The sequence below is a fragment of the Bufo gargarizans genome, chromosome 2 (assembly GCF_014858855.1).
Source record: "Bufo gargarizans isolate SCDJY-AF-19 chromosome 2, ASM1485885v1, whole genome shotgun sequence".
NCBI lineage: Eukaryota > Metazoa > Chordata > Amphibia > Anura > Bufonidae > Bufo > Bufo gargarizans.
This window is the reverse complement of record NC_058081.1, coordinates 651020329-651092417: the sequence shown is the minus strand read 5'-3', so window position 1 is coordinate 651092417 and position 72089 is coordinate 651020329. Positions and strand designations below refer to the sequence as shown.

The 72089-nt window shown below is 47.7% G+C and overlaps 1 protein-coding gene across 5 annotated transcripts; it reads left to right on the top strand.

The window, feature by feature from the left end:
* Positions 1–28991: 28991 nt before the first annotated feature.
* LOC122928901 (guanylate-binding protein 2-like) lies at positions 28992–61575 on the top strand. Of its 5 annotated transcripts, none has more exons than XM_044282213.1 (11): positions 28992–29016; positions 47997–48208; positions 50324–50451; positions 51967–52076; positions 54509–54699; positions 57885–58127; positions 58837–59120; positions 59721–59933; positions 60199–60301; positions 60624–60817; positions 61103–61575. In XM_044282213.1, exons 2-11 carry the CDS (start codon positions 48016–48018, stop codon positions 61217–61219), a joined length of 1776 nt encoding a protein of 591 aa, XP_044138148.1. In that variant the 5' UTR covers positions 28992–29016; positions 47997–48015; the 3' UTR covers positions 61220–61575. The 5 variants fall into 5 exon arrangements, with proteins under 5 accessions (XP_044138148.1, XP_044138146.1, XP_044138145.1 ...); XM_044282211.1 differs by lacking the exon at positions 28992–29016 and adding an exon at positions 29027–29093; XM_044282210.1 differs by lacking the exon at positions 28992–29016 and adding an exon at positions 36676–36783 and having other exon boundaries at positions 61103–61574.
* Positions 61576–72089: the final 10514 nt, after the last annotated feature.

The window sequence follows — 72089 nt, the reverse complement described above, 5'->3', positions numbered from 1 at the left end:
GCCGCTCCGGTCCGCTCCGCTACATTTAAAGGGCCATACCCACCTAGCAACGCCATGTCTGCGGTTGAGGAAATCGCACAGGCAGCCCCAGTCGTGCCTGCCGAAGTACCCGCAGCCGACTCTGGGACCCCTGCCGCCGCGGCACCGCCAAGCCTGATGCCGCTAACCATGCCATACTATTTCAGGGCCCCCTGGTTCCCACGTTATTCAGGGGAAGCCCACAAGTTAAAAGACTTTAAGGAACAAATACTGGCTCTGTTCCGGCTTTATCCCATCAATGCTGAGCAGCAAATGGAGATCCTCTTAGCTCAATTAGAAGGGGCCGCCCGCAGGGAAGTAATGTCATGGCCCCGTTCTGAGAAAAATAGCCTGGAACAGATCTTTGAACGTTTGGGCACCACGTTTGAAGCCAGAACGGTGTCAGAAGTTAAAATGCGTTTCTTCAGCAGAAAACAGCAGCCTGGAGAGTCGCTCCGTGATTTTGCCCTGTCCTTACAGGAGACGCTGAGAGCTGTAGTCCAAGTGGATCCTAAAGAAGCTGAGGACCAGGACCGGACTCTTAGAGAGCAATTCATTGCAGGCATAAGTACTGAACATTTAAAGGGCCAGCTGCGGATGTTGTCAGCTCAACACCCTCACTGTACATTCCTGGATTTTAAAGAATTGGCCATCAGCATACTGGGCCAGAACCCTGCTCCAGGGCCAGCAACCTTCCCTGAACCCCAGGCTTGTCAGCCAAAGACTATTAATGTGGGGTCTGCAGGAGTCAGTCAAGCCACCCAAGCTCCAGTCACGGATGTAGTGGCAGCACTAATGGAGCAAGTAAACTATCTTACTCTAAGTCTGGAGAAGGTGTGCAAAAAGATAGAGGAGTGGGAGAGACCGTTATTACTAGAAGATAAGGATCCCCTTCCTCCCAGGCTCCCACCTGCATATGGAGATGTGTATCCAAAAGAGCCTGATGGGCGACTGAAGTACCGGCCCAGAAGTAGAAAACAGCCTGTCTGCCAACATTGCAAGAAATATGGACATACCGAATCAATGTGCTGGCAGTTAAACGAGTAACCCCTGAGGCAGAGGACCGCCCCTCGGGAGGTAGAACAGAAGGTCCAAAGGATCCAAACTGGATGCCTAAGTATGTCGGGTCCCGTCCGAAAATTAAGATATGTATCAACGGGATACCCTTTGAAGCCCTGTTGGACACCGGGTCACAGGTCACCACCATTCAACGGCCTGCCTTTGACAAGTTCTGGGATCCAAGTCTCCTCACCCAGCCACCAGAGTCCTGGCTAGATATTATCGCTAGCAACGGTAAGCCAGTGAAAGTGCATGGGTATTGGGAACCTACTCTTCAGGTGGGAGAAGCCACCCTGCCACAGCAAGGCGTGATTGTGGTACAAGCCGGAGGTAAAGGAGGACACCCCGTGATCTTAGGGACTAATGTTCTTAAAAATTGTTACTCCGAAGTGCTTGAAGCATTGAATCAAACTATATCTTCAGCCTCGCCTGCTTCCAGAAGAGTTATTCAGAAAACTATTAGCGTGCTGTGCGCTCAACAAAGGTTCGCCAACAAGAAAGGAGAAATTTGCACTGTCCGGATACGGGATAACCGGCCGGTGGTTTTGCCTCCAAATTCCCAGATCATCCTGTGGTGCCGTGCTGTATTAGGGATCCAGGGCCAGGACTATCAAGCCCTAGTGGAACCTATTCCTATTAAGGATCATCCTTTCGTACGGACAGCCAAGAGCATGGTAACCGTGTCCCAAGGTAAAGTGCCTGTTCGTTTAATCAACTTTGGTGATCATCCCGTTACCCTCTTTAAACATTGCCCCGTAGCTCAGCTTTTACAGGTGTCTTTCCAGGATGTGATCCGTCTGCCTGCCGCGGAGGCGTTCCAGACCGCGCAGAGCAGCAGTACCCCTACGGCATCCTGGTGGGAAGAACTACATGTGGGGAACGAATCCACCCCAAAGGAGCAAATAGAGGGGGTCCTGAAGCTGGTGAAGGAGCACCACCAGGCTTTCAGCAAACACTCCACAGACTATGGAGAGGTCAGTGTGATCAAACATACCATACCCACTGGCTCTCACCCTCCTATTAAGGAGAGGCACAGACCCATACCACCTACTACCTATCAGTCTGTGAAAGAGATGATAAAAGAGATGAAAGACTCTAACATAATCCGGGACAGCCATAGTCCCTGGGCTGCGCCCCTAGTACTTGTTCGAAAAAAAGATGGCGGCATAAGGTTCTGCGTGGATTACAGGAAAATTAATCAAATCACCCACAAGGATGCATATCCATTGCCACGCATCGAGGAGTCCTTGACTGCCCTGGGGTCATCAGCCTATTTCTCCACCTTGGACTTAACCAGCGGGTACTGGCAGGTAACCATGGCCCCAGAAGATCGAGAAAAGACTGCTTTTACTACACCTATGGGCCTGTTTGAATTTAATTATATGCCGTTTGGACTGTGTAATGCTCCAGGGACGTTCCAGAGGCTGATGGAACGTTGTTTAGGCCATAGGAATTTTGAGACGGTGTTATTATACCTGGATGACGTCATTATATACTCCAAGACGTATGAGGACCATCTAAAGCACCTGGGTGAGGTGTTTCAAGTTCTTTCTAAATATGGCCTCAAAATCAAGCCATCCAAGTGCCACCTGCTGAAACCAGCCGTCAGATATCTCGGGCACATTGTCAGTGCCGAAGGAGTACAGCCTGACCCTGACAAACTTGCGGCTGTCCGTAACTGGCCTACTCCTACGACCGTGAAAGAGGTGAGAAGCTTTCTCAGTTTTGCAGGGTACTATAGGCGATTCATCCCGCATTTCGCACAAATTGCGGATCCCATCCAGGAACTCTTGAGGGGGCATCCAAAGAAGAGCCCAAAGACTCCTATTCCTGTTGAATGGAATGAAGAGCGGGAAATTGCCTTCCAACTCCTAAAGCAGAAGTTGACTGAACCCCCTGTTCTGGGTTACCCAGACTATCAGAAGCCATTCCACCTCTACACAGATGCCAGTAAAAGAGGCCTGGGGGCCGTGTTGGCTCAAGTGCAAGATAACAAAGAAAGGGTGATTGCCTATGCCAGCAGATCCCTGAAGGGAGCTGAAAAGAACGACCAGAATTACAGTTCTTTCAAGCTGGAGTTTCTTGCCTTAGTGTGGGCTGTGACCGAAAAGTTTAAGGACTATCTCGCTGCCACACCGTTTGTTGCCTTCACAGATAATAATCCCCTGGCACATCTGAATACAGCCAAATTAGGGGCACTGGAGCAAAGGTGGGCCTCCCGCCTGGCCAACTATGATTTTACCGTGAAGTACCGGGCAGGCCGCTCCAATGAGAACGCTGATGCTCTGTCATGACTCCCCACTACAGAAGCCCCAGATGAACTGAAAGATGCCTGGGAAGAGGTGGAGATGCCAGCGTTTTATAACAAATTTACCCAGCAGGATAATATACGTACTGAAGTTTCCCCTGCTGCTGATCCTTCCTCATCAGATGGTCCTGAGTCCAGAGGCGATCAAGAAAGATGGATTAAGCTCCAGTCCGAAAGTAGAGTCCTCGGTGAACTGCTCGACTTCCTTACCAGTGGAAAAGTCCCTGAGAGGATCCGCAGGAAGAGTGCAGACCCAGAGCTAGTGAGACTGTGGAGACATCGCCATCAACTATTCCTTCAAAAGGGCCTGTTGCTCAGAAGGAGTCTGGATCCAGTGTCCTATGATAGAGTGTATCAAATTCTCCTGCCACGTCGGGATGCCAGCCTGATGCTGGATATGTACCACAACCAGTCCGGACACTTCGGTGTGCAAAAGACTGAGGCCACCATTCGCAGAAGATTCTATTGGATCGGGATGAGAGAAGATATCGAGAAATGGTGCCGAGAATGCACCGCCTGTGCTGTGGGGCGAACTGAACGCCATGACCAGAGGGCGCCTCTCCATCCCATCGTAAGTAAGGCTCCTTTAGAACTTGTTGCCATTGATCATGTAAAGTTAGAGCCGAGTCGCTCAGGGTATACATATGCCATGACTATAATTGATCACTTCACTAAGTTTGTCGTAGCAGTGCCTGTGAAAGACCTGACAGCAAAGACCACAGCGGAGGCGTTCTGGAAGCATTTCCTGCTGCCCTACGGTTGCCCAGAAAGGATCCTCACTGATCAAGGGTCCGCATTTGAGTCACAGCTGTTCCATGAGATGTGCCTGCTACACAACTGCCAGAAGGTCCGGACCACCGCCTATCATCCGCAAGGTAACGGACTCTGTGAGAAAATGAATAAGACTCTCATTGAAATGCTGAGAGCAGTACCCCCTGAGACGAGGGGAGATTGGCCTACTTTGTTGCCGCAGCTTATGTACACTTACAACAACACCATCCACTGTTCCACCGGTTACACCCCGTTCTATTTGATGTTCGGCCGACAAGGGAGATTGCCTGCGGACCACTCCCTAGGGGTACAAGTGCCGGATGAGATCAACCCACTGCCCAAGACTGACTGGGTAGTGGAGCACCAAAGGCGTCTTCTTAATGCTAAGGAGATTGTCCAGGAACGGATGGAGATTGTCCGAGAAAGGCAGCAGAAAGACTTTGACCAGACTGCCCATGCGGGACCCCTGGCTCTGGGAGACAAGGTATGGTTGAAAAACAACCACCGGACCAGCAAGTTGGACAGCAAATGGGAAAGGATTCCCTATCTTATCACTGCCATACCTAACGCTGCGGCCCACATTTACCAGATCTCCAGGGAAGGAAAAGGTCCCCAAGTTGTTCACAGGAACCGCCTCAAGCCCTGTATAGAAGGAGAACCAGCGGCGGAGGAGATGGAACCTGAGCCTACTGAAGAAGAGTTGCCGGCTCCACCTATGGACCCCATGCAGGCTGTGGAGAACTTAATCCATGATAAAGAGCCGCTCCACTGGGCCCTCACGCCTTGGTTGAATCTATTGGTTCCTGCTCCTGTTCCTGTTAGCCCTCAGCCTCCTGAAGAAGCTCCAGAGGCAATGGGCTCCTCTGACATTCCTGAAGCCAGGCAGGAAGAATCCCTGCCAGTAAGGAGGTCTACCCGTTCTACCAGGGGGCATCGTCCTGTGAGGTTTGTGGACTACGTTATGGGACCAGGTAGCCCCTCACGGGAAACCCCTGTTTAACCGTTGCAGGCCTGGGTACGGACTCATGTTGTTCTTTGAGCCTCCAAGGACTTATGTTTACCTATATTTTATATGGACTATCCTGGTTTATTGATACGCTGTGCCAGGTCAGCGCCCCCGTTCCTTCACCTTATCCTGAGAGAAGAGAACGACGCCCCTTGTCATCACTCCTTTCAGTGCATTTAATAACTGTTACATTGTTAATGTGGTGAATATTGCATATGTATGTTCTCTGCTATCTTTCAGGTTGCCGTTCCAGATGGGCGGACCCTCCATGTTGCGCCGAGGACGGGCAACGTTATAGCGTGGGGGTATGTAGTGTCCCACCAGGTAAAGGTGGGCACTGCACAGGTTAATGTGTTGCATTGCATTAAATGTCATGTGCATGTTTTTCCCTGTATTATCTGGGTGTCAGGCCTGTCAGGGTGTAGTTTAGCCTCCCAGACGTTAGAGGGAGCTGGAGAGCCCTAGTTACATATAGGAAGGCCCAGACAGGGAAGTGTTAGTTCATTCCAGGGGACTAGAGGAGTCAGCTCGTCCACCTGAAGCTCCTGAGGCTAGGATCAGCTCAGTAGAGACACCCCAGTTGTAGGATCCAACCTCCTGGGAGAAACTTACAGTTACCCACCTGATAAGAGGAGGCGTCCCAGGGTAAGTGAAGTGACCCTGATAGGCAGAGGAACCTAGAAACCATTGCAAGTAGTATAATACCTGAGGAAGGAAGTAACCAAGGATAAAAGCCACCCTTTTAGGCATCCGGGCCTTGGGAGTTATCAAGCCAGAGTAGGAGTTCTAGAAAGGACAGTGTCAAAGTACAACCTGCTGCTGAGTGCTTGTGGAATTTACCCTCAGTGTAACTTGCATGACTATTGCCTGCCATATTTGTGAATAAGCCCCTTTTGTGGAACTGTAATACAGAGACTGTGCTACACCTGCTGTACAAAGTTGGATTGTCCAGTAAAGTTTACGTTTTGGTTCACTATATACTTGTGTACCTTCATCATTCCAACCACCAACCGGCGTGCCACCGTCCAAAGGCACTGGCGTCACGAATTACCACAGGGACCTTGCCCCAGGCACACGAAATACCTGTAACATCCAGGGCACCTCAACTACCATCAGGCCTGGTCCCTATCTACAGAGCGTGCCCCAGAGGAACCGTGTCTACCTCTCCTTCACTGCCACGCGCCTGCCCAGCGTTCTTTAAATATAGTGAGTACCCTCGATTGCCCATAACTGTGACCTCACTTCGTCATACCCTGCAGGTCTGGCGTGTTGCATCTGGCATTGCTGGATGCTATCTGATACCCACCAGCCCCATTAACTACAACGGATCCCTGCCGGTCCCCATTATAGTTAATGTGGCCAGATCGCAGTGGTAGCTTCTGGCAATGTCTGAATGCAGAGAGATCCAGCCGAGAAGAGCCTGTCAGATACAAAAGCGCTAGTGTGAAACTAGCCTAAGTTTTGGAGGGAAAAAAACATGGTAAAAGGTGAACTTCTGACTGTCTAGTTTAGCTCTGTCAGATAGTTGTTTGTGTTTGAAAACTGCTCAGTCATTCCCATTGACTTTTATTCAGGCACATTACAAGTCTATGGCACTTGTAAACTGCGGTTCTCGCTGACTCCAATGTGAAGGCCATTCAGAGCGGAACAGTCCCCTGGATGGAGAATGCGGTTCTGGCTTTGTCCTCGATTGAAAACACAGAAGCTTTACAAGACGCACTGTCCAAATATGAACGTAAGATGAGCAACCATTTCCTGAGGTTCCCAACAGAGACACAGCCTGAACCTTCACATGGAATGTGAGAAAGAGGCCATCAAAGTTTTCATGGGACGTTCATTCAAAGATAAGGATCAAAAATATCAACACAAGTTGAAGGTTAGTCCCCAGATCCAAAAGCCCCCAAAATGGTTTACCTCTTAAATCCTACCATAAGAAAACTGCTTACCTACAGCCCCAAACTCCAGCATTGAAGACCAACAGTTGTGTGAACTGACAGACATCAATAAAGTTAGTTCTAAACATTCCAACTATTATCGATATGTTTGCAAATTAGTACATACCAGCAGGGACGTGCACAGACATTTTGAAGAGCAGGGGCTTAAGTAAAAAAAAAAAGAAGGGCACTTGTCATAATTTCAAAAAATGTTTGTACCACGAAGCTTACTTTTCTAGAAGTCCTACCTTGTTCTCCATGAATTTTTTGAGACTGTAATTGTAAACACGACAGAATCCGCAAATATTACTTTTTTGGTTTCACCGTACATATTATGGTAAAATGAGTGATGTCATTGCAAGACTCTACAGACTCTAATATGTAAAGAGACAAAGCACTACAACCCCCAGTATGCAAAGGGACAACGCACTACAACCACAAGTATGCAATAGGACAAAGCACTACAACTATTGTTCCTTTGCAGACTTGTTTTGTTCCAGGACTTCAAATCATATACAATATATTACCAGGGCGGGCACTGAGGGCAGACAGGCACTAAAGGAACTTAGGCAGCAGACGGAGTCACACAGGCCGGCGCTTGCTCCCCTGCATTAATCCCGCTGGGGTGGGTCACGTGACGTAGCAGACGTGCGCCACACACGTCCGCTACCCAAGCAACCCCTGCGTTAGCCTTAAATGACCCTGTCACCCTGACCCTGCACTGGTGAACTGGTGAATAAATTATATCGGTAAATAAATTGTGCTGCCGCTGGCGGGATAGGGGGGGCGCGTGCGGACTCGCGGCACGCTTGTAGTGGGTCGGCTTGGGCAGGGCCGTCTTTAATAATGATTGGACCCTGGGCAAGAATTTACTTGGGCCCCCTGGATCCCGCCTTCCCACACCCTAGCATGCAATCACGCCCTCCACCACTATATATAATATAGCTTACAGTGAATGACTGTAAATACTTACAGTTCTGAAGACTCCAGCAGCTCACGATCAGTGCTCTGGGCTGGAAGTGGGCACCGCTCTGCAGTTCAGGAAGGAGACCGGGGCTCGGCTCACCCTAGCGCTACAGTGCCCCCCAGCACCCCACAGTATGCAGTATAGCAACATATAGTATATAGCACCCCACAGTATGCAGTATACCACCCTATAGTATATAGCAACCCAAAGTATGCAGTATAACACCCTATAGTATATAGCACCCCACAGTATGCAGCATAGCACCCTATAGTATACAGCACACCACAGTATGCAAGCAGTATAGCACCCTATAGTATACAGCACCCCACAGTATGCAGTATAGCACCCTATAGTATACAGCACCCCACAGTATGCAGTATAGCACCCTATAGTATATAGCACCCCACAGTATGCAGTATATCACCCTATAGTATACAGCACCTCACAGTATGCAGTATAACACCCTATAGTATATAGCACCCCACAGTATGCAGCATAGCACCCTATAGTATATAGCACCCCACAGTATGCAAGCAGTATAGCACCCTATAGTATACAGTACCCCACAGTATGCAGTATAGCACCCTATAGTATACAGCACCCCACAGTATGCAGTATATCAGCCTATAGTATATAGCACCCCACAGTATGCAGTATATCACCCTATAGTATACAGCACCTCACAGTATGCAGTATAACACCCTATATTATATAGTACCCCACAGTATGCAATACATAGTATAGCACCCCACAGTATGCAGTATAGAAGCCTATAGTATACAACACCCCACAGTATGCAGTATAGCACCCTATAGTATATAGCACCCCACAGTATGCAATACATAGTATAACACCCCACAGTATGCAGTATAGCACTCTATAGTATACAGCACCCCACACTATGCAGTATAGCACCCTATAGTATACAGCACCCCACAGTATACAGTATAGCAATCTATAGTATATAGCACCCCACAGAATGCAGTATATCACCCAATAGTATACAGCACCCCACAGTATGCAGTATAGCACCCTATGGTATACAGCACCCCACAGTATGCAGTATAGCACTCTATAGTATATAGCACCCCACAGTATGTAGTATATTACCCTATAGTATACAGCAACCCACAGTATGCAGTATAGCACACTATAGTATATAGCACCCCACAGTATGCAGTATAGCACCCTATAGTATACAGCACCCCACAGTATGCAGTATAGCACCCTATAGTATACAGCACCCCACAGTATGCAGTATAGCACCCTATAGTATATAGCACCCACAGTATGCAGTATAGCACCCTATAGTATACAGCACCCCACAATATTAAGTATAGCACCTTATAATATATAGCACCCTACAGCATGCAGTATAGCACCCTATAGTATACAGCAACCAACAGTATGCAGTATAGCACCCTATAGTATACAGTACCCCACAGTATGCAGTATAGCACCCTATAGTATATAGCACTCCACAATATGCATTACATAGTATAACACCCCACAGTATGCAGTATAGAACCCAGTATACAGCACCCCACAGTATACAGTAGAGCAGTATAGTACCCAATATACAGCACCCCACAGTATACAGTAGAGCAGTATAGCACCCAGCATAAAGCACTCCACAGTATAAAGTAGCGCAGTATAGCACCCAGTATACAGCACCCCACAATATACAGCACACTTCAAAATATACAGTAGAGCAGTATAGTATCCAGTATACAGCACCCCACAGTATAGCACCACACAGTATACAGCACTCCCAGTATATAATCTCTTATAGCAGCCCCCAGTATATAATCTCATACAGCAACCCCCCCCAGTATATAATCACACACAGCAGCCACCCCTGTATATAATCCCATACAACAGGTCCCCAGTATATAATCCCATATAGCAGCCCCCCCAGTATATAATCCCAAACAGCAGGCCCCGGCCCCAGTATATGATCCCACACAGCAGCTTCCCAGTATATAATCCCACACAGCAGCCCCCCAGTATATAATCCCACACAGCAGCCCCCCATTATATAATCTCACACAGCCTCCCCCAGCATACCATCCTCAGACCCTCCACATTAGTCACATCCACCTCTCCAGCACTGACAGACTCTCTCCCTGACACCTGGGGAGGACGGCCCCCTCCCCCGCTGCAAGCCACTTGATGTAATTGAAATCGTGGGCAGTGGCCAGCGCGGCTCAAGAGGCAGCAAACAAACACATTTTTGAAGTGATAAACAATAACGGCGGAGCTCATTACTGAGTTCATGCTTATAGGTTGGATTTCTTTGTTGGGGTGGTTTAGTTTTTTTTTGGAGGTTTGATCCTAAACTTTTGATCAGCTGAAAAACAGCCTGTTTCAGTTTATTCATTGTTTTCATTAAATTGAATGCTCAAAAAATGTTTTGTCTCACTCTTATTTCTTCTTGTTGCATGTTGAAGCTCTACTTGGAACCTTGTTAAGATCCGGCCATGCTACATAGGATTTTTTGCCATTTTTCAAGTGGTCTTAAACTTTTGATCAGGACTGTATATACACAAGTTGAAGGTTAGTCCCCAGATCCAAAAGCCCCCAAAATGGTTTACCTCTCAAATCCCACCATTAGAAAACTGCTTACCTACAGCCCCAAACTCCAGCATTGAAGACCAACAGTTGTGTGAACTGACAGACATCAATAAAGTTGGTTCTAAACATTCTGACTGTTATCGATATGTTTCAAATTAGTACATACCAGCAGGGACGTGCACAGACATTTTAAAGGGCAGGGGCTTAAGTAAAAAAACAAAAAAAAACGCACTTGTCATAATTTCAATAAATGTTTGTACCACGAAGCTTACTTTTCTAGAAGTCCTACCTTGTTCTCCATAAATTTTTTGAGACTGTAATTGTAAACACGACAGAATCCGCAAATATTACTTTTTTGGTTTCACCGTACATATTATGGTAAAATGAGTGATGTAATTACAAGACTCTACAGACTCTAATATGTAAAGAGACAAAGCACTACAACCCCCAGTATGCAAAGGGAAAACGCACTACAACCACAAGTATGCAATAGGACAAAGCACTACAACTATTGCTCCTTTGCAGACTTGTTTTGTTCCAGGACTTCAAATCATATACAATATATTACCAGGGCGGGCACTGAGGGCAGACAGGCACTAAAGGAACTTAGGCAGCAGACAGAGTCACACAGGCCGGCGCTTGCTCCCCTGCATTAATCCCGCTGGGGGGGTCATGTGACGTAGCAGACGTCACACACGTAACGCAGGCCCTGCGTTAGCCTTAAAGGACCCTGTCACCCTGACCCTGCACTGGTGAGCGGGCGGATTGGTGGACTGGTGAATAAATTATATCGGTAAATAAATTGTGCTGCCGCTGGCGGGATGGAGGGGGGGTCACGTGCGGACTCGCGGCGCGCTTGTAGTGGGTCGGCTTGGGCAGGGCCGTCTTTAATAATGATTGGACCCTGGGCAAGAATTTACTTGGGCCCCCTGGATCCCGCCTTCCCACACCCTAGCATGCAGTCGCCCTCCATCACTATATATAATACAGCTTACAGTGAATGACTGTAAATACTTCCAGTTCTGAAGACTCCAGCAGCTCAGGATCAGTGCTCTGGGCTGGAAGTGGGCACCGCTCTGCAGTTCAGGAAGGAGACCGGGGCTCGGCTCACCCTAGCGATACAGTGTCCCCCAGCACCCCACAGTTTGCAGTATAGCAACATATAGTATATAGCACCCCACAGTATGCAGTATAGCACCCTATAGTATACAGCACCCCGCAGTATGCAGTATAGCACCCTATAGTATACAGCATCCCACAGTATGCAGTATAGCACCCTATATAACTATATAATACAGCACCCCACAGTATGCTTTATAGCACCCTATAGTATACAGCACCCCACAGTATGCAATACATAGTATAACACCCCACAGTATGCAGTATAGCACCCTATAGTATACAGCACCCCACAGTATGCAATACATAGTATAACACCCCACAGTATGCAGTATAGCACCCAGTATACAGCACCCCACAGTATACAGTAGAGCAGTATAGTACCCACTACCGCAGTATACATGCTGGGCATTTGTGGGAAGCTTGGCTGCGAGCTGAATTATATCACCTTCAGACCGTGTTCACACCATAGTTAGAGCAGCGGTTAGGACCCCTTGCCATGCTGAGAACCGTGACGTGGTGCATGATGGGCTCCGATATATCCATGACTGGAATATATTGGCAAAAGTCTCAGCTTTTAATACCTTTATTCATGTCTTGCCAGCATAGTTAGTGTTATATCTGTTTGGTGCATTCTCTCTGTGTGTTTCATATGATTGCTACATTTTGTGTAGTTTGCCCTTGTGGTGCATGTGGACCGCGCCGACATCCTCCATTGTATGCATAATTTGCTGGGGTTAGTCGATTATTGCGGTCCACATGCGGTCGGGCTGCTCCCCCAATAAAAGACACGCCACAGTGTCAGGGGTTTAGCAGCTCCTCCAGAATTGCCACTATATTTTTTTGTTTTTCTCTTTCTGCCAGTATAGTACCCAGTATACAGCACCCACAGTATAAAGTAGTGCAGTATAGCACCCCACAGTATACAGTAGAGCAGTATAGTACCCAATATACAGCACCCCACAGTATAGCACCACACAGTATACAGCACTCGACAGTATACAGCAACTCCCTAGTATATAATCCCACACAGCAGCCCCTCCTGTATATAATACCACACAGCAGGCCCCCAGTATATAATCCCATATAGCAGCCCCCAGTATATAATCCCACACAGCAGCCCCCAGTATATAATCCCACACAGCAGCCCCGCCAGTATATAATCCCACACAGCAGCCCCCCAGTAAATAATCCCACACAGCAGCCCCCCAGTATATAATCCCACACAGAGAAAAATATGGAAAATTTCAGCCCGCACAACCCCTAGCAGGTGCAGATTGCTATGGCGAAATGGAAATATAAATGTAAAAACACAAAATGCAATCGCACACTGCAACCAGCACTCTGCCTTGCCTTTATGCTGGATGTTGAATAAGGCATTGGTGTACATTTTGGCCAAAGCGTAATAAGCCACTCACCGCGTCAAGGTTGCCTTGATGAGTGGTCCCTAACACTAGTTCCTACCTTTTATGTGCCTGCGCTCCCTGGACTTTATGTGGCTGTCATGGCCCATAAAAGGTAGGAACTAGTGTTAGGGACCACTCATCAAGGCAACCTTGACGCGGTGAGTGGCTTATTACGCTTTGGCCAAAATGTACACCAATGCCTTATTCAACATCCAGCATAAAGGCAAGGCAGAGTGCTGGTTGCAGTGTGCGATTGCATTTTGTGTTTTTACATTTATATTTCCATTTCGCCATAGCAATCTGCACCTGCTAGGGGTTGTGCGGGCTGAAATTTTCCATATTTTTCTCTTTGTAGTATGTATTGGAGGCGTGGCGATCTCCAAGCAGTCAAGCACACCTGTCCAGAATCTGCCCCCTGGAGGCTGGTTTTAAAGTCAGTATAAAACTGAGTCTGCTTATACAGCACCTACCAGTAACCATTAGGTTCCAGGAGAAGTATAAAGTGGGCTCAGCATGCATGTGAGTACTTGCATCCCTGGATCCGATGAAAGCTGTAATGGCACCGGACGGGGTTAAAAGCAGAGTGTGCTTGGCATGCATGCTGTGCCTGCGCTCCCTGGACTTTATGTGGCTGTCATGGCCCATAAAAGGTAGGAACTAGTGTTAGGAACCACTCATGAAGGCAACCTTGACGCGGTGAGTGGCTTATTACGCTTTGGCTATAATCCCACACAGCCTCCCCAGCATACAATCCTCAGACCCTCCCCAGTAGTCACATCCACCTCTCCAGCGCTGACAGACTCTCTCCCCTCTACAGAGGCTGCTGAGCCGACATCCCTGACCTTCCTACTCTGCAGACAGTCGGCCTGTGATAGCAGAGTGCTGCCGACCCATGTGACCTACCCTTCTCCTGCAAGCTGCAGCAACACTGATTCCTGGAAGAAAGGACCTTTGATTAGCTCATAGTCATGTGACCAGTAATATCGCTATGTTACCGGTCACATGGTGATGATGTCATATAAGGTCCTTTCTCCCACAGCTCTCACTATCTCCCAGTTCATTCTGGAGTGCCGGTGTTGTGTCAGAATACTGTACCTTACCGGCACACAGGCAAGCATGGCAGCACCCCCCTGTAGCTGACAGCCTGCACGCCACTTGATGTAATTGAAATTGTGGGCAGTGGCCAGCGCGGCTCAAGAGGCAGCTGCCTTGGGTCCCCCAGGTACAAATGGGCCCGGGGCAGCTGCCCCTTTTGCCCCGCGTCAAAGACGGCCCTGGGCTTGGGACAACTTCAATAAAAAATAAATAAATATGGCAATATGGCATTAAAGGAGCAGGAGCAGAAGGGGGCAGGGGCTCAAGCCCCCTTTGAGCCCTATGTGTGCATGTCCCTGCATACCAGACAAAGCCAAGACACTAGTCTGTAGACCGCTGAACGCCCATCTACCTGGGACTTCTGAGCAGAGTACGTTTGTAGCTGGTTCCTACACTGCCCTGAATATTGGAGGCTTAAGTAAGTCCAAAGTGAGGCAGTATATTTAGTGATAGGGACCCATCTGCGGAAGCCACCTTGACGCCTGGTAGATGGGCCCGACACGTATGTGTGCTAAGAGCTTCCATTACTCATTTATAGTCGGTATTGTACCAATTTTATCTAGAACGACCCCCATTTCTTAGCTCTATTGTTTGTATATATAGCGGTGTGCAGCCATTTTGTTTTTTGTAATTATGTTTGCTTTAGGCCTCATGCACACGACCGTTGTGTGCATCCGTGGCCGTTGTGCCGTTTTCCGTTTTTTTTCGCGGACCCATTGACTTTCAATGGGTCCGTGGAAAAATCGGAAAATGCACCGTTTTGCAGCCGAGGCCGTGATCCGTGTATCCTGTCCGTCAAAAAAATATGACCTGTCCTATTTTTTTGATGGACAACGGTTCACGGACCCATTCAAGTCAATGGGTCCGTGAAAGAACACGGATGCACACAAGATTGGCATCCGTGTCCGTGATCCGTGGCCGTAGGTTGCTTTCATACAGACGGATCCGAAGATCCGTCTGCATAAAAGCTTTTTCAGAGGTGAGTTTTCACTTCGCGAAAACTCAGATCCGACAGTATATTCTAACACAGAGGCGTTCCCATGGTGATGGGGACGCTTCAGGTTAGAATATACTGAAAAACTGACCCCCCCCCCCTGTTTTTAACTCATTGGTGTCCAGTGGGCCCCCCCTCCGTCCGCTATAGATAACTCATTGGTGTCCAGTGGGCCCCCCCTCCGTCCGCTATAGATAACTCATTGGTGTCCAGTGGGCCCCCCCTCCGTCCGCTATAGATAACTCATTGGTGTCCAGTGGGCCCCCCCTCCGTCCGCTATAGATAACTCATTGGTGTCCAGTGGGCCCCCCCTCCGTCCGCTATAGATAACTCGTTGGTGGCCAGTGGGCCCTCTCCCCTCCCTCCCCCTCCTAATTAAAATCGCCCCCCTATCATTGGTGGCAGTGGTGAGTACCGATCGGAGTCCCAGTGTAATCGCTGGGGCTCCGATCGGTAACCATGGCAACCGGGACGCTACTGCAGTCCCGGTTGCCATGGTAGCTTAGCAATTTGTAGAAGCTTCATACTTACCTGAAGAGCTGCGATGTCTGTGACCGGCCGGGAGCTCCTCCTACTGGTAAGTGAAAGGTCTGTGCGGCGCATTGCTTATAGCACAGACCTGTCACTTACCAGTAGGAGGAGCTCCCGGCCGGTCACAGACATCGCAGCTCTTCAGGTAAGTATGAAGCTTCTACAAATTGCTAAGCTACCATGGCAACCGGGACTGCAGTAGCGTCCCGGTTGCCATGGTTACCGATCGGAGCCCCAGCGATTACACTGGGACTCCGATCGGTACTCACCACTGCCACCAATGATAGGGGGGCGATTTTAATTAGGAGGGGGTGGGAGGGGAGAGGGCCCACTGGCCACCAATGAGTTATCTACAGCGGAGGGAGGGGAGGCCCACTGGACACCAATGAGTTATCTATAGCGGACGGAGGGGGGGCCCACTGGACACCAATGAGTTATCTATAGCGGACGGAGGGGGGGCCCACTGGCCACCAACGAGTTAACTACAGGGGAGGGGGGGCCCACTGGACACCAACGAGTTTACTACAGGGGAGGGAGGGGGGGGGGCGGCCGCACAGGGGAGGGAGGGGGCGGCGGCCGCACTGGCCACCAATGAGTTAAAAACAGGGGGGGGGGTCTGCCCCCTGCTGCCTGGCAGCACCTGCCAGGCAGCAGGGGGCAGTCATGTACACAGTTTTTCAGTATATTCTAACCTGAAGCGTCCCCATCACCATGGGAACGCCTCTGTGTTAGAATATACTGTCGGATCTGATTTTCACGATGTAGCTCATATCCGACAGTATATTCTAACATAGAGGCGTTCCCATGGTGATGGGGACGCTTCAAGTTAAAATATACAATCGGATTGGAGAAAACTCCAATCCGATGGTATAAAAGAACTCCAGACTTTACATTGAAAGTCAATGGGGACGGATCCGTTTGAAATGGCACCATATTGTGTCAACTTCAAACGGATCCGTCCCTATTGACTTGCATTGTAATTCAGGACGGATCCGTTTGGCTCCGCACGGCCAGGCGGACGCCAAAACGACTTTTTTTTCATGTCCGTGGATCCTCCAAAAATCAAGGAAGACCCACGGACGAAAAAACGGTCACGGATCACGGACCCACGGACCCCGTTTTTGCGGGCCGTGAAAAAAAACTGTCGTGTGCATGAGGCCTAATGGATATGCACCTGTGATTCTGAAGGTTCTAGTCTAAATTGGGCAGCCCCCTAAGAGGCAGAGGATACCGGCCGGCAGGCAGTTCCATCGCCGAAAACTGCCTACCGGATCCGGCTATCCGGATGCTAACTGATGGCACTTGTCAGATGGATCCGGATGTGGATCCGTCTGACAAATGCATTGAATTACCAGATCCGTCTCTCCGGTGTCATTTTTCAAGGTCTGCGCATGCAGACTGGATCCGTTTTGCCAGCACTAATACTCTTCAATGAAAATGAATGCCGGGTCCGGCAAGTGATCAGTATTTTTGGCCGGAGAGAAAACTGCAGCATGCTGCGGTATTTTCTCCATCCAAAAAACGTAAGAGGGACTGAACTGATGCATCCGGAACGGAACGCTCTCTATTCAGAATGCATTAGGATAAAACAGTTTTTTTCCGGTGTTGAGCTCCTGCGATAGAATTCAGTACCGGAAAACAAAAACGCTAGTGTGAAAGTACCCTTAGAACTAATGAGATGTTAACAATTAATATAAAAAGAAATGTAATCTTATAGCTGCACATGATTTGCTTTCTTATTGAAATGGACTGTTAAAAGTAGATTCTTATTTATTTTGTGCATTTTGTTATTTTGTTGCCATGTCCTAACTTCCTGGCAAATGTTAATTTTTAACGTAAATTTGTTTTCCCTTAGTCCTAACAGCAGCACAAGTGGGGATTCCTCCCCTGTGAAGCCGGTCAGGACAGGCAGAATTTTTGTTGAAAGAAAATTACTGCCAAGTATCAATAAGTAATAAGTAATTAAACCCACCCCTATATAGGATTCCCCGCCCTGGCAGGAGGTGCTTTTTAGCAAGTAGAACTAATAACTCAGATGGGGTGGGAAATTTGTGTGCTGCTGTTAGGACTAAGGGAAAACAATTTTACGTTACAAAATTAACGTTTCCCTGTCATCCTAACCAGCAGCACAAGTGGGGACTTAGCAAGGAGTACTACACACAAATTGGGAGGGTCCCCCTTAATCTCTTTTTTTCCTAAGAGACAGCGGCACTTAGAATAGACTGTCCAAAGGCCACTCCCTCAGACTGTCTAGAATCTAGACGTCAATGTTTAATAAAGGTGCTCTGGGAGCTCCAGGAAGCGGCAGCACAGATCTGGTCTAGCGGAATCAGCTTCTTCTCGGCATAGGAAGTGCAGACTAGTGAAGTCGCGAACATAAAATTTTCCGTTCGCGAACGGCGAACGCGAATTTCCGCAAGTGTTCGCGAACGGGCGAACCTGGCGAACCGCAATAGACATCAATAGGAAGGCGAATTTGAAAACCCACAGGTACTCTTTGTGGCCACAATAGTGCTGGAAAAGTTGTTTCAAGGGGACTAACACCTGGACTGTGGCATGCCGGAGGGGGATCCATGGCAAAACTCCCATGGAAAATTACGTAGTTGACGCAGAGTGTGGTAAGTTGAAATCGCAATGCGATTTATAGAACTTGAATTAATCATTGCGATTTCAACTTTCTCAAATCCGACAGTACATTCTAGCATGGAGTCGTTCCCATGGTGATAGGGACGCTCCATGAGCACGGAAGTCAGCAGAAGTTCTGTTGAAATCGCAATGCGATTTATAGAACTTGAATTAATCGCATTGCGATTTCAACTTAGAGCTTCTGCCGACTTCCGTGCTCATGGAGCGTCCCCATCACCATGGGAACGGCTCCATGCTAGAATGTACTGTCGGATTTGAGAAAGTTGTAATCGCAATGCGATTAATGCAGGTTATATTAATCGCATTGCGAATTCAACTTAGAGCTAATGGGTTCCTAATGGTTGTATTGCTAGAATATAACGAAGATTGAGAATATAGCGCTGTATTTGTTATATTCGTCAATTCTAGCAATACAACCATTAGGAACTTAGCTTGCATTCGCAATGCGATTAATATAACCTGCATTATTCGCATTGCAATTACAACTTAGATCTGAGTTCCTAATGGTTGTATTGCTAGAATTGACAACGAATATAGCACTGTATTCTCAATCTTCGTCATATTCTATCAATATAACCATTAGGAAGTCGCCTGGGTACCAGAAGGAACTCCGCTGCTCTTATTACATGATCTTTCCTTTCCGGAGAAAGAGAAAGAGTCATGTGATTGGAATTGATCACAAACCCTAGAAATTTCCTTGTGGTGGAAGGAAGAATTTCTGACTTGTCCCAATTTTTAAGCCAGCCTAGGTGTTGAAGAGTTTGAAGAGCCAGCTGAAGATGAGATTGCAAGATGTCTAGAGTGGCGGCTTTAGAAAGCCACTTGTCTAAGTATAGGACGATCTCTACTCCTTGAACCCTAAGGTGGGCGACAATCAGAGGCACAACCTTGGTGAAGGTGTGGGGGGCGGAAGAGATGCCACAAGGCAGCACAGCAAACTGTTAGTGCTTCACCACACCTTTTATGGCTACAGCAACTCTCAGATACTTCTTGTGTACTGGATGGATAGGAACATGAAGGTACGCGTCCTTCAGATCTATGGTGACCATAAGGTCTCCGGGATTCAGAATATTGATCACTGAGCGTATGGTCTCCATCCGGAAGCGCTTTTGCTTGATAAAGCGATTTAGATAGCATAGGTCGATAATCATCAGCCACTCGCCCAACGGCTTTGGGACAAAAGAAAACGAGGAATAGACCCATCGACCCTGTTCGCGAGGGAGGACCTCCTCTAGAGCTCTCTTTTGGACGTACTGGAGAACAGAACAGAGTCTTCCAAGACTAGCTGCTTGTCGTGGGCAAGGGGTTTTGTCAGGATAAACTTCTCCTGAGGGGAGGAAATAAACTCGATTTTGTAACCAGATGTTCCTACATCCAAAACCCAGGGATCCGGAATTTATTAAAGCCAAAAATTCCTGAACAAACTTAAACATGCTTGAGATGTCATGTCGTGTAGCACACTAGCAGGATTTTAGCTGACCACCTAAAGTGCAGCTCCGAATGTGACTGGCGTAGAATCCTTACTCCTGCCACACTGAGCTAGGCAGAGTGGCTTAAATAGCCAGAGGGTGGAGATAACCTCCTACACGGAAGTGAGGTTAGAATGTGTAACGTCCCAGAGTATGTTACTAAACTCTGTTTCCCTGCTACAACATGTCAGGTGCATATGTATTGTCATCTTGTGTACTCTAACATTGCATTTCCCTGTATATATACTTTCTAGGCCTGTTTTATATATTATGCAGTAATTTCCATGTGCACCAGCAGGTGGCAGCAATATGTTCAGCAGACCATAGCCAATTTAGTATACCTAGACTGGAATAGTTTATTCCAATCTAGTCTCCCCTGTGTGAGCAGAAGTGGGCTGTTCCCATGTCCTGTCTCATGAGGAGGAGAAGGAAGTTAAGTTAGTGTACCAGCCACCCCTGCTGGGGGTAGGTTGTATTAGTAGGAGCTCCCAGTTACAGGGATCCCAACCTAGGATCCAGCCTCGGCTGAGGCCAAGGATCCCTCCTCCCAGTCTGAGCCCTGCAGCCTCAACTGTGGACAACCAAGCAACACCTCCAGAACTACAGATCTCCAGGAAGAATCATTCCCTGTGAGCAGTCCTGTGAGTACTTATCCAGAGTCCAGGAGAAGCCAAATTCCTCCTCAACTAGTCAGGCCCATACAAAGCAGAAGACAGACAGAGCAGAAGATAAATACCTGCCAGATTCTCCAGGCATATAGTATAGCTGAAGAAGAGATATTGATCCATGCCATACATTGCCAATATCTGCTGGGACCTAAAGACTACTGCTGTAACTCGTATGGATTTCTGTTGCCATCCAGTAAAGACAAGTTGCATTATACTTCAAGTCTGGATCTCATTCATTCCTCCATTACTCCTATTAACAACACTCAATTTATTGCAAGTGAGCCAGGATCCAGGAGTTCAGCCGTACCAAGGTAGGAGACACAGTTGACACTACACAGAGACATTATCCCCCTCTGGCATTCCTCACCTGGTACGTGAGTTATAACATCTTAAAGGGCCTTGCTACAGTACCTGCGCAAGCTGCAATTGGCGTCACAAACAAACTACAAACTTATACACGTATCTATCCTGACCCATTGCACCGTACCAGTGTCCTGCTCATTGCAAATGCAAGGCCCCACTCAGCTGAGGCGGCCTTCTAGAAACATATAACTAACTAAAAGTAAAAAATAATACATATAGTCGGCCACTGCCTCCTGTCCACAGACACGCAAAGAGGACAGGAGGTGAAGAAAAAAAATCTAGCGGTGAAAAACGCAGCGTGCCTGACCGGAAGTCGTCAGATGACGCACTTCCGGGACGCCACAAGGGAGCTGGCCGCCCGAAGTATTAGAACTCCGGAGTGGTCGGCAGTGGAAACTGGATGCCCCTGTCTCCTGTCCTGAGACATCGAGGACTGGGGCGAACCTACATACTCAGAAGCTCTGGAGCTTCCCCTTTAGAAATATCAGTGGCCGCAAGCGCCGGCGTCCAACCGGAAGTCGTCAGATGACGTACCTCCAGGACGCAGCAGGAGCGCAGGCCACCGAAGCTTAGTGCGGAGAAAAAAATCACAGATGCCGAATGACACCTACACGAACAGGGGCCTGGACCCAAGGGGGGTGCCCGAGGGCATCTCAGCAGGCATTTAAAAGGCAGTAACTTAAGCAGATGTAAGAGACTCCAGCATGAGAGTCTCGCCTGTCCTAAGCTCACAGGACAGAAAAAAAGCACCTCCTGCCAGGGTGGGGAATCCTTTATAGGGGTGGGTTTAATTAGTTAATTATTGATACTTGGCAGTCATTTTCTTTCAACAAAAATTCCACCTGTCCTGACCGGCTCCACAGGGGAGGAATCCCCACTTGTGCTGCTGGTTAGGATGACATGGAAAAGCTAGAGGGGCTGGACAAAGGAAGTGGCAGGAGGACAGAAAGTCGGCAGTTAGAGAGCAACGGATTGAGACATGTCTGCTAAATTGTTTACCTGAGGTGTCCTGTGATCAGCCAGAGTTTGAAGGCTTTATCCACAGCAGGCAAGGGCCGATTATTGATCTGCTGCCTGCTAAAGAGGATCTGTAGTTGTCGTTTATCATCAGGAGCTGAGGAGACCAGAGGCCTGCCTGCCCTGAGGCCAGCGTTGGATCATCCATCAAGAAATCCAAGCTACCATTCAGGCCTGCATTGGAGATCTCAGCCTGAAGCATTTTCCGCTCGGTTTCTGCGCACTTTGAATGGGACTTAAATCCTGAGCTCAGGTCCCTCCCAGCAATCAGGGTGAGGACAAGTTTTGGCAAGGCCAGGACAGGAATCAGGGAGCAGGTCAACTCCTATCACATCCCTTATTCTGACCCTGTCTCCTAGCCGTATGAGCCGACCCTGATGGTAGGAGGGCTCATACTCTGGAACCTAAGATTCCTACTAGCCCTCAGGGTGGCCCTCAACTAGGAGCAGGGTAAGACGACTTGTTCCTCCTAGGCACGGAGGAACAGGAATCTCACTGGCCAAGCTACATATAAAGGGGGACATAAACAGCTTATGGCAATGGCAGGTAAATGAAAGAAGTACAACACCTACCTGCCACAGACACAAAGCCTGGAACCCATGTGCAAGTGCTGCTGTCCACAACAACACAAACGGACACAGCACACACCACACATCACACAGGAACCGAGGACCATAAGCTGCAATAAGAATAAAGACAAACAAAACATCTTCATAACATCATGTATACTTAAACTTTTATGACCACAAGGGTGGCCCTCACGGGCAGATGGTAAAAGACCAGGAGGATGACTCCAGCAACATGCCTGAAGTACCCCTCAGACATCAGGTCTCAACTGAGGCTAAATAGCCCATGTAGACACACACAGACACACCCAGTGTTCACACAAATAAGGAAGTTAACCCTTCCTACACCAGGCAAGGGAAGACAGCAACTAAAAGGGGAAGTGTACTCATACATAAATCCCGTGCACACCAAAACAACAAAAGTGCACACATACAAAGACAGGTTGCCTGGTGCAACCGCATGCACATTGCAGCAAGCTGCCTAGCACCAGCTGAGGCTGCTATACTGCGACATACAAAATAACAACTTGTTGCCAGTGGCAACCACAAGTGAGGCAACATACTAGCGGCCCTTACCTGTGGTTGAACAACCAAACCAGACCGCAGGCAACAGCCTGCGGTTCAGGAGTCACGACCATGACCATGGTCGTGACACAAAAAGCCACGTGGGAGATCAAGAGAGTCTTAAAGGTACAGTACCTAAATTAGGGAATTCCCGGCTGGGGTCCCACTGGGGACAATATTGGATTGCTAGCAGCCCAGAGAGATTGTACCACCACGTCAGTACACCGGAGCACACCTCACTCCGTGTGGTCCAGCTGGATCACAGTGTACATTATATTGTATATAGTTTTCTGCTCTAGAGTCAGTACAGTTCTTTTGGTTCACACAGCTCACTGTCCGTGCATTCATTCTTGTGTGGTTCACTGTGTCCCAACGCACTCCCTCGGATCCACCTCTTACAGAGTGCTGCATATTTGTATACATCAAACCGATAGGAAATACAAAAATTCTAGGCTCCAGCAGGGCACATTTTTGAGAGTTTCCCTTTAAGACGCATAAAAATGGCCCCTGATTAAAATACATATTTTTTGTGGGAATTTTTGCCAATGATCACCCTCAGGTATGTTCCTGTCCATGTTGTGGGACTATCTGTGCACTTCTAGTAAGTATTTGGTGGCTGCAAATATGAGCTGAAGGTTTTTCAGGTTTGCCTGCCATTAAAGTGAATGGGGCCCGCCTCGAACACGCGGTTCGCAAACATTTGATCGCGAATTCGCGAAACGTCCCGGCCGATCTTCGTCCATCACTACACCCCTGTATACAGACCCCAGACCTCCCCTGTATACAGACCCCAGACAAGACTTCACCTGTATAGAGACCCAAGACCTCCACTGTATAAAGTCCCCAGACCTCCCCTGTATACAGACTCCAGAGCAGATCTCCCCTGTATACAGACCCCAGATCTCCACCCCTATCTACAGACCCCAGACCAGACCTCTCCTGTATACAGACCCCAGACCAGACCTCCCCTGTATACAGACCCCAGATCTCCTCCCCTGTATACAGACCCCAGACTAGACCTCTCCTGTATACAGACCCCAGACCAGAACTCTCCTGTATATAAACCCCAGACAAGACTTCACCTGTATAGAGACCCCAGACCTCCTCTGTATACAGACCCCAGATATCCTCCCCTATATACAGACCTTAGACCAGATCTCCCCTGTATACAGACCCCAGACCAGACCTCTCCTGTATACAGACCCCAGACTAGACCTCTCCTGTATACAGACCCCAGACCAGAACTCTCCTGTATATAAACCCCAGACAAGACTTCACCTGTATAGAGACCCCAGACCTCCTCTGTATACAGACCCCAGATATCCTCCCCTATATACAGACCTTAGACCAGATCTCCCCTGTATACAGACCCCAGACCAGACCTCTCCTGAATACAGACCCCAGATCTCCTCCCCTATATACAGACCCCAGACCAGACCTCCCCTGTATACAGACCCCAGACCAGACCTCTCCTGTATACAGACCCCAGACAAGACTTCACCTGTATAGAGACCCCAGATCTCCTCCCCTATATACAGACCTTAGACCAGATCTCCCCTGTATACAGACCCCAGACCAGACCTCTCCTGTATACAGACCCCAGATCTCCTCCCCTATATACAGACCCCAGACCAGACCTCCTCTGTATACAGACCCCAGACCAGACCTCTCCTGTATATAGACCCCAGACCAGACCTCTCCTGTATACAGACCCCAGACCAGACCTCACCTGTATACAGACCCCAGATCTCCTCCACTGTATACAGACTCCAGACCAGACCTCCCCTGTATACAGAACCCAGACCAGACCTATCCTGTATACAGACCCCAGACCAGACTTCCCCTGTATACAGACCCCAGACAAGACCTCCTCTGTATACAGACCCCAGACCAGACCTCCCCTGTATACAGACCCTAGACCTCCCCTGTATACAGACCCCAGACCTCCTTTGTATATATACCCCAGACAAGCCCTCCCCTGTATACAGACCCTAGAACCTCCACTGTATACAGACCCCAGACAAGACCTCCCCTGTATTCGGACCCCAGACCAGACCTCCCCTGTATACAGACCCCAGACAAGACCTCCCTGTATTAAGACCCCAGACCAGACCTCCCTAGTATACAGACCCCAGAACAGACCTCTCCTGTATACAGACCCCAGACCAGACCTCCCATGTATACAGACCCCAGATCTCCTCCCCTGTATACAGACCCCAGACCAGACCTCTCCTGAATAAAGACCCCAGACCAGTCCTCCCCTGTATACAGACCCCAGACAAGACCTCCTCTGTATACAGACCCCAGACCAGACCTCCCCTGTATACAGACCCTAGACCTCCCCTGTATACAGACCCCATACCTCCCCTGTATTCAGACCCTAGACTAGACGTCCTCTGTATATATACCCCAGCAAAGACCTCACCTGTATACAGATCCTAGACCTCCCCTGTATACAGACCCAAGATCAGACCTCCCCTGTATTCAGACCCCAGACCAGACCTCCCCTGTATACAGACCCCAGACCAGACCTCCCCTGTATACAGACCCTAGACCTCCCCTGTATACAGACCCCAGACCTTCCCTGTATTCAGACACTAGACCAGACCTCCTCTGTATATATACCCCAGACAAGACCTCCCCTGTATACAGACCCTAGACCTCCCCTGTATACAGACCCCAGACCAGACCTCCCCTGTATACAGACCCCAGACCAGACCTCCCCTGTATACAGACCCCAGACCAGACCTCCCCTGTATTCAGACCCCAGACCAGACCTTCCCTGTATACAGACCCCAGACCAGACCTCCTCTGCATATAGACCCCAGACAAGACCTCCCCTGTATACAGACCCCAGACAAGACCTTCTCTGTATACAGACCCCAGATGTCCCCTGTATTCAGACCCCAGACCAGACCTCCCGGGATACAGACCCCAGATCTCCCCTGTATTCAGACCCCAGATATCCACCCCTATATACAGACCCCAGACCAGCCTTCTCCTGTATACAGACCCCAGACCAGACCTCTCCTGTATACAGACCCCAGATCTCCTCCCCTGTATACAGACCCCAGACCAGACCTCTCCTGTATACAGACCCCAGACCAGACCTCTCCTGTATACAGACCCCAGACAAGACCTCCCCTGTATACAGACCCCAGACAAGACCTCCCCTGTATACAGACCCCAGATGTCCTCCCCTATATACAGACCTTAGACCAGACCTCTCCTGTATACAGACCCCAGACCAGACCTCTCCTGTATACAGACCCCAGACAAGACTTCACCTGTATAGAGACCCCATACCTCCCCTGTATACAGACCCCAGATCTCCTCCCCTATATACAGACCCCAGACCAGACCTCTCCTGTATACAGACCCCAGACCAGACCTCTCCTGTATACAGACCCCAGACAAGACTTCACCTGTATAGAGACCCCAGACCTCCCCTGTATACAGACCCCAGATCTCCTCCCCTATATACAGACCTTAGACCAGATCTCCCCTGTATACAGACCCCAGACCAGACCTCTCCTGTATACAGACCCCAGATCTCCTCCCCTATATACAGACCCCAGACCAGACCTCCCCTGTATACAGACCCCAGACCAGACCTCTCCTGTATACAGACCCCAGACCAGACCTCCCCTGTATACAGACCCCAGACAAGACCTCCCCTGTATACAGACCCCAGATGTCCCCTGTATTCAGACCCCAGACCAGACCTCCCGGGATACAGACCCCTGATCTCCCCTGTATTCAGACCCCAGACCAGATTTCCTCTGTATACAAACCCCAGACCAGACCTCCCCTGTATACAGACCCCAGACCAGACCTCCCCTGTATTCAGACCCCAGACCAGACCTTCCCTTTATACAGACCCCAGACCAGACCTCTTATGTATATAGACCCCAGACAAGACCTCTCCTGTATACAGACCCCAGACAAGACCTCCCCTGTATACAGACCCCAGACCAGACCTCCCCTGTATACAGACCCTAGACCTCCCCTGTATACAGACCCCATACCTCCCCTGTATTCAGACCCTAGACTAGACCTCCTCTGTATATATACCCCAGACAAGACCTCACCTGTATACAGATCCTAGACCTCCCCTGTATACAGACCCCAGATCAGACCTCCCATGTATTCGGACCCCAGACCAGACCTCCCCTGTATACAGACCCCAGACCAGACCTCCCCTGTATACAGACCCCAGACCTCCTCTGTATTCAGACCCTAGACCAGACCTCCTCTGTATATATACCCCAGACAAGACCTTCCCTGTATACAGACCCTAGACCTCCCCTGTATACAGACCACAGACCAGACCTCCCCTGTATTCAGACCCCAGACCAGACCTTCCCTGTATACAGACCCCAGACCAGACCTCCCCTGTATTCAGACCCCAGACCAGACCTTCCCTGTATACAGACCCCAGACAATACCTCCCCGGTATACAGAACCCAGACCAGACCTCCCCTGTATACAGACCCTAGACCTCCCCTGTATACAGACCCCAGACCAGACCTCCCCTGTATACAGACCCCAGACAAGACCTCCCCTGTATACAGACCCCAGATGTCCCCTGTATTCAGACCCCAGACCAGACCTCCCGGGATACAGACCCCAGATCTACCCTGTATTCAAACCCCAGACCAGACCTTCCCTGTATACAGACCCCAGACCAGACCTCCTCTGTATATAGACCCCAGACAAGACCTCCCCTGTATACAGACCCCAGACAAGACCTCCCCTGTATACAGACCCCAGATGTCCACTGTATTCAGACCCCAGACCAGACCTCCCCTGTATACAGACCCCAGACCAGACCTCCCCTGTATTCAGACCCCAGACCAGACCTTCCCTGTATACAGACCCCAGACCAGACCTCCTCTGTATATAGACCCCAGACCAGACCTCCTCTGTATATAGACCCCAGACAAGACCTCCCCTGTATACAGACCCCAGACAAGACCTCCCCTGTATACAGACCCCAGACCAGACCTCCCCTGTATACAGACCCCAGATCTCCTCCCCTGTATACGGACCCCAGATGTCCCCTGTATTCAGACCCCAGACCAGACCTCCCCTGTATACAGACCCCAGATCTCCCCTGTATTCAGACCCCAGACCAGACCTCCCCTGTATACAGACCCCAGACCAGACCTCCTCTGTATACAGACCCCAGACCAGACCTTCCCTGTATTCAGACCCCAGACCAGACCTCCCCTGTATTCAGACCCCAGACTAGACCTCCTCTGTATACAGACCCCAGACCAGACCTTCACTGTATTCAGACCCCAGACCAGACCTCCTCGGTATATAGACCCCAGACAAGACCTCCCCTGTGTACAGACCCCAGACTTCCCCTGTATACAGACCTCAGACCAGACCTTCCCTGTATACAGACCCCCCTCCCTCAGTAAAGGCTGATAGACCCTGGTGCAGGTGAGATCTCCAAAGGCAGCTCTAAATCTTCAGAATCTTTCGGCCCCTCTAGGTCCAGATCCCGGGCCCCCTGGAGGATCCTCTGGTATGCTGAGGGGCCAGTGTGACCCTGAGGGGAGCTCTGTTCCCATTACTGGTGTATCCACGTGTCACCGCTGGCTCCTGGACGTCTACAGAACGGGGTCTGGAAGGAGCCGCGGACAAGGGCGGTTCATGGACAACGCGTTACAGCCGCGCCCTCCGTTTACCACAGAGCAGCAATATGTCACCCATAGGGGGCGCAATGTGCAAATATAAGAAAGATACAATAATCCCCCCCCTTGTGTAACGTGCGCAGCTGACGGGAAACACTGCAGTTACAGGAATTTCCATCTCAGCCTCTTCTGTCACTTTCACTTTCACTTGCATTTTTGAGCCTCTATAAAAGGCAGAAGAAGCTGCAGGAGCGGACGGACGGACGGACGGCGAGGAGTGGGATCTGTGCTGCACGATAAGGAAGCCCGCAGCAGCTGTGAGGTGCTTCTCTTCCCCCCCCTGCAGAGCAATATCACCGAGGTTAGTCACCAGGTATGTGCTGATGTTGTCAGGGGGCCCAGGACCCACTTGTAAGCATGAGGCAGAATTATTAACCCCGTAGATGACAGTTACGCAGGCTGTCTGCACCCTTCACACCCCTTCCCTCTTTTTGGCTAGGTGCAGCAGTGTTCTCTACATCTAAATGCTGCACATTTCCTGCAGATCGTCACCCCCCCCTGCAGATCATCACCTATCACCCCCTGTCTGTGAATGTCTAGTTATCGGGGATGTTTCCATTATATTTCACTGGATTAGGCCTCGTGCACGCGACCGTATGTATTTTACAGTCCACAAAAAAGCGGATACACAAAAAATACAGGTGACATCCGTGTGCATTCCGTATCTTGCGGAACGGAACATCTGGTCCCTAATAGAACAGTCCTATCCTTGTTCGTAATGCGGAAAATAATAGGACATTTTTTTGCGGAACAGAAATACGGACATACGGAAACAGAACACAGAGTTCTTGTTCTTGTGCATGAGCCCTTATTCTGTGTATTGTACCCTGATCGGTGTGTGGGAAGGAGATGATCACTCCTATCATCCTCACTGGAGTGTTTACTACAATTCTGTGTGTCCCTCCCCCGGCGCGGGCAGTATGGGGGGGTCATCCTCCTGCGTCCTCGAAGCTTCCATGACGCTTGTAGATTACTCGGTACCAGGAGCCGCTTTCTCTACTATTAATCCCTGTGAAAATCACTAATTTTTAGCTAAAGCTCCAGATTATACAGGGGGGGGGAAAAAATGTCACTGTCCAATTGTAATCCATTCTATGAAACCCGTGTGTGGTCGCTGCGCCCTGGATGACCTCCTTAAAGGGGTTGTCCAAGACTTTGATGGGCCATTCACAGAACAGGAAATCAATATGAAGATCAGCGGAGGTGTGCCCCCCCCCCGTCAATACCAGACACGACAGCGCCCTGCACCGTGTAGTGGCCGTGCTCGGTATTGCAGCCCAGGCTCATTGACTTGAATGCGACTGAGCCGCACGTAGGCCGCGTGACTGACCGAGGAAGGGGCTGCAGTACGGCCGGGGGCCAGGAATTGGATGTGGCCCTGAGGATAGCCAATGAATGTGAAACCCCAGAAAGTTCCTTTAAGGGATGTAGCTTTATGTTATATATCAGTATTGGAGAAGTGACTCATTTTCTGCCTGAGGATTGTGCTAGACACAGCAACTAACATGAACAAACAAAGCTGCAGTGAAAAGCATGGGGGAGGAGTAGAACAGGAACTGGTGGCTCTAGTGAGTGTGATTTCCATACCAGACTTCATCTGCACGCGCGCAGTAATAAAGGGGCGCTCGACCTAAAGCTACTGTCCTAAAAGCACATAAAGACCCAAATCAAACAAAGGAATCAAAAACATTAGGCCCCTTTCACACGAGTGAGTTTTCCGTGTGGGTGCGATACGTGACGTGAACGCACAGCACCCGCACTGAATTCTGACCCATTCATCTCATTGAGTCTGTGTACATGAGACGTTTTTTTCACGCATCAGTTCTGTGTTGTGCGGCTACAGTGCGTTTTTCACTGATGGTTGCTAGGAGGAGTTGTTTATAAACCTTCCGTTTTTTTATCACGCGCGTGAAAAATGCATCAAAACGCATTGAACTTGCGCAGAAACAACTGAACGCAATCGCAGACAAAACTGACTGAACTTGCTTGCAAAATGGTGCAAGTTTCACTGAACGCACCCTGAACGCACCCGGAGCCAATGCGCCACGCTTGTGGGAAAGAGGCCTTAGACCTGGAGGAAAATGCTCCGATATCGCATGTCTGTGAGCGGTAAAAGCATGTGAACCCTCATGACAAGCGTACTGTCGAGTCATTCCCTCCGATGTCTCCCATTCCCAACCCAAATAAAGACACAGCACCACAGGTGGGTTTTATTGGCCACAGCAGCCATTTTATTAAATAACAAACATACAATAAATAACATAAATAACCTACCCCAAAAGCCTTCCCACCTGAAGGCCCGCCCAAGAAAAAACATAAACACGGGGAGGGTCCTTGGAGCCCCGTAAAACAGACGGGTACTTGCCCCGCCCCACAATTAAATTAAATTACCTCTATCCGATAAACGCCAGCTCAGAGGCAGAAAACGATAACCATGGGCAACAAACGTGGGCAGATACCCTCCATATTATGCCCCAAATTCCAATACCTTGGGAGTCCACTTTGCTCCCTTCCCACCACGCCAGATCCATCAAAACCACCAACTCCAAGGACCGCACCACTGCCCACGAATCAATGGGGGGTGAAACCTCACCTCCTTGCATCCCACCACACCCACAAAGCTATCTCAATCCTGTCCTGTAAACCCAAACACCACAAGTCAATCCCCACCACATTCAGGTGTACTCCATCCCCCCTCCAAAATATCCCCTCATCTGTTACCAACGCCCTATGACACACCGCCAGACCGCCATTCCTCACCACAAAACTATTCACTTTTGTTAATCCTCTTCACCGACCTAGCGTCCCTCCATTGCTTCCGTGGCACCATATCCGACCAGACCGTGACCAAACCTGGAAACGGAGCCCACAAACGTAACAAATCAATCCCTTGTGCACCTCCAAATAATTCCCCCCCCCCCCATGTAACACCAATACCCCAGGGGACACATCCAACCTCGCAAATCTATGGAACTCCGGGAGAACCCGACCCCACAGCATTCCTCTCATCCCCAACCAGCGAATCACCGCCACCTCTCTAGGAAAACCCAGTTGTCTTCCATACGGCCTGACCGCTGCACGCAATGCTCCCCAGAACATGTAAGAGTGCCCCATGATCCAAACGAGGCACGCCGAACCAATACAATATATCAACAAAAACGGCCCTCAACATGTCCTATCCCCGCACTAACTCCATTACCCCTTTTATAACAATGCTGGCCTAACATAGGACCGGAACCGGATAGACTCCCATCGACCAATGCAACAAATGATATCATCCCCCAACCCCCTTCTAGCCGCGCCAATCCAAAAAGAATGACCCCCAAACAGCAAGGTGTCTCTATCCAACTTTGCTAAACAAGCTCGCAGTACCGCCATAAACTGGAAACAAGAAAGAAACGACCCATCCTCATGAACCAACAACGGCCCACCGCCCCCAACCTCTTGCCCCCAAACTCCCTAAGACACCGAACCAGGCACGCAACCGAACCCACCACCTGGTATAAAACAACCCGACAACCACGACCCAACTGATCAGTTTTTAACCTCTTAATACAAAATTCCACCCTATCATCAAATAAATCCACGTCCTCTCTCCGAAGCCCACCCACTCGATCCTTACTCGGACTAACCAATTCCCCAATGTGTAACGCCCTAAAAAAGGCAAAAGAAAAGGCCAATTTTAAACAACCTAACCTCACCAACTGACACACAAACACAAACCCACCCCAACTGCTCCATAATTTCTGCCAACAACGTGAAGGAAATAGGCCTACGCTGATCTTCCCCCGGTGACCTCCTCCTCCAACCCTTTAATCCCTGCAATACCCAAAATGACACATCTGTTGTAGCCCGACACTTACAACCAAAAGCCACACCCGCCATAAACGTCCTCATTCTGGACACCGGCCTCCCCTCCTCTCTGCAATGCCCCACAAACAGCAACAACAAAACCCCATCCTCTAAACCACTGCTTTGAAAACACTGCCTCCATGCCCCCCATAAACCCCATGCCTTATCATATGCCGCCCAGGTCCCTGCCGACAAGGATCCCCTCACCAACTCTCCAACCGATCAAATAACAGATTCCACAGCTCCTGGGGAAAGCTCGCTCCCTGCTCGTCTGCCTCCGGTGCCAACAGCCAAAACTGATCCCACTGAAAATGAGACAATGCGTCCGCAATTGAGTTACCCCCGGCACATGAGTCGCTATTATCCAAGCATTCAATGATAAACAACCCAAAACCAAATGCTGAAGCAAGCACACAACAGGAGGAGATGAAGCCGACATGCGAATGATGGCCTCCATCACATCCAAGTTGTCACAATGAAATCACACCTTCCTATCTAAGAAAAAATTCCCCCAAATGGACACAACCACCACAATAGGAAAAAGCTCCAGCAGCACTACATTCTTCACCCAGCCTTCCTCCTTCTATTGCGTTGGCCACTCTCCTACACACCAACGACCTTGTAAATATGCCCCAAAACCGAACCCACCCGACGCATCACTAGACAAGTTAATCTCTTCCGCCAGCACCCCATCCGCCATCCATAAAGACCGACCATTATACGTCTCTAAAAAGGAAACCCACACCCTTAAAACATCCCGCAGTTCCCGATTAAGCCGGACAAAATGATGAGGAGCCTGAACCCCCGTTGTCGCCCGGGCCAACTTCCTACAAAATATCCGCCCAAAGGATAATACGGCAAGCAAAATTAAGTTTACCCAATAAAGACTGCAACTTGTGAAGCCGCGTTTTTTGTCACCCACACGCAGCCGACACCTCTCGCTGTAGATCATTAACCTTGTCCTCAGGCAACCTGCACTCCATAGCCATAGTATATATGACGATAAAAAAACTTAAAAAAACTTAAAGGGAACCTGTCACCGGGATTTTGTGTATAGAGCCGAGGACATGGATTGCTAGATGGCCACTAGTGCATCCGCAATACCCAGTCCCCATAGCTCTGTGTGCTTTTATTGTGTATAAAAATCGATTTGATACATATGCAAATTAACCTGAGATGAGGCAGAGCTTGAAAATATGACTTTTCTCTGGTCACACGAGTAAGATATGACTCTTTTATGTTAATTTGCATATGTATCAAATCGTTTTTTTACACAATAAAAGCACACAGAGCTATGGGGACTGGGTATTGCAGATTGGCTAGTGGCCATCTAGCAACCCATGTCCTCAGCTCTATACACAAAATCCTGGTGACAGGTTCCCTTTAAAACCGACGTAGGGCCTTCCGTTTTCTCCGACGCCAAGGGAACCCCAAAAAGTTGTGACATGGCTTCAAAAGAATGCAACATCACGGAGCATCCATTCGAAGTTGGCGGCCCAATGAACAAAAAATCATCCAAATAATGGATAATCGAACCCCAACCCGACCACTCACGCACCACACACTCCAGAAATGTACTGGAACGTCTCAATATAAGCGCACGAAACCGAACAACCCATGGGCAAACACCGATCAACAAAAACAAAAACCCCGTCCCAAAAACAACCCAGCAAGTGCTGACAATCCGGATGTACTGGCAAAAGACGAAAAGCTGCCTCAATATCCACCTTAGCCAACAACGCTCCCCACCCATAAGTCCGAACCCAACAAACCGCCTCATCGAACGATGTATACACCACCGAACACAACTCCAGTGCAATACCATTATTACCCGAACCCCCTTTTGGAAATGAAAGGTGGATAAGGCAAAAATTATTAAGCTCCCTCTCCGGCACAACCCTAAACGGTGACACCCGCAGATCCTGCATCGGCGACTCCCAAAAGGGGCCTGCCATGCGACCTAATTTCACCTCTTTCCGCAATTTTTCAGCAACCACCCCCATATGCTCCTTTGCTGACTTCAAATTCTTCTTCCCTTGCCAAAATGCGCCTTCCACGAGCGGGATGCAAAAACCCTCTCTAAAACTCATCAACAAAAACCCAGCCGCCTCCGCATTTGGGTACTTAGAAAGGGCACCATCTCGGTTACCCGAATTGCCGTCCGCCCCTTTTCCAGCCGCATTCCCCCCCACCCCTTTCCTCTATGACCTTTGAAGCACCTCTGCGCTCCATGATTCCCACCACATGAGGAACACTCGTGCTTAAATTTGCACTTGTCCCCATATCTGTATCCACCCTCGTTAAACAGGAAACAGAACCCCTTTTGCGAGGCCGCCAAGCACTCCGATTTCCCAGAACCCCGGCGCTTCCTAGAAAGGACTGCCCTGTCCTGACTGGATCCATCACCCTCATCCATAGACCAATATCCTTATGATCCCATCAGATGCTAGACCGAGCCGTTTTGCGTTGTCGAAATTGCTCGTCATATCTTAAGCACCCCAGCCCCCATATACCCGATACGCCTCCCCTATCGCGTCCAGGTAACAGAAAAACGCGGAAAAATTCTCTGCAGCCTTCTCCCCAATAACACTGGCCAAGATCACAAACGCCTGCATCTAGTTGGAAACGTCCGCGGAATTAAATGGTGCTACCGCTTGACCTCATCTTCCTTTTTTTATCATCCTTACTTTCCCAATCTAAATTAAACCGTTCCAGCGGGAGTAATGAAAATATGTCCACTTACTCCCCTTTCCAAATTTTTTCTTTTACCTCTGGCCTCAAGTGGGTCCCCAGAGGCCCCTCAAAGCAAACATATACCCCCCCCCCCCCGTCTCGCAGCGTCGTCCAACCGCGTCTCCCCCCCCCCCCCCCGTCTCTCTCTCTCCTAAAAACTCTCTCTCTATAACCCCGTCCTTATCCGCCGGCCCTTGTAACGATGCCACCGACGACCTGCTGGCCCCCGTACCCACAGTCCCACTATTCCCCGTCCAGTCTACCCCCACTGCCCCACTACTACCCGGTACTGCTGACCCTTGTAAGCCCCAAGCCACCAAAGGTGACCCCATTAACAAATCACCCAGCCCACCGGCTACGGACACCCCCGGGTCCTCCCCAATCCCGGGAGCCCCTCCAAGACAAGCAACTGCTAATGAGGACTCCCCTCGTATCTCACCTGGCTGCGTGGACGCTGTGATTCCACCAATCGGAACAGGTGATAACGGAATTTGATCTTCAGCACTGCCTGTGCCACTACTTGCTGCTGCTGGAGCCTGCAATTCTGCAACTCCGCCACTAGATGCCGCCATTATCAAGGCTGGAGCCGACTCTGAGCCAGCCACACACTGCCCAATCGCTGAACGAAGCACAGGACCGCCATCTTGATCCTGCCAACTTGCCGATGAAGCCTGGACATCTCTCCCACGCCGGGCAAGGTGAGTGCATCCTGACCCCGCTGCTGAACCTGCTCCTGCACCCCCGCTGACTGCATCAGATGAGGGGGCAGCACGCCTCCCCCACCCAGGGTCTGGGGATGTGGGGGAAGGGTCACTTCTGTGACTACTGGGGTCGGACGGGGCTTCCTTTGGCCACCAGAGCAAACTATTCTCAGGGTCCCCCCCCCCCCAGTAAAGGCTGACAGACCCTGGTGCAAGTGAGATCTCCAAAGACATCTCTAAATCTCCAGGATCTTTCGGCCCCTCTAGGTCCAGATCCCGGGCCCCCTGGAGGATCCTCTGGTATGCTGAGGGGCCAGTCTGACCCTGAGGGGAGCTCTGTTCCCATTACTGGTGTATCCACGTGTCACCGCTGGCTCCTGGACTTCTGCAGAACGGGGTCTGGAAGGAGCCGCGGACAAGGGCGGTTCATGGACAACGCGTTACAGCCGCGCCCTCCGGTTACCACAGACCAGCAATATGTCCCCCATAGGGGGCGCAATGTGCAAATATAAGAAAGATACAATAACCCCCCCCCCCCCCCCCCCCATTGTGTAACGTGCGCAGCTGACGGGAAACCCTGCAGTTCCAGGAATTTCCATCTCAGCCTCTTCTGTCACTTTCACTTTCACTTGCATTTTTGAGCCTCTATAAAAGGCAGAAGAAGCTGCAGGAGCGGACGGACGGACGGACGGCGAGGAGTGGGATCTGTGCTGCACGATAAGGAAGCCCGCAGCAGCTGTGAGGTGCTTCTCTTCCCCCCCCTGCAGAGCAATATCACCGAGGTAAGTCACCAGGTATGTGCTGATGTTGTCAGGGGGCCCAGGACCCACTTGTAAGCATGAGGCAGAATTATTAACCCCGTAGATGACAGTTACGCAGGCTGTCTGCACCCTTCACACCCCTTCCCTTTTTTTGGCTAGGTGCAGCAGTGTTCTCTACATCTAGATGCCGCACATTTCCTGCAGATCGTCACCCCCCCTGCAGATCATCACCTATCACCCCCTGTCTGTGAATGTCTAGTTATCGGGGATGTTTCCATTATATTTCACTGGATTAGGCCTCGTGCACGCGACCGTATGTATTTTACAGTCCACAAAAAAGCGGATACACAAAAAATACAGGTGACATCCGTGTGCATTCCGTATCTTGCGGAACGGAACATCTGGTCCCTAATAGAACAGTTTTATCCTTCTCCGTAATGCGGACAATAATAGGACTTTTTTTGCGGAACAGAAATACGGACATACGGAAACGGAACACAGAGTTCTTGTTCCTGTGCATGAGCCCTTATTCTGTGTATTGTACCCGGATCGGTGTGTGGGAAGGAGATGATCACTCCTATCATCCTCACTGGAGTGTTTACTACAATGCTGTGCGCCCCTCCCCCGGCGCGGGCAGTATGGGGGGTCATCCTCCTGCGTCCTCGAAGCTTCCATGACGCTTGTAGATTACTCGGTACCAGGAGACGCTTTCTCTACTATTAATCCCTGTGAAAATCACAGATTTTTGGCTAACGCTCCAGATTATATGGGGGAAAAAAATTTCACTGTCCAATTGTAATCCATTCTATGAAACCCGTGTGTGGTCGCTGCGCCCTGGATGACCTCCTTAAAGGGGTTGTCCAAGACTCTGATGGGCCATTCACAGAACAGGAAATCAATATGAAGATCAGCGGAGGTGCCCCCCCCCCCCCCCCCCGTCAATACCAGACACGACAGCGCCCTGCACTGTGTAGTGGCCGTGCTCGGTATTGCAGCCCAGGCTCATTGACGTGAATGTGACTGACGTGACGTCACAGACCGAGGAAGGGGCTGCAGTACGGCCGGGGGGCCAGGAATTGGATGTGGCCCTGAGGATAGCCAATCAATGTGAAAACCCAGAAAGTTCCTTTAAGGGATGTAGCTTTATATTATGTATCAGTATTAGAGAAGTGACTAATTTCCTGCCTGAGGATTGTGCTAGACACAGCAACTAACATGAACAAACAAAGCTGCAGTGAAAAGCATGGGGGAGGAGTAGAACAGGAACTGGTGGCTCTAGTGAGTGTGATTTCCATACCAGACTTCATCTGCACGTGCGCAGTAATAAAGGGGCGCCCGACCTAAAGCTACTGTCCTAAAAGTACATAAAGACCCAAATCAAACAAAGGAATCAAAAACATTAGGCCCCTTTCACACGAGTGAGTTTTCCGTGTGGGTGCGATACGTGACGTGAACGCACAGCACCCGCACTGAATTCTGACCCATTCATTTAAGTCTGTGTACATGAGATGTTTTTTTCACGCATCAGTTCTGTGTTGTGCGGCTACAGTGCGTTTTTCACTGATGGTTGCTAGGAGAAGTTGTTTATAAACCTTCCGTTTTTTTATCACGCGCGTGAAAAACGCATCAAAACGCATTGAACTTGCGCAGAAACAACTGAACGCAATCGCAGACAAAACTGACTGAACTTGCTTGCAAAATGGTGCAAGTTTCACTGAACGCATCCTGAACGCATCCGGAGCCAATGCGCCACGCTTGTGGGAAAGAGGCCTTAGACCTGGAGGAAAATGCTCCGATATCGCATGTCTGTGAGCGGTAAAAGTATGTGAACCCTCATGACAAGCGTACTGTCGAGTCATTCCCTCCGATGTCCCCCATTCCCAACCCAAATAAAGACACAGCACCACAGGTGGGTTTTATTGGCCACAGCAGCCATTTTATTAAATAACAAACATACAATAAATAACATAAATAACCTACCCCAAAAGCCTTCCCACCTGAAGGCCCGCCCAAGAAAAAACAAACACGGGGAGGCTAAACCAGACGGCTACCTGCCCCGCCCCTCAATTAAATTAAATTACCTCTATCCGATAAACGCCAGCTCAGAGGCAGAAAACGGTAACCATGGGCAACAAACGTGGGCAGATACCCTCCATATTATGCCCCAAATTCCAATACCTTGGGAGTCCAGAGTCCACTTGGCCCCCTCCCCACCACGCCAGATCCACCATAAGCACCAACTCCAAGGACCCCACCACTGCCCACGAAGCAAAGGAAGTTAAAACCTCACCTCATTGCGTCCCGCCACACCCGCAAAGCTAACTCAATCCCGTCCTGTAAACCCGAACACCACAAGTCAATCCCCACCACATTCAGGTGTACTCCATCCCCCCTCCAAAATCCCCCCTCACCTGTTTCCAACTCCCTATGACACACCGCCAGACCGCCATTCCTCACCACAAAACGACCTACCGCCCTATTCACTTTTGTTAAGCCTCTTCACCGACCTAACGTCCCACCATTGCTTCCGTGGCACCATATCCGACCAGACCGTCACTAAACCTGGAAACTGAACCCACAAACATAACAAATCAAATTTAATGTCCCTTGTGAGCTCTCTAAAGGGGCGCACCCCCAAATCATTCCCCCCCAAATGTAACACCAATACCCCCGAGGACGCATCCAACCTTGCAAATCTATGGATCTCTGGGAGAACCCGACCCCACAGCATTCCTCTCATCCACAACCAGCGAATCGCCGCCACCTCTCTAGGAAAACCCAGTTGCCTTCCATCCGGCCTGAACGCGGCACGCAACGCTCCCCAGAACACTTAAGAGTGCCCCATGATCCAAACCAGGCACACTGAACCACCTGCAGGGAACACAGAATACAACATATCAACAAAAAACGGCCCTCAACATCCGTGGCCACGCCAATCCAAAAAGAATGACCCCCAAACAGCAAGGTGTCTCTATCCAACTTTGCTAAACAAGCTCGCAGTTCCGCCGTAAACTGGAAACAAGAAAGAATCGACCCATCCTCATGAACCAACAACGGCCCACCGCCCCCAACCTTTCGCCCCGAAAACTCCCTAAGACACCGAACTGGGCACGCTACCGAACTCACCACCTAGTATAAAACAACTCGAAAACCACAACCCAACTGATCTGTTTTTGACCTCCTAATTAGAGTTGAGCGGACACCTGGATGTTCAGGTTCGACGGTTCGGCCGAACTTCACAAAAAAGTGGGGACCCGAACTTTTGAGCACTAAAATGGCTGTAAAAATGTAATGGAAAGGGCTAGAGGGCTGCAAATGGCATAAAAATGTGGTTAAGAGCATGGCAAGTGCTTTGCAAACAAATGTGGATAAGACTGCTTGGCTGATTTTCAATGGGGTGAGGTGAAAGACTGATGGACATTGGTTGCAGGTGTCAACTCTGATCTTTCAGCAGGAGACTGGGTGGGAGACAATGTGAAGGAACTGGAGGAACTGGAGGCACTGTAAGCCACCCAATCTACTATCTCCTGTACTTGTTCAGGCCTCACCATTTGTAGAGCCACATTAGGCCCGACCAAATACCGCTGCAGGTTCTGTCGCCTACTCGCACCTGAGGAAGGGGTTTCACTTGTGCGTGTAGTTGGCACAGATCGACCACATCCTCTCTCTGCAACAGGAGCTCCACCAGCAGCACCACGACCTGGGCCACGTCCCTTATTTGACGCTCTCCTCATATTTCTCAAATTTAGGATCTTGCCCTAAATGGGTGTTTTTCTAATACCAGAATAGAACAACAGTATCTAAAGGGTGTATCTCACAATGACATATGCAGCAAAGGCTGCAAAATTATGTTTTTTTTGCCCCAAAATGGGTGTTTTTCTAATAGCAGAATAGAACAACAGTATCTAAAGCGTGTATCTCACACATACAGATGCAGACTAGGCCGCAATATTAAGTATTTTGCCCCAAAAAGGTGTTTTTTTTTACTAACAGAATATGACAGCTGTATATAACGCTTGCATTTCACACGTGCAGATGCAGCAAGGGCTGTAAAATTATGTATTTTGCCCAAAAAGAGTGTTTTTTAAAACCCAGAAAATTATAGCTGTATTTCTAGCTTAAATTGCACACTGACTAATGCTGCAAAGGCACCAGATGTAGGATATTGCCCAAAAAGGGTGTTTTTTTTTTAAACCAGATTATTATTGCAGTATTTCAAGCTTGGATTTGAATGTCACAAATGCACACATGTTGTGCTGGTGCACTGAGCTTGCATAAAATGGCCGCCGCCGCCCACCTAACTAACAGACGGATTAAAGTTATTTTTCTCTGTCACTGGGCTCAGGGCAGGGTAAAAAGATTGTGCACTGCACCCACACAACTAAATCTATGTAGATCGCTGAATTCAATTGGAGTTATGATTAAAGATTCTTTCCTATTCTCTCCCTCACAGCAGCAGCATCCTCTCCCTATACTAAGCACAGCAGAGTGACGTGCAGCGCTACGTGACTCCAGCTTATATAGAGGCTGGGTCACATGCTACACTGGCCAATCACAGCCATGACATTAGTAGGCATGGCTGTGATGGCTTCTAAGGGCACAAAGTTAAACGCTTGTTGATTGGCTGCTCTGCAGCTTTTCTAAAAGCGACAAGAAATCGCCGAACACCGAACCTGAACCCCGAACTTTTACTGAAATGTTTGGGTTCGGGTCCGGTGTCCAAAAATCCTAAAGTTCAGTACGAACCCGAACTTTACAGTTTGGGTTCGCTCGACCCTACTCCTAATACAAAATTCCACCCTATCATCAAATAGACCCACGTCCTCTCCCCGAAGCCCACTCGCTCGGTTCTTACTTTGACTAACCATTTCCCCAATGTGTAACGCCCCAAAGAAGGCAAAAGAAAAGGCCAACTTAAACAACCTAACCTCACTAACTGACACACAAATCCGCCCCAACTGCTCCATCATTTTTGCCAACAACGTAAAGGAAATAGGCCTACGCTGATCCTCCCGCGGTGACCTCCTCTAACCCTTTAATGCCTGCGACACACAAAATGATTGTCACATCTGTTGTAGCCCGACACTTACTACCAAAAGCCACACCCGCCATAAACTTCCTCATTCTGGACACCGACCATCCCTCCTCTCTGCAATGCCCCACAAACAGCAACAGCAAAACCCCATCCTCAAAACCACTGCTCTGAAAACACTACCTCCATTCCTCCCATAAACCCCATGCCTTATCATATGCCGCCCAGGTCCCTGCTGACAAGGATCCCCTCACCAACTCTCCAACCGATCAAATGGCAGATTCCACAGCTCCTGGGGAAAGCTCGTTCCCTGCTCGTCTGCCTCCGATGCCAACATCCAAAACCGATGGGAGGACAATTAGATAGGACTGTGCAACCTGTTTTTATGTAAAGAACAAGGACCTCTCAAAGTCTGATCGTCACAACATGGTTGGACATGGCACAAACAAAGGAGATTTCTGAATATCCCAGAAGATGCTCATCAGGCTGAAAAAAGTTACTAAACCCTCTCTAATGAGTCTGGACTCCACCACTCCACAGACTGTGCACAAATGGAGGGAATTTCACACCATTTTTGCCCCACTTGGAGTGGTTGACCAGCAAACATCACGTCAAGACACGTAATAGTCTGTGAGGTCACAAAGGAGCGCAAGCTAACCTCTACACAACTAATGGCCTTTCTCACGTTAGCTAGTATTAATGTCCATGATTCCACCATCAGGAGGACATTCAACAATGGTGAGCATGACAATGGTGAGCATGCCACGATTTCAAGGAGAAAGCTCTCCAAAAAGAATATTGCTGCTCATCTGCAGTTTGCTAGAGCTCACCCAGGCAAAGCCAGAAGAGTATTGGAGGAATGTTCTGTGGACGGATGAGGCCAAAATATAAGTTTCTGGTGTAAATGAGAAATGCTATGTGTGGAGAAAGGAAAACCGGGCCTCCAGCATAAAGACCTCATCCCTGACTGGTAGGTAGGATCTTGGCCTGTGCCTGTTCTGCAGCATCTGGGCCAGGATGGTTTGTCATCACTGATGGGAAAATGAATTCTGAAATATACCAGCAAATTCTAAAGTAAAATGTCAGGAGATCTGTCCATGAGCTGAATCTCAGGAGAACGTGGGTTATACAGCAAGGTCCTTCTACCATAGAATGGGTAAAGAAGAAGAAGAGAGAGAGAGTCCTGGAATGTCTGAGTCACTGTCCTGACCTTAATCCAACAGGAATGTTGTGGAAGGAGCTGAAGCGAGCAGATCATGGAGGAAACCACCAACATAGCAGAGCTGAAGCTGTTGTGTATGGAGGAATGGGATAAAATTCCCACTAGCCGATGTCCAGGACTAATCAACAATTACTGGAAACAAGGGGGTCACACCAGATCCTGACAGCAGGGGTTCACATACTTTTACCACTCACAGACATTAGCTATTATTGCATTTTCCTCCAGGTCGAATATCTGTGACTCATTTCTTTGATTTGGTTCTTTATGTAATTTTAGAACTTGTGTGAAAATCTGATGTCGTTTCAATGTCACATTTATACAGAAATATTGAAAATTATGAAGGGTTCACAAACTTTCACGCACCTCTGTATATATATATATATGGTTGCAAGAAAAAGTATGTGAACCCTTTGGAATGATATGGATTTCTGCACAAATTGGTTATAAAATGTGATCTAATCTTCACAACAATAGTGTTGATCACGAATATTCGAATTTCGAATTTTTATCGCGAATATAGGTGCTTCGAAAATTCGCGAATATTTCGAATATAGTTATATATATTCGTAATTTCAAATATTGGATTTTTTTCCGATTATTTTTTTTTTTTAATTAGTACACATGATCCCTTCCTGCTTCTAGCTTGTGGGCCAATAAGAAGACTGCAATATACTTGACTTTAGGAGTAGTGATGAGCGGCAGGGGTCATATTCGAAAATGCACGATTTTTTTTCTTGAAAAAATCGGCAAGGTAATGATTGTGTAATATGCGAATTTTCGGATTCGAATTTTTATTGCAAATTTTTCAACTTTTAGACAAAGAAGATTATAGCACTATATTAGCTAAATTGCTCTATATTCGTTTTTTCGAATATTCGCTATATTGCTATATATTCTTGTTTTAGAATATTACAAATATTTGAAAAAACTAAGTTATAGCAATATAGCGAATATTCGAAAAAAAAAGAATATAGAGCAATTTAGCTAATATAGTGCTATAATCTTCTTTGTCTAATAGTTGTAATTTTTTTCTCATCTGAAGTTCAGATTGGAAAAAAATTACAACTATAAAAAAAGATTATAGCACTATATTAGCTAAATTGCTCTATATTTTTATTTTTTTAATATTCGCTATATTGCTATATATTACGAATATTCGAAAAAACTGTTATAGCAATATAGCGAATATTAAAAAAATCGAATATAGAGCAATTTAGCCAATATAGTGCTATAATCTTCTTTGTCTAATAGTTGTAAGTTGAAAAATTCACAATAAAAATTCGAATTCGCATATTACACAATCATTACCTTGACGTTTTTTTTTCAAGAAAAAAAAATCGCGAATTTTCGAATTTTCGAATATTCGACGAATATTCTAAAAAATATTTGCGAAATATCGCGAATTCGAATATGACCCCTGCCGCTCATCACTACACAACAATAGACAATCACAGTCTGCTTAACCTAATAACACACAAAGAGTTACATGTTACCATGTTTTTATTGAACACACCATGTAACCATTCACAGGGCAGGTGGAAAAAGTATGTGAACCCTTGGATTTAATAACTGGTTGAACCTCCCTTGGCAGCAATAACTTCAACCAAACGTTTCCTTAGTTGCAGATCAGATGTGCACAACGGTCAGGAGTAATTCTTGACCATTCCTCTTCACAGAACTGTTTCAGTTCAGCAATATTCTTGGGATGTCTGGTGTGAATCGTTTTCTTGAGGTCCTGCCACAGCATCTCCATCGGGTTGAGGTCAGGACTCTGACTGGGCCGCTCCAGAAGGCGGATTTTCTTCTGTTTAAGCCATTCTGTTGTTGATTTACTTCTATGCTTTGGGTCGTTGTCCTGTTGCAGCACCCATCTTCTGTTGAGCTACAGCTGGTGGACAGATGGCCTTAAGTTCTCCTGCAAAATGTCTTGATAAACTTGGGAATTCATTTTTCCTTCGATGATAGCAATCCGTCCAGGCCCTGACGCAGCAAAGCAGCCCCAAACCATGATGCCCCCACCACCATACGTCACAGTTGGGATGAGGTTTTGATGATGGTGTGCTGTGCCTCTTTTTCTCCACACATAGTGTTGTGTGTTTCTTCCAAACAACTCCACTTTGGTGTCATCTGTCCACAGAATATTTTGCCAGTTCTGCTGTGGAACATCCAGGTGCTCTTGTGCAAACTGTAAACGTGCAGCAATGTTTTTTTGGACTGCAGTGGCTTCCTCTGTGGTGTCCTCCCATGAAATCCATTCTTGTTTAGTGTTTTACGTATCGTAGATTCGCTAACAGGGATGTTAGCATATGCCAGAGACTTGTGTAAGTCTTTAGCTGACGCTCTAGGATTCTTCTTCACCTCATTGAGCAGTCTGCGCTGTGCTCTTGCAGTCGCTTTTAAAGGACGGCCGCTCCTAGGGAGAGTAGCAGCAGTGCTGAACTTTCTCCATTTATAGACAATTTGTGTTTATTGCAACCAGAAGCATGAAGAAAATACAGTAAATCATAAGAGGTTTGTGTTTCTCATTTACATTATTTCCCTCACAGTTAAAGATCAATTAACATCAATCTAATAAAAGGAGATAAAGTATATAGGGGAGACAAGACAGAGAAGAGGAATGAAGGGGTAGGGGAGGGAGGGGCATTAGAAAAAGGAGAAACTAGTAGTCCAGTTAAGAATCCAGAAAAATAAATCTAAAACAAGCAGGTTACGCAAGAATACCTGTGGTCAACCAGCCTGAAAAGTCAGCCAATGTACGGAATTGATACCAGGCTTCCCACTGTTTGGCATGAGCAGGACCCTTTCCCTGGTCCCCAGTGCCTAGCTCCTCCATTCGCGCCAAATGATCCAGAGCTGTTACCCATGTGATTCTATGGAGACTTTCTGTTGAGCGCCAGGATCGAGGAATGATTTGGCGCATTGCTATAATAAAGAATCTGAGAATACTTTTCTCTGCTAATTTGACTCTACCTGGGAAGACCGATAGGAGAGCTATCTGTGGAGATGGAGGACCTATAGAGAGGCTCGTGGAGCTTGAATATGTCCCGCCACAGTGAGGCAACCCCGGGGCAGTCCCACCAGATGTGTAACATCGTGCCCCTTGACCTCAGGCAGCGCCAACAGGTGTCTGGTACTGAGGTGTAAAACTGGTGTAGCTTAACCGGGTCCTATACCATCTAGACCAAATCTTATAGTTGAGTTCCTGTATCTTACAGGATATAGCGGACTTGTGGGAAAACAGTAAGGACCTCTTCCACTGAACAGATGTGAGGGTACATCCCAGATCATTCTCCCAGGATTGTATGAGTTTTTTAGCTGGAGCATGGAGTTCCTCCAAGTCGTCCCCGATCTCTCCCGAGTTCAGTATGGCGTATATGAGAGCTATAGGGTGTCCAGGCGCAGAGGTCGCAACACATAGTTTTTCTAAATCGGATAGGGAGGATTGAAGTTGCAATCCAGGTGCCAGAGATCTAGTAAAGTTGCGTAATTGGAAATAAAAGAACCAACGTCCAGGTGAATCAGGTATAAGATGCAACAGGTCTCTAAGGTCTATTAACCCCTTAGTGGAGTGTATGTCTCCTGTAGCCCAAAAGAGGGTAGGGCCTTGAGGTTTGGGGGTAGTGATGGGTGACCAGATAGGCTCGTGAGAGGGCCAGGGATCGTGGCCAATTTAACTTTGGAGGCAAACCCAATCCAAGTCCCCACTATGGAAGACAGGAAAGGCGAGAACTGTTGGATGGACAATTGGTTCAAAGTGTCTTGCGGGTACCAGAAGACACCATGGATCAAAAAATGGGGCCAGAGCATGTTCTAACTCGACCCATAGTTTTGTGTTAAAGTTGTGTGTGAGGTCAATTATGCAATTGGCGACCACCGCTCTATAATATACCAAGAAGTTGGGCAACCCCGTGCCTCCCTGAGTCTTTGATCAGGACATTAGGTTGTAGTTCAGTCTAGCCCTGGACCTACCTCAAACAAAACGAGAGGCTATTCTTCTGAGTCGGGTAAAATAACAGAAGGGAACCCGGCAAGGGATTGTCTGAAATAAATATAAGAGCCTGGGCAGGACGTCCATCCTGCCGAACCAGGAGATATTTAATTTTGACCAGGATCGAAGGTTATTTTCGATAGTATATAGTATGGACTAAAGGTAAATAGTTGAGCTTAAACAGGTGGGAAGGATCCGGAGATATGTGTATTCCCAGGTGTTTAAGCGTGAGTGGGGAGCATTTAAACAGGGAGGAATTCTTGAGAGTGGGGACTTCCCTTGAGCGGAGAGTGATATTTAGCATTTCAGATTTTTGGATATTAACTTTGAAGTTAGAAAATGAGCCAAAGATCTCAAATTCTTTTAACACAGAGGGCAGGCCAATTCTAGGAGAGGTTAGGTATAATAGTAGATCGTCGGCGAACAGTGAAAGTTTATGTTCTACGTCACCAAAACTGAGGCCTTTGATCGATTCATTGGCTCGTAGGGCATTAGCTAAAGATTCCATGACTAGTATGTACAGGAACGGGGGGGCAGCCCTGGCGCGTTCAGGAAAGGGATCTGAGAGTGTACCATTAACGCGTACTCGAGCAGTAGGGCAGGTGTACAGAGCCATAATTCTGTGAACCATTTTGGATCCCAGGCCAATATGGGTTAAGGTTCTCTCCAGGAAGTGCCAGCTGACCCTGTCGAAGGCTTTTTCAGGCATAAAGAGCTCTTCGATTGTTTAGCTTTAGATATCAAACTAATGGACTTGATGGTGTTGTCGCAGGCCTCTCGTGATTGTCTATTGTTGTGACTTAGATGAAGATCAGATCACATTTTATGACCAATTTGTGCAGAAATCCATATCATTCCAAAGGGTTTACATACTTTTTCTTGCAACTGTATATATAGCTTATGCCTCTCTTTTCTGTGGCTCTGAAGGACACGCCCGCTGCTGACGATGCCGCCGGTGCTTTCGATGCCGCAGCCTATCTGCCTGATAGAGAATGTTAACGGGAACACACTGGTCATTAATAAAGATGCGGAGAAGATCCTTCTGGAAATCTCGCAGCCGGTGGTGGTTATCGCAATCGTAGGAAAATACCGGACGGGGAAATCCTATCTGATGAACAAACTGGCTGGGAAAAGGAGCGGTGAGTTATAAATGCTACGCCCAGAACCCGTCACATGTGATATAATATCTGCAGAGTATTAGAGAAGGAGCGTTATATGAAGAATAGATTGTAACCCAAATAACGGGGGGTCAGGGCCGCCACTAGAGGGGGTCACTGCATGTACGCAATCCTCGTGACTTCAGTACTAGCTGCACAAATCCATATGTAGTTAGCGCCCCCCAGTGGTGACTGCAGAGAGTCAGAATTATATACTTTATTATATCAAGTAAGAAATAGATACATTGTCTCTGGACCTTTTATCTCCGTGAGATTCTTTCTGTGGATTTGTCGTACAGATGAGTAAATCCATTCAAAACTGATCAGATTCATCACAAATTTCACCAAAATTCTTCTTCCAAATGAATGCAAATCATGCAAAAAGGTGCTCGCCATTTTACGTTAAAAATTCAGTAGTGAGGGAAATCGGGCGGAAGGATGAAGATGGGGGATCACATGACCTGGAAGGAGGCCCACAATGCCTTGCAGTCAGCCTGACATCCAATCAGGAGGGAGGATACTGGCCGGTCTTTCAGGCTTTATGCTGACCCTGAAGCACATGCGCCATTCTGAGCTTCGCCTCTGATGTAATCGGATGTGTCCGGAGAATGAGAGTGGTAGTGGCTCTGACTGTAATAATTATTCACAGTACCAATCCTCACACTCTGAGTCTCCCTATGGTTGGGCAGTAATCGGAGGGTGCACCCTTTCTTCCCTTGGTACACACCCTGATGTCGGGGCTCCTGCCTGATAGTAGTCGGGGTACTCTTGGTGTTATGAGTGTTGTATGGGTTCAGGGCAGGAGGTGTAGGGTAATGGTGCCAGAATCAGTTTCCAGGCCAGTTGTAGAACATAAATGTCTCTTTACTAAAAAGCAGAATGGGAGGTGTAGTACATCCAATGGTATAAACAGTTCCAAACTGAAAATGCAAGTCATCCCAGATAGCAATATATGCATATAGGCCAAGGTGGGGGTTGTAGTACCGCTACCTCTCTCTTTCCTAAAGCGTCTTTCAGCAGAATCTAAGTTTCTTGCAAACTTGTCTGTAATTTCCAGCTGAGGGGCACAGGATTAAGATATGGTGGGCCATACCATGTCCAAGTGTGAAGGGAGCAATGTCCCTCTCACTGCAGCAACCAACAATCTGCTCATGTGCAAGCTTGTTATCGAACCTTAATCAGGTTCCACTGATTATCACGTATGTGTCCAACAAGATCATTCCACATTAGTGAACCCGTGTGTCAGATTATATAACACTTACAGATAAGGTGGCGGATACAAGCCGACCTTCATAAACCAGAAACATAACATTTGACATTCACATTGATTGGTACAGAAGAGGGATGAGCCCGTAAACTCCGCTTATTCTTATCTATGTTTTCTGTTTATTCACTCTTTGTCTGCAAACCCAGAACTGGCGCGCTTCACAGAATTATAACTAGATAGTCTGCAGAGCATCTGCAGACTATCTCAAGGCCAAAGAAGACAGATGAATATTATTCTAGAAAGAGGTTAATTCTGACACAACATATAATATAACGCACTCTGGACATTGTTGCACTCACAAGCTGAACTCCACCGGGCCAAGTTGCTAGCAGTGAATTTGGGAGCTGATGGCGCTTAGTCTCGATAGAAGATCCTAGCTGCCGTTATTTGCCTGTACTCTAAAGTGGGAGGGAATGTGGCCCTCGGTGTGCTGCAAGGTGCACCCCACCATCAACACCAGGAGCAGCTGTTACCGGCAAGGACAGTACATGTCTTTTGCTGCCCACTGGGTCAATGTTTTGGGCAGCAGTGACGCAGCAAGAAGGTTTTATTGATACCTCCATGTTTATGTGGGTCTGGTTCCCACCCCAGGCACTTGTCCTCCTCCATGGACATCCTCCCGTCACCCACAGCAGCAGGGAAGAGCCTCTCCACCACTCCTCTGATTGAAGTGAAGAGTTCCCACGTCATGTTAGAGCCGATCGGCCTTGAGGAGCCACAACTATACCACCAGTCATACTCACATTAACCCCTTCACTGTCCTAGACCTGGTCAATTTTAAGGCTTCAGATTTCTGTGTCTTATTTGAGTTTATTTGTGAATCTTTCCAGGTTTTGCTCTGGGATCCAGCATCCAGTCAAAGACCAAAGGGATCTGGATGTGGTGCGTTCCTCACCCTCAAAATCCTGGACAAACCCTTATTCTACTGGATACAGAGGGACTGGGCGATGTGGAGAAGGTGGGTTACACTAATCGGACAGATATGAAGGGCTCTCTGTAGTGTTGATTACTCATTGGTGGGGTTGTCAGAGTGTAGAAAATGAGCTTGCTTTTTTGTAAGAACAGCGCCCCTCTTGTCCTTAGTTTGTGTCTGGTATTGCAGCTTATCCCCATTTAAGTGAATAGAGCTGAACCCCAAGATGAGACACAGTCCATGGAGCAGTGGGTGCTGCTTCTAGAGAAAAAGAGAAAACCTTTTTTTTTGGTACTCTTTAATAAATTTCTCTCCCAGCTTCATTCACTTAAAGGGATACTCCAGTATTTCAAGTTATATCCTGTCCACAGGATCAGGAAAATCTACTTGATCATTGGGTATCCTACTGCTGGGACCCCACCGATCATGAGAACAAGGACCTGCACTCTGCAGCTCCATTCATCTCTATGGGATTGTCGGTGGTTACTCCACTTGGTTATTTCTGGCAGGCCCCATGGAGATGAATGTAGCGGCAGTGTGCATACTCGACCTGATGCTCCATGCGGTTTGGCCCCCCGTTCTAATGATCGGTGGAGGTCCCAGCTGTAGGACTCCCACTGATCTAATAGTTATCCTTTATATTGAATAAAAGATAACTTGAAATTACTGGACAACCCCTTTAAGGTGGCCCTACGTCTTCAATAGTCATCAGCCAAACGCTTATTTACTTCAGTTCCCCTCCCATTCACATGCACACTTAGTCTGGCAGTCGAACGTGCATGCCTTCTCACTGGGGAGAGGGAAATAAGGGACTAACAGGAACTTCTGGCTGCTCATCTCCCTTGAGGAGGATTGGTTGTTGAAATTCAGCAGGTGTGATCCTTCTTTCCCCAATATCTGTTGAAATTTCTGTAAAACATCTCATACCCATTAGCCTGCCCCACCGATATTGGCAGGTTTTGCCACCATTAGTCTTATGTGTATGGCCTCCTTTGTGTCTTTTACGGGCATCAGAACAGTCGTCAGTCAAAGCTTTCCCTGAAATAACTATCGCTGGGATTGTGCTAGGAGTGAAAATGAAATCAGGGCTGAATACCAGGAAAGTGAGGAGCCATGTCCAGGATTTACTTTACTCTTTCAATCCTCTGCTGCTCGAGCAATGATGTCACACCATAAGGGCTCATTCAGACGGCCGTATGCTATCCGCAAAAATGCGGATCCGTTTTTTTGCGGATTAGATGCTGACCTATTCACTTCTATGGGGCCCTTTTCTATTCCAAGGTTCCGCAAAATAAATGAAACATGTCCTATACTTGTCCGTGAAAATCAGGACATGGCCCTATTTAAGTCTATGGGTCAGCAAAAATACTGAATGCTATCCGTTTTTTTGCGGATCCGTTTTTTTGCGGATCCGCAAAAAAACGGATAGCATTCAGTATTTTTACGGACAGCATACGGCCGTCTGAATGAGCCCTAAGGCTTATGTACATTAGAAATCTACAATATGTGATCCTTGGTGATTTTGAGGAATTGCATTAAATTTATTTTCTTGTACGACAGGGAGACTGTAAGAACGACGCTTGGATCTTCTCCTTGGCGGTGCTGCTGAGCAGTGCCTTCGTGTTTAATAGCTTGGGGACCATTGACCAGCAATCTATGGAGCAGCTACAGTATCCTTAATGCACATTCATTTAGGACTAAGCAGAGGTGTACATAGAGAAGTGAGGGCCCCATAGCAAGGATCAAACCAGGGCCCCCACACAGGACTGGAGGGTTTCTGCCTAAACCCTTTTCAATGACTCTTGGGACATTTTTCCACGGCTTCATTTGCTAAAACTTCCTTTAAAAGGAAGAGTCCTGACCAAGTTTTCACCTCCAGCAGAAGAGGAGATGATCCCAACTAAGACTGGGCCCCTCTTGCCCTGGGCCCCATAGCAGTCGCATAGTCTGCCGCTATGGTAGTTAATTCCCTTGGTAATAAGTTTTATTAGATTTTATCATTTCATTTACTATATTTATCTGCAATCCATCTATGAACCTTATTCGGGGATGTATCATCTTCCTCACCTTCTATTAGGCTGTGGTTCCCCTTTTTGTGCCTGCAGACCCTTTACAAATGTTCAGAAACCTCTTCAGTCACAGAGAAATATAAATGATGTGAAATAGTAACAGGAGAGAAGAGTTTGGGGGAGGAGGGGGATGGAGCTGCACTGTCTCTGCCTCAGTTTACTGCTCTAGAAGTAAGAGGCGAGCAGAAGGTTAATGACGGCTCTCACATCACATGGGTCCATCTACTCAACAGGCATGGAGAGAGAAACTCTACAAAAGAATCCCAAATATTCAGGTTACATCTAAATGTTATCTGCCGACTTATTGATCTATTTCAACCTGAAAAGACAAATCTACTTCACATAGAAATTAGTGGAAATTCTAACTGGTAGAATGTAACCGAGCGTGCCATGTCGGTGGTTGATTCACTGGTGGTGCCACATAGACTCTAAGACCACACAGTGTAATGTGCTGTAATTACACCTTTGCATAGCAAACCCACAAGGGATGCCAAAAAAGCCTCAAGACCTCCCATCCTCCAATGGCCTCCCAATACTATTAGGTCACTTCTGTTTCCAGGTTCCTGGGGCAGCACTTTGCATTTTGTAGGTCCTGGTGGTGCATCCGCTGCTACCACTGTTTCTCTCTGACTCTGCTGTACTGACAGGCTGGCTGTATAACTCAGCTTCTTCTGTAGGCTGCACTTCTCTCATGGCTCCTGAGGCTTCAAGCTTTGGCCTCCATGGCCAGCGGAGCTTAGGGTGCTCTGGCTGGCATGGGCACGTCCAACAGAGACATGCCCCTGCACACCCTTCCCCTAGCTGGGGGTAAACTAGACTGACTAGAAACTGGTCCCCACCCTTCCTGCAGGAAGTGGGACTCGCTCACCTCTCTCCAAAGGGGGATAGAATAGAATGGAAAGCTCCATTCTACCTAAGTACAGTTCTGCTGTGTTTGCTCCCACCTGCAGGTGAACCAGGCACATTACATGAACAGTTACATAACATTAATACACATGCACAGTGTGGAGGACCTGGAATAAAATACACAGTCATATTAGCCCATAAAAGACAGTAGCAGGGTGCAGAAGTGGTAACACCACTCTGGGATGTTACATATATATGTACCTAGAAGAAGTGCTACTATATACAGGAGTATATACTGTATAGATGTGTATATACTGTATATGTACCTTGAAGAGCTGATACTATATACAGGTGTATATACTGTGTATAGTGTATATTCTGTATATCTACCTAGAAGAGCTGATGCTGTATACAGGAGTATATACTGTATAGATGTGTATATATCTGTACCTAGAAGAGCTGATACTATATACAGGAGTATATACTGTATAGATGTGTATAGTGTATATACTATATATGTACCTTGAAGATCTGATACTATATACAGGTGTATATATGTGTATAGTGATGCTGAAGGCGGGGGCGCTCACACTGATTGGATTTACATTTCTCTTTTCTTCACATCTGGTGGCGTTAGAGGCAGAGCTGGTTAAGAGCTGTTCATCCTTTCCCTCCCAGAATTCCAGAGGAGCATATATGGCCTATAAGTCTCCTCTCACTGATTAAGGTGCTCTCTCCCTAAGGAGAGTTAGTTCCCCCTTACCCAGACACAGGCCTCTCACCCAGTTAAGCCAGTACTCTCTGCACTGCACTTATAAGGGGCAATCACTCCTGAAACGGCTGTCTGCAGATGAGATGCTGGCTTATTTAATATCCAAGTCATGTCTCAAGGCTTATTTTAAGAGCTGAACATAGACTTATTGGATAGCTGCCTTACATCTGGTGGCATTAGAGGCAGAGCTTGTTAAGAGCTCATTTGCATCTTTTCTTCATTAACTTTACATTTTGTTCATTGATAACAATAAACTATTAACCCTTCTATTGGTGAAAGCTTACTTACTGTGCAGTGGTTTTCCACACCTGCCTAGGACTTTTGCACCACTCTGTATATAATCTCCATTTTCCTTTACATTAGATTTCTCTCTTTCTCCTCCTTTCATCTTTTCCTTAACAATACAATCTCCCAGTTATGTGACCGAACTGACAAAACTGATTAAGCTGAAGTCGTCCTCTGGGGCAAAAGACGACAGCGGCGAATATAAGAGATTCTTCCCGTCATTCACCTGGTGCGTCCGAGACTTCACTCTATTACTGGAGAAGGACGGTAAACCCATCACAGAAGACGAGTATCTGATGACATCTCTGCAGATGAGGAGAGGTAACATTTCTAATTTTAAGCATTTGTTGACAATAATTTCTGTAAGTTTTGATAGGTGTGCGGGCTCGGGGTGCCGGACCAGGGTGGGGGTGGACTTTTCATGTCTAGGTAATGTGTCTGGACGTGAAGTTCCAGCTGCAGTTTGAGTTTCGTGACTTCTTCTTTAGTACTTCACTGATCCAAATATTGGATTCTTATTGATTTCTACCACATTTACACAAAAAAAAATTAGAATATAACTGCTCAGAGTTCCTCAAACGCTGCATATTTTTGCCCCATCTTTCTGTTTCTCATGTCGGCTTTTTCCTTCCCCTGTTCTCCACATCACTGCATCCTGGCAGGATCTTGCCCTGTTTTACTTCCTGTTTTCTTCAGCTTCCTGTTGGGTTTTCTAACCAATCCGAGCATGCCTTGCTTCACCTAAATCACATGAAGATGGGAGGGAACAGTGGCGCAATCCCTCAGAAACGTTGAGAGTAAAGCATGCTGGGCCTGGTTAGTCCTGCCATGATGCTCAGAACAGGGGAAGGAAAGTGCTGAGATGGAAAACAGGAATATGGGACAAAATATGGCATTTTTGGGGGCAGTCTGGGCAGACAAAATGTTATTATGGGACTGGAGAGCCTCTAGTGAAAAAATAATTTGTCTAACTAGAAAAGCTACAATTTCTGAGGAAATTGTGTTAAGTGCTCTTGCCTCCACCAGTAGTCTACAACTGGAGTGGCTTGAGTAACTGTTGTGTGGTTGGAGTGGCTGGAGTAACTGTGGAAAGGTTGGATTGGGCAGAGTAACTTTATGGAGTGGGCAGAGTAACTGTGTGGAGTGTTTGGAGTGAGTAAAGATAATAAACATTACACTAACCAATTAATTGATCAAATTTAAAAAGTGCACGTGGCAAACTTGATAGAGTGAGAAATGCATTTCAACTTGTATTTATTTATATAGCACATTTAATTGCAATGTTGTTGCCTAAAGTGCTTCACAGTTATATTAAAACATACATTTATAAAAACATTAGCAGCCGATTTGTGTAGGTGGGCTTGAAAATGAGTGAGTGGTGGCAGTTTAGAAATCATGTCCTGATTTTTCAGCTCACACTCTAGCTTTTATCACTCTGCTGGCTGCCCACACACCTGGGTTCCTATGGCAACTGACTCTACAGCAAGAGCAGAGAAGAGCGGTTAAAAACAAACTGCTCCGACTTGCTCACTTCACTGGTGGTTGCCATCTTCAAACGGTTGTAGTTTAAAAATTATAAATCCTACAGTGAAGAGCTTTATATCGTGAGAATCACAAGACCCAGACCTAGATAGTATGTATCTGAAATATTAAAAATGAAGGCACAGTCGCAGTTTAGAAATTGCCCTTCAAATTTGAGGTGGCTAGAGTGGAGTTTCAATGAATGTCAATGGGCGGCGTGAGTTGCAAATAAATGGTCATATTGTGAAAACTATCAGGACTATGGCTTAGCTGTGGACATTTTTAGTGGCAGCAGGGATAGCTGAACGTTTTGATATAAGATTGTGTAGGTGGGCTTGAAAATGAGGGAGTGGCGGCAGTTTAGAAATCATGTCCTGATTTTTCAGCTCAAACTCTAGCATTTGTCAGCTCCCACCCTAGTTTTGAACATTCCGCCTTTCGTTCCTATTGGACCAATTTGATCACAAAAACGCCGATATTTCATGAACCATTCGGTGAAACGTTTCACAAAGTAATAGCACGCCAATTGGGAACAATCCGCACTTTTCGGTATATTACTGTCTATGTAGTGTAAAAACTGTGGGAGGAGTTAGGGTGGTAAATTTGGCTATAATAATAATAATATATATGTGAGATAACAGTAAGTGGTCTTGCCATGCAAGAACACTTAATAATTCGTAATTTGTTAAAATATAGAAACACTTGAGTTCAACTTGAAAGAAACTCTTGGTCATCAAGACTCTCTATTATCACTGCTCCACTCTCACACTTCTCCCTTTCCTAAGGACTAAATGCTGTAGATAAAGCAGGAATTCCTGATGAGTAGAGTAGACGATGACACCTCCTGTCTATGTTCCCTTCATGTTCATCACTATATTACAATATGTGGCAACTCATCATAGAGATGAAGTCTCACCGACTGCTGTACAATTTGACTTTTCATGTAATTGATTTGTCTTGAGATTAAGAACTTCATTACTGAAAAAATATGAAGAAATGTTCACTTTTAATTATCCTTCTGCTGCATTATCAGTGAAGAAGACGTCTTCTGTCAATTCAAAACAACAGTCCAAGTGCCTCCTTCATCTTTTCCTTAAATCCTATTTTGTCTCATTATGGGATTAAAATTGTTACATTTATCAAGAAATCCGCTGTGTGTCCCAGGAGCTCAGCCATGTCCTCCTCCTCCTCCTCTTCATGCATCTGGCTGTAAGGCAGCTGGTTGTAGTAGGAGCGCCCCCCCCCCCCCCCAATGTTCAGGCTGCAGTAGAACAAAAAGATTGTTTTTGTACTTAAATTGTAAAAATATAAAGTAAAGTTTATCTTTGTGTAATGGTAATATAGTCAGGTGAAATGTACTATAGCGGTATAGAGAATGGGGGTGGAGAAGGGGAGGATACAGTCCATGATCAGTTCTAGGGATAAAGAATAGTCTAAGACATGGCATTTCCCACGTATGACGCTGATGCCATATTGCCTGGAGATGGCATCAATTTAATATTTGTGGCAGTCAGACCCCTGTAACCCGCTGGCCAATCACAAGATCAAAATGGCAGCAGAGTATGGAGGCCATGGACTCTCCATGTGGCCTCCGATAAAAGTCTAGAAAAGCCAACAAAAACCCGATAGCATCACTGCCCCTTCATTCTAGTGATCGGGGGTGTCTACAGCTGTGAGACCCCAGGTGATGAGATACTGATAGCAGATCCCGGAACCAGGTTATAAGATCTAGACTCAAGAGCCAAGTGATGGTGACGTGGTCCTCAGACTGATATAAACTTCCATCATGTGGTCCCGATTGGTACCAAGTGTCAGCTCTACTGTGACAACCCCGGTGTCCAATGTATGGTACATACTGGTACCTGCAGCTGCCAACAACTGGGAAGCCCCATTGAGAAATCTCGACAAGCTTGTCGGCCGGTTCACCCCTGAGCAGAGCGGCGTTCACTTACTGTATAGTAACACTGATAACTTATCTCTTCAAGGTACTGACAAGAGAACCTCGGACCATAATTTACCCCGTGAGTGCATTCTACATTTTTTCCACACGCACAAATGTTTCGTATTTGACCGACCGGCGTCAAAGAAAAATCTTCAGGTTCTGGAAGAACTAGAAGAAAGTGAACTGGAAAAGGAATTTGTGGAACAGGCAACAAAATTCTACAGTTACATGATCACCGAGAGCCGCGTGAAGACACTGGCTGGAGGAATGGAAGTCACCGGGAGAAGTAAGTCACATACTGAGGAATAAGTATACACGCCCTCCATTAATGGGCATCTGTCAGCAGATTTGTCCCTCTGACACTGGCTGACCTCTACCATAGCACTTGGCAGCTGAAGGCGTCTGTGTTGGTCTCATGTTCATATTTGCCCGCATTGCTGGGAAAAATTATGTTTTAATGTATGCAAATGAGCCTCTAGGAGCAATAGGGGCGTTGCCATTACACCTAGAGGCTCTGCTCTCTCTGCAACTGCCGCATCTTCTCCACTTGACAGGGCGAGGCGTGACAATGTTTACCTTATTGTTTGAATCACGTTTTTATGTGATGATTTGTTCTATTGTTCATATTACTATCCAATCTATATAAAGTCCTAAAATCTTTCAGTTTTCACACTGACCCCCATAATAGACTGACAGTAACTGTAAAGATAATTTCTTAGCAGTCATCTCATTATCATCACAGGCAGGAATACAATAGCAGATCACACCTATATTACACAGTATCCACCATTAGAAAACAGATGATCACAGCTCATCCCCTCCCTGCACAATGACCTCTGCACCTCACAGAGCATGCCCACAACACTCTCCCATAGAAGTCTGCAGGTTCCTATAGTCCATGTAACTGTTGTAAAGCAAATCTCTGACTGCTGTTAACAGCTCAGGGATGATGGTCGTACAATGCTCCATGTTGGATCTTTACTTGTATGTTCCAGTGTTAGCGGTTCTCGCTGACTCCTATGTGAAGGCAATTCAGAGCGGAACGGTCCCCTGCATGGAGAATGCGGTTCTGGCTTTGTCCGAGATTGAAAACACAGGAGCTTTACAAGACGCACTGTCCAAATATGAACGTGAGATGGACAAACATGTCCTGAGGTTCCCAACAGAGACACAGCAAGAATTCCTGAACCTACACATGGAATGTGAGAAAGAGGCCATCAAAGTCTTCCTGGGACGATCACTGAATGATAAGGACCAGAAATATCAACACAGGTTGAAGGTCAGTCCCAGATCCAAATGTCCCCAAAATTGTTTGAATTTCTGTATTCTTATGTTCTGAATGCCAATCATTAGTTCTAGGGACCAGCATGATAATCCAGAGGATAGTCCATGGTCACCGTAAAGGTAGAGAGGCTGACAGCTCCCTCTCTGGACTTCTCCATACACATACATACTCAGATCTGCTGACAGCTCCCTCTCCGGACTTCTCCATGCACATACACACTCGGATCGGCTGGCAGCTCCCTCTCCGGACTTCTCCATGCACATACACACTGGCATCGGCTGACAGGTTCCATGTGAGTTCGTCTGACAATAGCCTAATGTGTCTGGGGGCTCTAAGACAGTGACTACTCTCCATTAGCATGGGACAATATGGGGATTCACTATGTCAACAAGTTCCCATGATGCAATCAAAAACTATTTCACAATCACTGATCAAAAAGTTTCCAAATTATTGCAGATCGTTTGTATTCACCCCGAAGTTTAAGATCTATAGATTTTTCTCACCACTTGCTCCAGCACAGTCTTGCACAATACTGGTGGTTTCCATGATGATTGCAGAGTATTTCCACCAAAAAATGTCACTTTTTTCTAACAGGAACTGATTGATAATAAAATGAATGAATATTCCACAAAGAATGAAACGGCTTCAAGAGATTTCTGCAGGAAACTTCTCCGACAGCTGAGTCTGACTATGGAGGATGACATATTGGCCGGAAGATATTCCACACCTGGGGGACACAAATTGTATTTAGTGGAGAAGTTTAAGGTTATGGAAGCTTACAACGTAACACCTGGAAAAGGCATAAAGGTAACAGGTTCACAAAGATGATGAAGGCAAAATAAGAATCACATTCAGTGACCTTCCAAACAGCGACGTCGTAGGAATCCTAAACAATTAGCAAATACATAATTACAATGTGAAATTCCGATTAGGCTGGAGCGTCCGCTTCACTACCATTTTGGATATCTGAAATACGATTCCCTTAAAAATAGTCAAACTACAACTGCATTATTCAGGTAAAATGACCCCCCCCCCCCCCCCCCTTAAGCATTTTCACTTTTTGTAACCACAGGCTCTGGAAGTGATCCAGGAGTACGTCTCTGAGAAGAAGGACGTTGAAGCTTCCATCATCCAAGCAGACAACACCCTGACTGAGAAAGAGAGACAGCTAGCAGGTGAGAGACGGGCAGCTCCTGAAACCTGTAATGTCCTGGCCCCCGATATTTGACCCATTGAGGTCTCTGGATCTCTGTGCTTAGAAAAGGGAAAACATTATGACCCTAACTATAAGCTACAAAATTCTGACAATGTGTAGTAAGAAACTGTGCAGAAAAAAAATAAAAAGCGGCCACATTGATGAATCGACCCTCTTTATTAGGATTGGTGGGGTTCCCTGTACCGGATAAACCAACTGATATAGAGTTTCTTGGGTTCCACCGGTGGGGACCCTCTGATATTTATCTATTAATACTTATCGGTATGTACTCACTATTTTAGAGGAACGGGCTCAAGTGGAAAATGCAGAGAGGGAGAGAGAAATTATGGAGCAAAACAACAGAAATCTGCAAGAACGCATGGACGACCAGAACAGGAGCTTCGAGCAGCATAAACAAATGGTCATGGACAACATGGAACGAGAGAGGAAGATGATGATGCAGCAAAATGAACTGGTGATCATGCAGAAGCTTAAGGTAGAGTATTGTAGAGCTGCCCGCGGACATTAGATGTTTCTTGGTGGAGCATGACCCAAAACTGGTCAACACCATAAAATGCATACAGTTTATTAAGTGGTATTGTTCTTGTGCCATCTCTTGGGGGTTGTGCATCAGTTACGTCTGAGTAGCAGTTGCTGACCCTTCGAGTCTTACTGGTGGTGTCTTGCTGCTCAAGTATACAGTAGTCAACAGCTTTAGAATTTTGCAGGCGTTATGATAAATTTCTTCCTTGTCTCATCTCTTTTTTGTATTCAATTTTAGGAGCAAGAAGTGATGATGAATGCAGGGTTTCACGACAAAATGAACGCTCTGCAGAGAGAAATCAATAGTTTACGGAGTCAGAACAGCTCAGAGGAAGGAATTTGTATTTTATTGTAAACTTCTTTGAAAAAATAAACTCTTTAAAAAAAACTCCTTAGCAAAAGTTAAAATGATTGGTGCAGTAAAGTTCCCATAATCTGGATCCCACATTCTGGAATTCTTGGTAATCCAGCATAAGAGAAGAATGGCCCCAATGGATGGTCTGACTGTTCCTGTAACTGGACACTGGTGGAAGATCGGGCCACTGTCCATTCCGTGCAGTTTACCCTTGATAAGTGTCAGACTTGAAGCACGTTGGGGTCCACCTAGATGGAAATTTATAAACAAGGGCAAACTACTGTATGTGGACCATTGGTTTGGTAGATGAATGGGCACAAGCATGGAACCTTCAGCAAACGATCTGTAGACAGTGCAGTCAGGAATTTGGCAAATTTTGGCAAAGTAAAAAAGAAGAGACTGCTGGTACTAAAATGAGGATGGGGCAAGGGAAACTGGGAAAAGGAAGCCACCGGCCCCTATAACTTTGACCAAATAAAACTCGGACAACTTAGTTTATAAACCAATCTTTTACTGGGTGATGATCGGCCACAGCAAATTGTTTCCTTATTACAAAAAACGGTATCAAAACCCCACCTCCTCCACGAACCATTTCTCCGCTGCGGTATACCACCCTGGGTCCCCAGGGCGTACGTTCGCCAATAACTGTTTACCACGATCTTTCATTTCCAAATTCCGCCACGGAGGAGGACCGTGTCTCACACGGGATTCCGACCACCACCCAGCAAACTAAAAGCTTGTTCGATGCCATCCTGCAAACCAGACAAAAAGATATCCAGACCTATATCTGTGAGATGTACCCCATCTGGCCTCATCAGAGGTCTATTATCGCCCTCTAACTGCCAATGCCGGACCACTATCCCCCCCTTTGAACGCACAAATCGGGACATTCGGGCATTCAACGTCCTCCTGCATTTCTCCATAGCCTCCCCGTCCCTGGCGCCGTGCCAAACTATCCTCGGCACTACTTCTGACCATACGATCGCCAACTCCGGGAAGAACGCCGGGAAGCGCTCCAAATCAGACCTCATCAACGCCATTAGCTCCAACATCCTCTGAGAACACAGGTCATTTCCACCCGCATGTAGGACCAGTATAACCGGACCCACCAACCTACGTCCAATCTCGACCACTTCCGGTAACACTTGCGCCCATCTCAGCCCCCGAAGACCTCTCCATTGCACATCTACTTCCCTGAATCCCAGGCTGCGACCTCCAGGCCTGCATTCCGCCCTCTGCGCTGCCCAGAATATGTAGGAATGCCCAACCAACCAAATCACTGGACGACCGACTCCATGCGCCTGCCAGGTGGCAGGAGTCACCGAAGAGCTGACCAACGGCATCAATTGTTGAGCACTAGACGCCATAGGAAATCCGGGAACGCTCGTCCATCCATTTCCGCTTCCGGAAGAAGGTCCCGAAAAACCTGCCAACGGAATTGAGAAAGAGCATCAGCGATCCTGTTATCCACCCCCGGAACATGACGTGCCCTAAAATAAATATTGCGCTCCAAACACCTTAGCACCAGATGCCGAAGCAATGCTAGGACCGGCAATGATGAAGAAGACAACCTATTAATACATTGAACCGTACCCAAATTATCCGACCAAAAACACACATGACGATTCTCTAGTCTGTCACCCCAAATCTCAACTGCAACTACAATAGGGAACAACTCCAGCAATGTTAGGTTACTCACCAACCCCAAATCTCTCCACTCATCCGGCCACTGAGACGCACACCATTCCTTACCCAACACCGTACCAAATCCACAGGAGCCTGCTGCATCCGACCACAGCTCAAGCTCGCAACTAGAAATTTCCTGTGAAATATAACACGTATGGCCATTGTAAGAACCTAAAAATTCACGCCACACTTTCAAATCAGCCTTGAGCGACCTGGTCAGTCGAATGCGATGCCGAGGGGAAACCACTCCCCGTGTTGCCAAAGATAACCGCCGCGAAAAGACACGCCCCAGAGGCATAACCCGGCAAGCAAAACACAACAAACCCAAAAGCGACTGCAGCTGCCTAAGAGTCACTTTCCTCACCACCAGAAACCCCTCAATCAAAGCCTTCAACCCAACTAACTTGTCCTGCGGTAAACGAAAAACCATAGCCACTGAATCTATTTCAATACCTAAGAAAGACAACCGCGTCACCGGACCCTCCGTCTTTTCAGCCGATATGGGAACCCCAAAACGCTCCATCAATGCCAAAAAGGCAGATAACAGAGCCTGACAGACTCCCATACCCCCCGGCGCTACAAACAAGAAGTCATCGAGGTAGTTAATCACCGATGAACAACCAGACTCAAAACGCACCACCCACTCCAAGAATGAACTAAACAACTCGAAATAGTGACACGAAATGGAACAGCCCATAGGCAAACAGGTATCGTAATAGAAGAAACCCTCAAAACAACCCCCAAGCAAATGGAAACAATCCGGATGAATAGGCAGGAGCCTAAATGCTGATTCCACATCCGATTTTGCCAACAGAGCCCCTTTTCCAGCTTCCCTCACTTGCGCCACTGCCCGATCAAACGATACATACGACACTGATGACTCCTCCTGAAGTATCGCATCATTCACTGATGCGCCCTTCGGATGAGACAAATGATGTATTAGTCTAAATTTTCCCGGTTCCTTCTTTGATACGACCCCCCACGGAGAAACCCGCAAATTAGAAAAAGGGGGCTGGACAAAGGGACCCATAATCCTACCCGCTGCCACCTCCTTCAGCAGCTTATCCCTAAGAACCTCCGGATATTCCCTAGCTGATTTGAGATTTTCTGAAAACAACGGGGACCTATTGAGAATAAATGGTATGAAAAAACCTTCCGAAAAACCCTTCCGCAAAATGTCCGCCGCCCCCTTATTGGGGTACCGGTCTAACCAAGGGGCCATCCTTGCCACGCTGACCGGAGTCCTTCTGTTCCAGGGGGGTGTGGGATTTAACACCTCTCCCTTGAGATCTAAGGCACCTACTCGCGGGATGGGGGCCCCCGCATGCTGAACATTCTTGCTTGTACCTACACAACCCTGCGAATTTACAGTGCCCCTCGTTGTACAACCAACAAGCCCCCGGGCGTCTAACGGCCACTGGCGCCTGGGCGACTGAGGCCCCGACTCCAGTGACCGCCCCAGGAAAGGAAGGCGGCCGAGATGCCGTCATCAAACGTAGCCAGACATCCGTGGCTTTCACACCCAAACCCATCTCTGGCTGCAAAGCAAGACGCCTCCAAAATTCCTCGTCATATTTCCACCAAGCACTACCCCCATGCGCCTTATACGCACTATAAATTGTGTCCATATAAATAAACAGTTCAGCGCACCGCTCCGGATGCCTCTGACCCATCACACATCCCAAAACCGCAAACGCCTGCAACCAATTTTTCATCGTTCTAGCAACTTTCAACCGTTTATCATAAGGCTTGTCCGCAAAACGTTTCTCCCTATCCACTCCATGTTGGTCCACAGACACCAGGGACCATATGTCCACATATTGGTGGGACCAGATCTTCTCCCTCAACGATTCCTCTAAATGAGCCCCCAAAGGACTAACACCACAAAAACATGAATCTTTATGGATCCCAGCCAAAACCACTGAGGGCCTTGCCACCTGAACAGAAGCTGTCACTGGCGTCTCCGCCACTCCCGTCACCGGAACCGCAGAAGGGGCAGAGGGAACAGGCAATCTATCCAACAGTGATTTTAATAATGTCTCTAAACCCGCATTAACACCTCCCCCTCCCCATGCCCCCGCATATTGACACTCACCAGAAGCCGGAACCGCCGGCGGAGCCATTGCAGGTACAGGCACCATAGCCCTGTGTGCTGCCACCGAAGCCAGGCTAGGTGCCCTGGAACTCTCACCAATCGCCAGTCGTCTATGCCCGGACCGCGGTGTACGATCAGACACTTCCGAGGCTCCCGAGGATCCCTCCGAAGATGACGGGGAACGCCACCGGGAAGATCTGGACCGCCTACTGTACTGGGATGACCTGGATCGCCGACTTGAACGCCGCCGTCCGCGGCTACGCCTCCCCCGACGCCTATCCTCTCTGGAGGGAGTGGGGGACAAAGATCTCTCCCTGCCTCTGCTCAGACCAACCGGAGAAGCCGCTGTAGGAGGAGTGGGATGAGGTAGTAAAAGGGGGGGGGAGTACTAGTGCTCAAAACCGCGGCACCAACCGCCAAAGAAGCACCCCCATTAGGAGGGGCCGGGCTACCAGCCGCACCACCAATAACAGAGGGGGCTAGGGAGATAATCGGTGCAGATAAGGGGGGAGGAAGGGAGAGGGCAGCTTGCGATGGCGGTGGGGTAATGGGGCGGTCATCCGCCGACACAGCGCCAGAATGATTAGACCCCATGACCGCCAAATTGCTCGCCTGCCACGCCGTTACTCCTATATCCTGAAATGAAGGAGGAGGAAGGGGAGGAGCCAGATTGCGGCCCACTTCCGGCTCCAATCCCCGACCTGGACTACAGCCACCGCGTGAAGCGGCCGCTCCGGAACGGCCAGGAAACACCTGCCGCAATTTAGCAGGGGGGTGGCGACTACGCGCCGAAGCCCCCGATCCCTCCCAGAGTGACACTCACCCAGCGGCGTCTCCGGAGGAACCGATGGAGCAGAAGCAGGAGGAGCGGAGGCAGAGGAAGGATCAAAGCTGCGCAAAAAGGAGTGCAGCCATCCTTCCCCCTCCGCCTGAAAACGCGCCAAGAGAGAAGCGCGCAGCGCCTCGTCACCCGCGGACATCCTGAAGAGCCAAACCGGAGGTAAGCACTTACCAACTCGGCTCACCCTGACAAGAGGAAGTGGAAACCACTGTCCTCCTCTATATAATCCTGCCTTACTCCTCCTACCACCGTCTCCTCCTCCCTACCCTCTCCACCTACATTTTCCTTTAACCCCCTACCTTCCTTTCAACTACCATAAACCCGGGGCCTATTCCAAAACCCCTACCCAGGGAAACTAAGGGAGGGCAAAGGGAGGGGGGACCAACAGTCCCTCATCACCCTCCTTACCCTGTCGGGTGCTCTCCAAAAATGAGATCCTCTGTGGTATCTTCAGGCTGTATGTAGTCAGCTATACCTAGGGGCGGTTCAGTGTGCCAGATTAATGGGATTTGACTGTTCTGGTTTTATTTACATGTCTCATGTCTTCTCTTTTAGTTTCAAATACATTTTATTTGAAAATTGAACAAATCAGAGAAGAAAAAAACAAAGACTACACCACAAAATAAGCCCCACATGGTCACTTGAATGCACAGCCGAAATCATAACCGAACAATAAACAAAACAAAAAAAAAAGGGGGAAAAGAAGGATATCCCATGGGAAGTGGGGCATCATTAGATCTACCGAACAAATAGGGCAGCAGGGAGGTGACCTCATATCACCCACAGCATATATAAGAAATAAAAACAGTAAAGGGGACTTGCACCACAAATCCTCATAAAGTCACATGAGTCAGCCTGTGAGAGGAGGACAGAGATTCATATAGAGATTTAATAGCTGCAATCTTTTCATATATGCCGATTCTACCCATGTGCTGTAGGGCTGCCATTCGGCAGCAATGTGTATGCGTGCCACTAATAGAAGAAATTGGGCCAATGTAAACGGTGCATACTTTAGCCCTAGCAGTCTGTCCCCGAGTAGATATGCAGATTGACTTTTATGGAACGTAGTGCCCAGAACATCTGAGACAACCGAACATATAAGTGTCCAGAAGGCGGTGACTATAGGGCATGCCCACCAGGTATGATACATACCCTATGGAATCACAGCCTCAGAAGCAAAAGGGCAAGACTGATGGGTAGATACGGTGTAATCTTTGGTGGGCACCAGGTAAGCTGGTAATAGCCTCACAACATGCACGCCATTTACATAGGGGCAGCGAGCAATGGATGTCCTCCTCCCTCTTAGACATGAAGTGGGGTATTCAGCCAACTATACAGGGACAGAGACCAATCCTACACTATCAAAAAAGTGTAAAAGGAAGCATTCAAAAGGGGTAGATATAATGGCTAGGGAGGCCTGTGTCACGGTCTGCCAAAAGGAGAGTACCTGCATTAATCTATATTCCTCCGATCAAGGAGTAGAGTTTTTAGATCTTAACTGTAAGGCTGAGAGGAATTTCCCATCAGTGAGAAGATCATGTAAATGGGTCAAACAATTGGCAGACCACCAGGAGTAAGCCCCCAAATCCGAACCTGGTGGGAAGTCCGGGTTATCCAATAAAGGGGTAAGGGGAGTAGATTGTGATTGGAGTTAAGCCTTGACATGTACTGACCGCCATAGTTGTAAGGTATGAAAGGATAGAAGGGCCTTAGACCTAAGGTCAGTGGGAATTGAACTTGAAGCCCAAAATAGTGCAGGCCATGATAGTGTCATGAGCATAGAGGATTCTAGGGACCATGGACGAGGATGTCACAGATGCGGTGTGGGTGGAAAACTCCACACCAAGCATAGGTGGGAAGGGGATAGGAACGAGGCCTGGAAACTAGGGTAAAGGAGAAGGTCACCTCCGAGACAACCCTAATCCAAGTCCTGACTATAAGTATAAACTGACCTTGATGGTAGGAAAGTTCATACACAGGAACCTAGAGCCCTAACAGACTCTGTAGGGCCCTGGTATAGTGACAGGACTTAAGACAACATATTCCTCTAGCAGAGGGATGAACAGGAGTCTCCCTTAGGCCTGGATACAACAGACAGGGGAATAGAATCAATAAAATACAAATAGGAAAGATGACACTTAACTTCACGTGGAGCAAAGGCAGCGCCAGGAGCTAAACTAAGAACCAACAACCAGCCAGCCCAGAGTCCAGAAACTGAAGCTATAAACGGCACCCCTAGAAGGGGTAAGCAGTAATAAATAGTGGAAGTTAAATGACCAAACCAACAACACCTGCCAGAGGTGTGGTCATTACCAAAACAACACAGACACAAAAGATCCACAAGGAACCATTCAGATTAACCCACGTATTGCCTGTCTCTCTGATCTCCTGACCCCTGTCTCAGGAGTGTCTGTGACAGAGGAGTTGCTAAAGTCGTGCAGCTGTATAACACTTTATAAAATTAGGGACTGAGAAGCCCCCCATTTGTTTGTGGAAAAACATGACCTCCAATTTAATCCTCGGCCGCCGACATCCCCAGATGAAGGATGAAAGGTCTTGATGTAACCTACGAAGATCAGCCAGGGGAACCAGAATCGGTAGAGGGGAAGATAGTTTGTTCGGTACATACTTGACAGGTTGGGAGTTTGATATATACCTAGATAGTTTAGTAGGGCAAGTGCCAAAAACAAATTCCCATTTTACTAAGGCAATGGTAGTGGCGCAGTGTTACAATACATGGCTTTCGGATTTGGATGCATTTATTTGTAGACCAGAGGCATTAGAAAACTTTCTCAAGGGAGACGGGCCTTGAACAACAGACCGTTGAGTGGTTTGTGCCAGTGAGCCTCAAGCCCGGCCTGGTGGTGTGCGATAATGGGCGAAATCTCGTAGCAGCTCTGGGACTAGCCGATTTGATGCACATCCCTTGCATGGCGCATGTGCTGAATTTGGTGGTGCAGAGATTCCTTAAAAATTACCCCGATATGTCAGCGCTACAGCGTAACTTCGGCCTTCCCGCTCACCGCCTCATATGCGACGTGCCCACCAGGTGGAACTCCACCTTGCACATGCTGGCCAGACTGTGTGAGCAGCAGCAGGCGATACTGGAGTTTCAGCTGCAGCACGCACCGGTGAGTCGCTCGGCGGAACAGCACCACTTCACCACCAATGACTGGGCCTCCATGCGAGACCTGTGTTCCTTGTTGCGCTGTTTCGAATACTCCACCAACATGGCCAGTTTCGATAACGCCGTTCTCAGCGTAACTATCCGACTTCTATGCCTCCTTGAAAAAACGCTGCTATCGATGAGGGAAGAGGATGTGGCACAGGAGGAGGAGGAGGAAGAGGGATCATTTCGTAGGGTTTCCGGCCAGTCATTCCCAAGTGGCTCAGAGGGTGGGTTCCTGCACCCACAAACGCCAGGTACACAATTGTCCAGCCAGGGCACAGTTCTGGAGGATGAGGAGGTGGAGGATGAGGAAAAGGAGATGGAGGAGGAGGAACCATGTTCACAGCAGGGTTGCACCCAGACCAGCTCATAGCCATCACTGGTGCGTGGATGGGGGGATACAGAGGACACAGACGATACACCTCCCACAGAGGACAGCTTTTCGTTGCCTCTGGGCAGCCTGGCACACATGAGCGATTACATGCTGCAGTGTCTCCACAACGACCGCCGAGTTGCCCACATTCTAAGGCCCCTTTCACACGGGCGAGTTTTCCGTGCGGGTGCGATGGGGGAGGTGAACGCATTGCACCCGCACTGAATCCTGACCCATTCATTTCTATGGGGCTGTGCACACGAGCGGTGATTTTCACGCATCACTTGTGCGTTGCGTGAAAATCGCAGCATGCTCCTCTTTGTGCGTTTTTCACGTAACGCAGGCCCCATAGAAATGAATGGGGTTGCGTGAAAATCGCATGCATCTGCAAGCAAGTGCGGATGTGGTGCGATTTTCACGCATGGTTGCTAGGTGACAGTCTATTCACTGTATTATTTTCCCTTATAACATGGTTATAAGGGAAAATAATAGCATTCTGACTACAGAATGCATAGTATAATAGTGCTGGAAGGGTTAAAAAAAATAAAAAAGTTAACTCACCTTATCCTCTTGTTCGCGTAGTTCGTTCCCGGTCTGTTCTTTGCTAGCTGTGGGCTTGGGCTGAATGACCTGTGGTGACGTCAGATCACATGCTCCAATCACATGGTCCATCACCATGGTGATGGAGCATGTGATCTGACATCACCAAAGGTCCTTTAGCCCACAGCTAAAGAAGAGACCAACCGGGAACTACGCGAACAAGAGGATAAGGTGAGTTAACTTTTTTATTTTTTTTAACCCTTCCAGCACCATTATACTAAGCATTCTGTATTCAGAATGCTATTATTTTCCCTTATAACCATGTTATAAGGGAAAATAATACAATCTTCAGAACATCAAGCCCGAACTTCTGTGAAGAAGTTCGGGTTTGGTTACCAAACATGCGCGATTTTTCTCACGCGAGTGCAAAACGCATGACAATGTTTTGCACTCGTGCGGAAAAATCGCGCATTTTCCCGCAACGCACCCGCCTCTTATCCGGGCAAAAAATATGACGCCCGTGTGAAAGAGGCCTTACTTGTGCTGATTACTGGGTGGCCACACTGCTGGATCCCCGTTACAAAGACAACGTACCATCCTTAATTCCATCACTGGAGCGTGATTGTTAGATGCCCGAGTACAAGCGCACGCTGGTAGACGCGCTGCTGGTGGCATTCCCACCTGACAGTGGGGGCACAGTGGAAGCACAAGGTGAAGGCAGAGGAGGAGGAAGAGGTCGCCAACGCATCTGGGGCACCGCCAGCACCTCAGAAGGCAGGGTTAGCATGGCCGAAATGTGGAAAAGCTTTGTCAGCACGCCACAACAACCAGCACCACCAGCTGATATGGAGCGTCTTAGCAGGAGGCAGCATTTCAGCAACATGGTGGAGCAGTATGTGTGCACACACCTACACGTACTGAATGACGGGTCTGCCCGCTTCAACTTCTGGGTCTCCAAATTGGGCACATGGCCTGAGCTTGCCCTTTACGCCTTTGGAGGTGCTGGCCTGCCCTGCAGCCAGTGTATTATCTGAACGTGTGTTTAGCACAGCAGCGGGCGTCATCACAGACAAGCGCAGCCGCCTGTCCACAGCCAAAGTGGACAAGCTGAAGTTCATTTAAATGAACCAGGCCTGGATCCCTCAGGACTTGTCCGTACCTTGTGCAGAAAAGACATGTATACCGCCACTAAGCAGCCATTGTTATACTGCAGCGCAATTACTCATTCTTGTATTTTGGATATTTCACACTCTTTTGGAGTGTACCCTAATTTTAAAAAATAAAATTAAAACAAAAAACCTGTGTTGGCTACCTCGTCCTCCTCCACCGCTGCATCCACCTACACCGCTACGTCCTACTCCATATGGACCTCCAGCTCATAAATCAGATTTATTTTTTTATTTGTACGTATTTTATTTTATGTCATTTCACTACTTTGTCATTTACATTTTCGGGTGAAATTCACCAATTTTGGTGTGTATAGTACCACTGATATACCTAGTAGACCGGTTAAAAATTGTCATTTAAATTTTCTGGTGAAATTCTAAAATTTTTGGTGTATAGTACCACTGCTATAACTAGTAGACAGGTTAAACAAAAAAAAAAAATGGCAGTTACATATTCTGGTGAAATTCACCAATTTCTGGGTGTGATGTACCACTCCTATACCTAGTAGATGGGTAAGAAAATAAAAAAATTGTCTGTTACATTTTTTGGTGAAATTCACCAATTTTTGGGTGTAATATACCCCTCCTCTACCTAGTTGACAGCTTAATACATTTCTATAATTTTTCTGTTATATTCTTGGGTTGACATTATACATTTTTAGATGTGAATAAACCCCTGCTCTGCATAGGTGACAGGGAATAAAATTTAAGAAATTCTTCAATAATTAATGCGCGCCACATCCTTTCATTCAATGCTTAAACTTTGAAATGTTGTCACACTTTTATGCTTTAATAATTTCTCCCATATTTCAATTCTATAATTTGAAAAAAATTAATCCTCCCTTGGATGTGGTCTCCCTTTCTCACACTCCCTCTCCGGCCTGGAACCCTGATTCCCCGTCACCCGTGATCATCCAGTGCAGGAAGTAAGGTGGGCACATTGTCTTTGTAGCGTGGATCCAGCAGGGTGGCAACCCAGTAGTCCGCACAGGTTAAAATG

Bases quoted from the DNA above. Each gene is read 5' to 3' on its own strand.
- LOC122928901 (XM_044282213.1), top strand. From the start codon at position 48,016: ATGCCGCCGGTGCTTTCGATGCCGCAGCCTATCTGCCTGATAGAGAAT. The intron at 48,209-50,323 runs GTGAGTTATAAA...GAATCTTTCCAG, and splicing joins ACTGGCTGGGAAAAGGAGCG to GTTTTGCTCTGGGATCCAGC. The intron at 54,700-57,884 runs GTAACATTTCTA...TATCTCTTCAAG, and splicing joins ATCTCTGCAGATGAGGAGAG to GTACTGACAAGAGAACCTCG.